At 36.5% G+C, this 72089-nt stretch overlaps 1 protein-coding gene across 1 annotated transcript; it reads left to right on the top strand.

The window, feature by feature from the left end:
• Window positions 1–33390: 33390 nt before the first annotated feature.
• Window positions 33391–53799, top strand: LOC131040411 (enoyl-CoA delta isomerase 2, peroxisomal). The gene is made up of 2 exons (XM_057973322.2): window positions 33391–33649; window positions 53147–53799. Exons 1-2 carry the CDS (start codon window positions 33391–33393, stop codon window positions 53797–53799), a joined length of 912 nt encoding a protein of 303 aa, XP_057829305.2.
• Window positions 53800–72089: the final 18290 nt, after the last annotated feature.

Here is a 72089-nt window from a genome sequence, read left to right as displayed (position 1 = left end):
CCTTAGGGTTCTCTTTGTGGGCTTTGATACTGGCATTCATCGAGCAAATAAGGAAATAGGGCATGTTAACTTTGTCTTCATACCTGAAGTGGTTGAGTAGCATGAAATGGTAGTCATAGATTTTGGTAAATTTGTCATCCAGAGTGATGTAGCACATGATTGCAAATAGAACCTCCCTCTAAGGCTTAGCAAAGGCCCTAGGAGGGTAGTAGGTCTTACTAAGCTTAACCGAGCGCTTCTTCTCCTTATTAGTTTTAGGGCATGGCTCGATGGCCTCCTTGCTAAGCTTTTTGTACCTATAGAAATTACTTCCCTCCCTCCGGAGACCCATCACCTAAGTAATGAGGTCTTTGTCGATGGTGATAGTTTGATCTCACATTTTCAGGGTGCCCTTCCTCCATTTTTTGGTGAAAAACTTAGTGATTTTAGCATCCCTCCCATGGAGTCTTTCCATGTACTTTGTTAGCCCACCCTGCTGCAAGATACTCCAAATTTCCTCCTTTTGTTTCCATTCTTTACAATTATTGGGCTCATAGCGATGCCTGTTACCTCCCATGATTTCATAGCTCAAACCAGAAATTTGAGAGTTATAGATAGCTAATGGAAAGAAATCTCTAAATACGGCCCCAAAAACCAAGAAAGCGTGGGAGAAGGTGGCATTCATCTTATCATTATTGGTACTAACACAATAATAATTAATATTATCCCTCCAAGTCATATTATTAATCATTATATAATCCATTTAAAATATTTGACGTGCAGTTATATCGATCCATAAAAATGATCGATCTAGCATCATTAAGAAGATCCTCTTCACCCTTCTAGGTAATCATGTTGTCATGAGTGACCGCCACGTTAGCTGCCCAATCAGTGGGGCCATTTTCTTCCTGATAAATGTGAGAGATAAAACATTTATCAAAGGTTTAAATAAGATCCCTAGCAGCCTTAATAATATTGTTGATAGTCCATGAGGGCTTGGTAATTCCTTTAAGGGAGTTAATGATATTATTAGAGTCCCCCTCAATCCAAAGATAAGGACAGTTCCACCTTTTAGCCAGAAGGATGCCTTGGAGAGCAGCCATAGTTTCTGACATATGATTAGTTTGGCAACTTATAGGAACAACAACAATTTCCTTACAAATGTCATTTTCATCTCTGAGAATTGCACCATATCCCGTTGGTCCAGGATTGCCTTTAGCAGCACCGTCAAAGTTGATTTTGAACCATCCAGGAGGGAAAGAGTACTACTTAGCTTCAATTCTCTTACTTTGTTTAGTATCAATCCTAACAGCACTCTTCAGGTTCTAGGGGTTGAGGATGTGAGCTTCCAGGCAATTGATAGGAGTGCAAGGTTCTCCAATGGTACTGAGGTTCTCCACTATAGCCCTTTGAATTTTCTAAAAAACAACAACCTAGGGGAGAGAAGTATCCCTAAAGATGTGGTTGTTCCTTTCTTTCCAAATCCCCCATAGGATGTGAGGAAGAGAGAGTTGCCACAAAGTTCTCAAAGAGGGATTAGACCAATGGTAGCTCCAAGAATGGAACAAGTCTTGAATAGAGTTAGGGAACACCCATACCATACAAAAATTCTTAAGAAAGCTTTCCCAAATAGAGACAGTGAAAGAATAGTGAATGGCCAAGTGGTCCACAGACTCTTCCTCCACATGACAAAAAACACACCTATTGGGGAGATTGAAACCTCTAATCTCCAGGTTATCTAGTGTCAAAATTTTGTTTTATAGAATAGTCCAGTAGAAGATATTGATCTTCGAAATAAGCCCCTTGATCCAAGCTTTAGACCAGAAGGGGTTCTCTGAGGGGGCTGGAGTTAGCACTCCATACATGGAAGAAACAGTAAGGTTGCCTTTGGGCTCAAGTTTCCAAATAAGAATATCTTCTTCATTATTCAGCCAAGCAGAAAACAAGTGTTTCTTGAGATTGATGAGGCCAGGGTGTATACCTTCAATATTTTGCCATTTGTCACCTATCCAGTACCCCTCAACCAAGGAACCAAAAACTCTTTTACAAGGGGCAGCAAAAGGGGCCCAATCAAGGATTTCTAGAAAAGGCTTATCAAGCAACCAAGGATCTTCCAAAAATCTGACTTTCCTACCATTACCAACTCTCCATTTAACCCCTTTTGCTATGTTGTCTTTACACTTTGAAGCATGGTTCCAAATGTGAGAGCCATTGATACTGAAATTAGAGTTGATGAAAGAGAAAAGAGATGAAGACAAGAGAGGATACTTACTTCTCCAAATTTCACACCACTCACTGCCAGAGTGGAACAATCTCCATATCTGTTTGGACAAAAGATATTCATTGAGAGTCTTGATTCTCCTCAAACCCACACCACCCTTTCTTTTTGATCTACAAACCTTGTCCTAAGCCAATAAAGCCATTCTCTTCTTTTCCTCAACCCCAGACCAAAGAATTTTTTTTTAGATTTTTTCAATAGCATCAGTAAACTTAATAGGGGTTATGAAGAGACTAAGAGCATAAATAAGAATGATTTGAAGGGATTCTTTAAGAAGTTGTAACTTGTCAACTTGACTTAAGAGAGCACCTTTCCAACCAGCAAGCTTTCTCTAAAATTTATCGACCAAAGAACTCCAAAAGGAATCAGGGGGAGAGATGATCGGGGGGAGGCCAAAGTAGGTAGTAGGAAGAACAATAATCCAACATTCTAGAATTCTTCTAATTCTCTGTTGTCTTCTCTTAGGAGTGATGATGAAAAACACTTCACTTTTAACCCAGTTGATAAGCTGGCCAAAAGCAGACGCAAACTTGCACAGGGTGTCCTTCAGGATTCTAGCTTCTGAAATACTGGAATCCCCCATAATGATTGTATCATCCATAAACTGTTGGTGGGAGCATGTGTGATCAGTAGAAGATGGTTGGAGACCTTTAAAGATACCTCTAGTCACCATACTTTCCATGTACATGCCAAAGCATTCAGCCATAATGATGAAGAGAATAAGGGAGATGGGATCCCCTTGCCTCAAACCTCCGGAGGCTTTAAAAAAAGGGGAGGAGGTGTCATTAATAGAAACATCAAAGGAGGCGGAGGAGAGAAGTTTCTTGAAGAGGTCCACACATCTGTTAGACAAGACAAAAGCCAAGAGAACCTTCATGAGGAAACACCAGTCCACCCGGTCATAAGCCTTGGAGAGATAAAGCTTGAGAATAAAACCCTGCTTCTTGGCCATTGTCTACTCCAACTATAATAATAATAACTCTAATTGAAATCTCAATCCGAAGTTTGGACATTCATTTGGTAAAGTTACTATTTTCATGGCTAGTGTTCATTTAGTTATCAACCCAGGGACGTAAAACTTGAAATGGGTTTGCACTATATATGCACTAAGCTCCTTCAATGGCTATTTTGCATTGCTACAGTAACTTAACATTATGCAAAAAGGAAAAGCAAGAATGGAGATCATAGAAGGCTACATGAAAACTTATAAAAACTATGCTGGAATGATCTAATATAAATAACAGAAATAACTCTATTCTGGCTTGGCTGTAGGAATAGTCAGTGAATCTATTTCCAGTGGCTGCAAGAACAATCCAGGCATGAACTTATATTGCAACTAAAGAAGAAATAATTTCAATTAACATAAACATAGGATCACTCACCAAGTGGGCCCCCTTGGATGAGTGATATCAAGCTTCCAGCAAAATACTTTTAACAGATCAGAACAACATATTTCTCATTCATTTCTTCTTGAAAATGATTACATGTTCTAAAAGAAAAACTCCAGAATGCCTGTCAAAATTCTCTGCTCTATTCCTTTCTATTATGTCTCACCTCTAAGAAAAAGGAAGAGCTTATTAGAAAGAAAAGTTCAACTACAATGGACAACTCAAATCACGCCTAGAAGAAAAGGCGGATGATTGACAGATGAAGAAGATAACTAGAGCTTGGCTGCAAGAAACGTGGATCTAAACCAAACCACAGTCTTTGCATGTCATAGCAATATTTTGTGAATTCAATGCCCACTAGAGTTAAACTCCCATAGTGATGTATGGCTGCTCCATTTATGCCATATCTTGCGCTCGCTCGGCTCCTCTTCAATTTGATCTCCAGTTATCTCATACGTGATTCTTCATTCCTTAGGCATAAAAGGAGAACATCCATCACGGCATCATTTATTATCTGCACTAAACAAGAACAACATACAAGGACATGCATACATATTTTACTTAATTAATACATTCATTAACTCACATATAACATTATCCCAAATAATCTGCATAACAATAGGAACAAACAACTTGGCTACAGGAATAAATTGGTATGGCTGTAGGAATAGACCAGCAAAGTTCAAACATGATTTCATAAGTTCAGGTTTACGCATGGAATACATATAGTCAATTCACAATACCTTACTACCACAATGCAACCCAAAAGATGTCAAAAACCTAAGAGTTTTGATGGTAAAAACATGACAAAGTATCAACTTATCATGCCCCCCAACTTTAAGAGTTTGTTGATCCTGCAGCAAAAGGAAAATTTTTAATTCTCGTTGTAACCCTTAAATCACCAACAGTGCCCTGACCTATCCCACCTGAAGCCAAGTTCTAATAAAATCCTTTCATTTTTTCCAGCCTAGCCCATCTAGCTGTTTCTTTTGCGAATACATCATAATTCTGCTCTGTTGGCTAGCATGCCAAGAGTGGCCACATAAGGATCGGAGGTTGAAAGATCAATGGTAGCCAGTTGTTGGCTTTCTCCCTACCTAACTGTATGTATCTAGGGGCTCTTTGCATGGCTGCATGAAAATTTTGTAGTAAGGTTCTCCCTGTTTTAAATGTTTTGGTAGATTATTCCAGCGCTGAGTTAACCCTTCCATTGCAACCATCCTTCTAGTTTCAACCAAATGCTCATATGCTTGATAAACTTCTTCTCTCATTGGAAGAACTATTTTACTAACATCATCTCTTATTAGTAACTTTTGCCAATCATAATAAAGAACCCTTGGTTCTTATGACTCCCTTCTTAATGGTAATGGACAGTCAAGTTCTAATTTTTCATACTCCCTGGCTTGTGGCCCTATGATAATCTCATTTTGGATCCATGACATTAAAGCTCTGATATGGATATCCCCAATATACAATAAAGGATTCCACTCCTTGTCTAAAGGTACAGCATAGTTATGTAAATATAATTCACATAGCAAATTTTTCGTAGCAGGTGGAGAGGTCTGATAAGTAGAAAAGAATTCTTCAAGTGTTTCTAATGAAGGATTAAGGTCCCTAAGAATGCTGTTTAATTTGAAGTTCAAATACTGCTCTTTCAAATGTACTGCATAAATTCTTGGAGGTGCCCTACACTGCATCAACTCAGGAACTATACCATAAATTATTTCTACCTTAGCTTCTAATTCTTCAATTCTGTTATCTCTCTTTTCAATCTCTTTTTGTTGTTTATCAATAATCCCTTGCAACCTATCCTTCTCTATTTCCCATTGTCTATAAAATGTTAAAGCAATAGATAAAATACTTAGGGATGAAGGAGGTCTTATAGGTACTACCTTAGATCGCGGGATTTCTTCAATAAACTCCTCATTCTAAGCTAGCATACCTTCCATGTTTTCCTCAGGCTGCTGTAGAACATCTTCAACATTTTCTTCAAATTGCAGTGCCACAGAAGCAAGATTTTCTAGTTTATCCTCAACAACATTTTCTTGAATCTCCACAACATTTTCTTGAATTTCATCCTCCACAGGGCTTCCTTCTTCCGAAGTTTCTACTGCAATAACCTCTGTTGGATTACCCATAGGTTGAGTCTTCTATGTCCTCCTTCATGTTCTTCTCTCATACACTTTTGGAATGGATGCAGGAGCTTTTATTTTTGTCCTACACCTCTTGGTTGCAGGAGGAATCTGAGTTACCTTTGGCCGAGTAATAAATTATTCCTCTATTTCACCCATTTCTAACTATTTTCCCTTCCTTCACAAAATTGGCGAATCTCTTTGAAGAGAAGTAGAGGGTTGTTCTTCAATTGGTTCCGATTCAATATTTTCTTCCATAATAATTGTGGCTCCTTTAGCAACAAACAAACCCTCATCTTCAACAGGCGGATTATCTGCAACATTTTTTTCTTCAACCGGCGGATTATCTGCAACAGGGGCATCATCAACCCTAAATTATTGTATATCCTCAAATACACCCCATTCCATTTGTGAAACATCTCTCAGGGACCCCTATACAAGTAGCTTAACCAGTCCATGATGGCTAATTGAGCGATTTTCATTCTTTCGCATCTCCTTAGAACTTGTAGAAATGAGATGGTATAAGAAATTAGGTACATTAACTCGTCGGCCATGCCACAAATGGCTAAGTAACTTAAAATGAGGTGAATGCAGGTTTGAATACCGCCCTTCACATGTAATGTATTTCATAACATACAAAGCTATTTGAGGCCAATGTGCTGGTAGAGAAACCCTTCTAGTTCCTTGTCTATCCACCATTAAGGGTCTATCAGTGGGAGTTGTGAACTCCGCCCTGGCACTCCTTGCGTCTTTTGATTCTCGAAAGAGTTCTCCTTCATGCAACAACCCTGTTACTTCTGCTATTCATTGTTCTGTAGCAATTACCCTCAAACCTTTAACTGTAGCTTCTCCTTTATCAAAGGAATGCATGAATTCTGCCATAATTTCTTCGTTGTAATCCCTGATTTTCAAGAAGTAATCGAACCAGCTGTGGTTTCGGAAATAATGCTCACAAACACCATCCTGCAGCAATCCTTCATGGACCGTTGGCTCATGGCGAATTACATCACTGCCCATCTTTTACTCTAATATTTTTCTCTCTATAGCTAAACCAAAATATTTGATAGTATTGCTAAAAAAAATGAAATCTCTTTACATATCTCAAGTCTGGCGACAGACTTTATTATTCACTTGCATGAAATAATAACATAGTCAGTAATGATGGAGAGCAGATCAATTTGGGGTACCAAAAAGGACTGGTAATTAATCATATTGGAAAATGAACCATAAAGTACCCCCCCAACTTAACTTAGCATATGTCCACACAAGCTAACAAGATTCCGGGTAGTGGAGTGGATTTAAAAAGGATATAATCATAATGAACTAATAAATGCATAATTAAAATAAAATACAATATACACATACCTGCAATTTCATGAAAATGATAGGTAAGAACATGGGATGGAATGTCGTGGATGGGATTTTATGCACGGAGAAGAATATTCCCATATAAAATGGAAATATTTTATTATGAACTGGCAAATATGTTCACTGCAGAGGCTGCAGGAACATTACCTTTATTAGCTTGCTTAATTGCAACAAGAAGCTCATGAGTTGCTGCAAAATCCATATTAGTTGTTGCAAGAACAAACTGGTGCAGGAACTCTTCTTTAGTAGTTGGCTTATGATATAGTCTTAGTCGGTGCCCATTTACTAAGAGTTTAAATCGAACAGGATCAATTGTAGACAAATGAACTGCTCCATTCTGGAAAACTTCTTCTATCTCATAAGGACCTAACCACTTGGTTTGAAGCTTTCCCATAGTATATTTATATCTGGAATCATAAAGTAGTGCCCAGTCACCAACTTTGAATTTCTTTTCCCTGATATATTTATCATGCCATTTTGCTCTTTGATTTTGAATTGGTTTTGTTTGGTGAACGGCTATCTTTCTCCATTCATCTAGAGCATTTAATTATTGAATGTGTTCTTTCTGTGCTTCAGACAATGTCATATTTAATTTCAAAGTTGTTCTCAAAGTTTTATGCTCAAATTCAATAGGCATCATTGTTGTTTTTCCATAAACCATCTCAAAAGGTGTGAAACCAATTGGTGTTTTCCAAGTTGTTCTATATGCCCAAATTGCTTTTGAAAACCGATGAGACCAATCTTTCCTGTGAACAGACACTATTTTTGTAAGAATAGCCTCAAACTCTCTATTTGTAACTTCTAACTATCCATTAGACTGTGGATGATATGGAGTAGATTTCTTGTGTATTATATTGTATTCATTGACCAATGCCTTTATCAATATTGAAGTAAATTGAGGTCCTTGGTCAGAGACAATTTCTCTTGGTACTCCATATCTTGTAAATATCTCCTCATAGAGAAACTCAGCCACCTTATTATCTCTTGCATGTGTCATGGCTCTAGCTTCTACCCATTTTGTTACATAGTTTGTACATACCAAGATATAAGATTTTCCATTAAAAGGGGGATCAATTGGGCCAACAAAATCTAATCCCCATTTGTCAAATGGTGCAATTGATATTTGAGGATATAGTGGCATTTCATCAGATTTTGTAGGTTTGCCCATTCACTGACATCTGTCACATTTCCTTGTGTATTGAACTGCATCCTTGTGTAATGTGGGCCAATAGTATCCTGTATTAAGTATTTTCAGTGTTGTTCTTTTGGCAGCAAAATGACCTCCACATGGTTCATCATGACATGCATGCAGGATGTCATATGTTTCATCTTCTCTGACACATCTTCGTATGACTTGGTTAGGTCCAGTATAAAATAGACAATTAGAAATCCATGAAAAGTTATAACTTTTTTCAACTAGCAACCTTTTTCCCTAGGAGAGAAATAAATTGGCATCTTAGCTATAGCTAGATAGTTGGCAATATCAACATACCAAGGGGTGTGAGCCTGTATGAGAAACAAATGTTCATCTGGAAAAGTGTCATCTATTATTGTGGAATCTTCCTACAATTGAAGATGTGAAAGATAATCTGCAACCACATTAGACTTCCCTGGCTTATCAACAACCGTGATATCAAATTCTTGCATCAACAATAACCAGCAAGCTAATCTACCAGTGATTGATGGCTTATTCATGAGATATCTTGTTGCAATATGATCTGTATGCACAAATATGGGATACCCTATGATATAGTGTCTAAATTTGTTAAGTGCATATATGACAGCTAGCATTTCCTTTTCGGTAACTGTATAATTCAATTCAGGTCCCTACAAATTTTTACTAATATAATATATTGCATTTTCTAATTTGTCAATTCTTTGGCCTAGCACTGCTCCTATTGCATAATCAAATGCATCTGTATGGATTTGGAATGGTAAAGACCAATTTGGCCCCTTAAGAACTGGTGCTTGAGTCAAAGCATGCTTAAGCTTTAAGAAAGCTTCATTGCATGTTGGGGTCCATTTAAATTCTGCATCTTTGGTAAGCAGTGAATATAAGGGACTTGCAATTTTACTAAAATCTTTGATAAACCTTTTGTAGTGTCGAGCATGACCAAGAAAACTTCTCACATATTTTTGCTTCACTGGGTCATTAATATGCTGAATGACCTCAATCTTTGTTGGATCCACCTGTATGCCTTGTACAGATATATGATGACCAAGGACTATTCCTTCTTCCATCATAATAAAACACTTCTCACTGTTTAAAGACAAATTGTAGTCTTCACATCGCTGCAAAACTTTCTTCAAATTACCCAATGCTTGATCAAATTCAGAACCATAAGTTGTGAAGTCATCCATGTAAATTTCCATAATATCTTGAGAAATATCAAAAAAAATACTAATCACTGCCCTTTGAAAAGTGGTTGGAGCATTATACAACCCAAAAGGAAGAACAAAATATGCATACGTGCCCCCTGGGCAAGTAAATGTTGTCTTCTCTTGATCCTCTGGGGCTATCTGTATCTGATTGTAGCCACTAAATCTATCAAGGAATGAAAAATATCTCTTACCAGCAAGAGAATCTAATACCTGATCCACAAATGGCAATGGAAAATGATCTTTTCGTGTTGCTAAATTCAGAGCTCTATAATCAACACATACCCTCCATTTGCCTCCTTTTTTAGGCACTATCGTCAAAGGTGATACCCATTGACAGTCAAAGATAGGATAGATAAACCCATCTTTCAACAATTTCTATAATTCTTCTTTAACTATCTCCTTCAAGGTAGGATTGACTCTTCTTTGAGGTTGTCTAAGTGGGCAACAATCATCCTTTATGTAAATACGGTGAGTACAAACTACTGGATCAATCCCACTCATATCCTTGTAATCCCATGCAAAAGCACTTTTATGGAGTTTCAGCAAGTCTACAAGGCCCTCTTTTTGAGTATCCAATAGATCTCTATTGATATTCAAATATTTATTCAATTCCACCTCTATCTTAATAGTAAGATCAATCTAGTTTATATCAGAAAAATGAGAAAAAGATAATTCCTATGGCAACAGAGTATGCAAAATATCAGTGGTTGCAGGAAAGTCCAAACCTGCAATATTTGGAACCAATTCCTACAATTTTTGCTCTTCTATAAATTCATTTATCAGTATTTTATAAAGAATTTATTCTTAATAATATAACTACATGAGTGGTCCTTGATTAATCATCATAAGGTGATTAATAGAGTCAATTTCTTCAGATTCCTCCCCCAAGATAGGCCAAACAGCTTGTTGTTGCTCAAGATGTGGTTGTGCTGGAGAATACAAGGCTAATGTTTTTGTAGAACTCCCATCTGAAATAGTCATGTCTCCTGATCTACACCCAATATATGCATCAATTGTGGCAAGCCAAGGTCTACCCAAAATGACCAGATATCCTCCCAATGTTGCTTTTGGAGATAGAACCATAAAGTCTATAGGATATTCCCAAGAATCTAGAATAACTACGACATCCTCTATGATACCGTCAGGTCTTACTGTAGAGCCATCAGCAAGTTGTATAACTGTGGGTGTAGCCCTTAAACTATTGATCTCTAGATGTTTTATTACTTCCCTTGTCATTACATTAATGGCTACTCCTAAATCAATCAAAACATTCTTTATTTGACTGCCTTTAATGACTATACTCACAACAGGACTACTTGGATCAGAATACTTTGGAATTGCAATTTTACCTAACATGATATCAGCCAATTGACCCATAACATGCACTGTTTGTGGATACTTTTTCTTCCTGTCGGGTTTCTTTAGGCATGCCTCTCTCAATGCCTTACCATTAATAGGCACATCCTTTATTGCTTGCAACAATGGAATTTTAACACAAATGTGCTTCAGATGATCAATAATATCAAAGCTTTGTTGTTGTTCAATGGGAACTTCTTTGTCTTGCAATCTATGGGGAAATGGTGGTAATATTTGACTCTGGGGTATTGTATCTGTTGAATTAGAAATTTCTTTCTCCTCCTGTACCTCAATGATAACTGGATGAGAGGGATTAGGTAAAGTTGTTCTAGATCAAAGGTGTATATCATCTAGTGATAAAGAATAGGTTGGGTACTAATTAACATCAGCTAAATAAGCTTGTTGTTGTTGTTGAGATTTGATATTTGGATTTGGCAACGGTTGAGTAGGTAACTGTGTTGGTTTAGGTGGTGCAGCAATGGCTGCAAGAGGAGGCATTAAAGTAGGAGGTTGTGGTTGCTGAATAGGAGGCTGATATCTGAAACATTGGGCTGGCCATGATTGGTTCCCCCTCCATTGAGAGGTAGGTTGCCAATTCCCTTGAAATTGGTTCCCTTGACCCTGAGGTGGATACTAGTTCTTTTGTGGCTGCTGCCACTATGGAACTTGATTAGCAAATTGCTTCCCTTAGCCTTGTGACCCATACCAATGTGGATAGTTAACAAAATTTTGAGAATACTGTGGTTGCCATTGGTTGTTTGGTGCATAAGAATTACCACTATAGCCAGAAAAAGAAAGTGGATCAGGTGGCATACCTTGTCTTTGAAAATTTGGTCTTCTTTGAGCAACATAGAAGACTTTCTCATCCTCACCTTGAACTGGTTTGAAGTCAAGTATTTCCACGTTTGCAACCATCTTACGTCTACAATCTTTCTTCTGTTGTTTACAATGAGGACAAAATTTTGCAAGGAATGCATCAACTTCCTCATGCTTCTTCTTAGCTGCCAATGTATCCAAATGGGTAGCCATATTGTTTATTATGTCCTCCTTGAAGTCTTTTAACAGATGACTAAGTTCCAATCTAGAAACTCCACTTCCAGATGTTGATAATGGTGCCCCTAGCTTAAATCTCTTGTTCTTCTTAGATGTAGATTTGGAATACTTTTTGCAAATTTGTCCTATTTCAGCCCAAGTAGATTGTGTAATGTCACCTCCTCCCATAAGATCTAAGGAATTGGTGCATTCATCACTGATACCCCTCAAAAATATCAATTTGAGGAAATCTTCATTCAGAGTACTATGCTTGGACTTCTTGACACCAAACAGAAACCTTTCTAGATAATCTTCAAGACTCTCATCTTCAGTTTGTGTCATTCTAAAGATATCATCCCCATGACAATCAGTGCCTCTACAATAATCTTTGTATTTTGCAAGAAACAATTATTTCATCTCATCCCATGTATTGATTGTGCTACTACCCAAGCTATAAAACATCTCAAGGATGACTCCTTCAAAGTGGCAGGAAAAATTTTGAGTCTATGGGCATCTATAGTATAGTCAAAACTCCTACAAAGAACATCAAACTCAAACAGAAATGTATTCGGATCCTCTGTCACCAACCCATAAAATTTAGGGAGTGAAGATGTTGGAATGTTCTTGAGGTTAGCATTATCATGTTGATCAGAGATGGGAAACTCAAACGTTGGACCTGGTGGTGGTGGTGGATTAATCCCACCAGGAGGAGGGTTCCCTTGCATTGGACTTGTGGGGGTTGTTACTATAGGAAATTCTTCTTCTTGTGGAAAAAAAAGGAACTGAAGACTACCTTCTGGAAATTCAGATTCAGGGTGATTCAAATTTTGTGAGGCTTGGTAAAGTTTAGCAAAAGGATTTATATCTGGGAAATTATCTTCTACATGATTAGGATGAGTGGGCAGAAATCTACCTCTGGGGTCTCTTCTTCTACTATGCATGCAAATTCATGAAATTTTCAACCAATTAAAAAAAAACTATAATAACCATAAAAGGTTCTTAGTTTGACACCATCCCTGGCAACGGCACCAAAAATGTCTACTCCAACTATAATAATAATAACTCTAATTGAAATCTCAATCCAAAGTTTGGACATTCATTTGGTAAAGTTACTATTTTCATGGCTAGTGTTCATTCAGTTATCAACCTAGGGACGTAAAACTTGAAATGGGTTTGCACTATATATGCACTAAGCTCCTTCAATGGCTATTCTGCATTGCTGCAGTAACTTAACATTATGCAGAAAGGAAAAGCAAGAATGGAAATCATAGAAGGCTACATGAAAACTTATAAAAACTATGCTGGAATGATCTAATATAAATAACAGAAATAACTTTGTTCTAGGGCTATAGGAACAGTCAGTGAATCTATTTCCAGTGGCTGTAGGAACAATCCAGGCATGAACTTCTACTGCAACTAAAGAAGAAATAATTTCAATGAACATAAACACAGGATCACTCACCAAGTGGGCCCCCTTGGATGAGTGATATCAAGATTCCAGCAAAATACTTTTAACAGATCAGAACAACATATTTCTCATTCATTTCTTCTTGAAAATGATTACATGTTCTAAAAGAAAAACTCTAGAATGCCTGTCAAAATTCTCTGCTTTATTCCTTTCTATTCTATCTCACCTCTAAGAAAAAGGAAGAGCTTATTATAAAGCAAAGGTCAACTACAATGGAAAACTCAAATCATGCCTAGAAGAAGAGGCAAATGATTGATAGATGAAGAAGATAACTAGAGCTTGGCTGCAAGAAACGTGGATCTAAACCGAACCACAATCTTTGCACGTTGTAGCGATATTTTGCGAATTCAATGCCCACTAGAGTTAAACTCCCATAGTGATGTATGGCTGCTCTGGTTATGCCATATCTTGCGCTCACTCGGCTCCTCTTTGGTTTGATCTCCAGTTATCTCATACGTGATTCTTCATTTCTTAGGTGCGAAAGGAGAACATCCATCGCAACATCATTTATTATCTGCACTAAACAAGAACAACATACAAGGACATGCATACGTATTTTACTTAATTAATACATTCATTAACTCACATATAACATTATCCCAAATAATTCGCATAATAATAGGAACAAACCACATGGCTACAGGAATAAATTGGTATGGCTGTAGGAATAGATCAGCAAAGTTCAAACATGATTTCATAAGTTCAGGTTTACGCATGGAATACATATAGTCAATTCACAATGCTTTACTACCACAATGCAACCCAAAAGATGTCAAAAACCTAAGAGTTTTGATGGTAAAAACATCACAAAGTATCAACTTATCAGCCATAACAAGAGAATGGATATTCTCATGGACAGTAATGATGGAATCAAGAATTTGCCTTCCTCGCACAAAACCATTCTGTTGAAGATTGATCAAGGAGGGAAGGGCATTCAAGAGTCTGGAGGTGAGGACCTTGGAAATAATCTTATGGAGAGAGTTTCATAAACTGATAGGCTTGAACTTATCCATGGAGTCATCTCCTTGAATTTTGGAGATCAAAGCAATGAAGGTGCCATTAATTTCTTTCAGTAATCTTCTTGCCCCAAAAAATTCTTTAACCCCATTGGAGACATTTTTCCCAACAATATCCCAAAACTCTTAAGAAGAACATAGGGAAGCCATCAGGACCAAGAGCTTTTTTGCCCTCAAAAGAAAAGATAGCATTTCTGATCTCCAAGTCCGAAGGGATGGAAGTCAAAAAAGCATTCTTATGCTCATCAATAAGGAAAGGAATGTTCTGGAGGAAGGCATTTTGAGCATCATCATCCAAGCTTTGATCCCTACAAAGAAGATCAAAGAAGAAACTTTTTGCCTCATTTCTAATCTCCTCCTCCTTGACTAGCTCCACATTGTCCATCATCAGTTTTTTGATCCTATTAGCAGCTTTGTGTTTGATAGTTGACATATGGAAGAATTTGGTATTCTTATCCCCTTCCTTTAGCCAAATACATCTAGATCTTTGCTTCCAAAAAGCTTCTTCTTTTGCAATGATATTGTGGTATCTTTTGAGGATCTCATTTTCTTATGCAATTGTAACAGTTGAGAATCCATCCTTCTGGATTTGGACCTGAATTTTTCCTTTGGCCTCAAAAATATTCCCAAATCTAGATTTATTCCAGGTCCTTATGTTATCTTTTATGCTTTTAAGTTTCTTCACAACTCTATACATGGGAGTACCCTCAACTTGAATGTTCCACCATTCCTGAATTTTATGAGTCAGATACGGATGTAATGTCCACATTTTTTCAAACCTAAAGGGAAAATGCCTTCTCTTGTTGATAGGGTCAGCAATAAGAGTTATAGGGTAGTGGTCAGACCCAACACGAATGTGAGCAGACAGAGAGAAAAAATAATGTTTGAACCAATCATCAGATATAAGAGCCCTATCAAGGCGAACTTGAATAAGGTCATTTTCAGCCCTCCTATTAGTCCAAGTGTAGTTGAAACCCTGCATCTCCACATCATTAAGGGTCTGAGTGTTTATAAAATCCATGAGGGCCAATCTATTGTCTAGCTGAGAAGGGAAACCACCAAATTTTTCCTCCTCTTTCAATGGGGTATTAAAGTCTCTCATGACTAGCCAATTGTGGTTCTTGAAGCTATCCCTTATTTCCATAAGTTTTTTTCCAAAACTTGCTTCTGGATTTCAAGGTAATGGGAGCATAGATTTTTGTGAGGACCCAAGAGGTATCATCCTTTAAATGCTCAAACTTAATGCAAGAAAAATTTCTCTCTTTAATAAGAACTTGACCTCTAACACTATTGAGATTGCAGATTGTTGCAATGCCTCCAGGGGCACCTTTAGAGCTACCATCATAGATGCTACCAGATTTAAAGAAATTCAAAGCTTCAACCTTTTCTCTACTCATCTTAGTTTCTTAAATAAGAAAAATGTCAAGTTTACTATCCCTAATCATATTCCTAATAATATCATGCTTGTGGGGATTATTAAGTACCCTTATGTTCCAAGAAACAATCTTCATAATCACTTACCAATTCCTAACTCCTTCAGAGTCCTTTGAGTCCCATCTACAATATTCTTGCCAGCCTCTTGATCTCTGAATTTTTGGTTTGAAGGTCATCTTGGGGATGAGGAGATATACCCAACATCAACTTGAGCAATTCTCCTAAACTTCCTTATTTGTTGCGACTTCCTTATTTGGGCAGCAGAGGGAGTGGAGCCTTTCTTGTTCCTATGTTTTGGAATTTTCCACTCGACTTCTTTTTGATAAACCACTTCAGGATCACTAAGGAGTCTATAAATATCCTCTTCATTACCCCAGATAGGTGATCTGGAGTCATGTGAAGAGCTATTAACTATTTTAGAGGCATGATCTGAATCAGGAAGATTCAGTCCTAAGATAACGCAGTTCTGGGCCTCTTGAAAATCAGAACTATTTGTGGGAGGGGAAGAGTCAACCTTCTCTTCATGTGATCCAGTGATCTCCCCTTCCTCAGATTACTCCACTTCCTTAATATCCTTATCCTTCTGATTCTCTTCGTTGGAAGCTTCCTTACTAGCCAAGGTGTCAACAATCACCATCTAGGTAGTTTCTTCAAAAGATTCATATTGTTCTATTATTTCCTCTCTTGGGATCTGCCCTCCCAGGATATTATCTACTTCCATACATTCCTTCCTCAAATATTCCTGGGGGGAATGATGTTTAGAAATAGAGGCTGAGGAGACCACATCCTTGTTCTCCCCTAGGGGTCCAAAACAGTTGATCTCAGCCGGGTCAGCTTCCTTGTTTTCTATATTTTTGACTTGCCAGACCTTTTTGTCTTGAGCCTTTCTACTCTCAACTATAGATTTGGCTTGCTTGATATCCCCTCTAAGCTTTAGAGGGCAATGTTTAGCCCAGTGACCTACTTTTTTACAGCGGAAACAAGCAAAGGGGATGGATTTGTATTCGATCTATTGTTTCCAAGTACCCAACTTAGACACAATATCTATCTACTCAGGCATGTCTATGTTGTGGGCATCCCCTACACAAAATCTGGCATGAGTGAGCCTTCTTCTTGAGGTTGTGACCAGATCTATTGAGAGGAGCTCACCAAAAGAGCTTTCAATACCCGAGAAAATACTTTTTGCCCAATATTCAAGAGGTAGACCTGGGAGCTTAACCCAAACTGGGACTTGCACCAGAAGAGATTCACTCATATTTAGATTCGGGTGTCATTTCTGGAGGACCAAAGCTGTCTTTCTGACCAACCAAGGGCTACCACAAAGCATCCTTATTTTGTCTTCTTCACAAGAAAAGGCAAAGGAGAGAAGGCCTCTGGGTAGAGCCAAAATTTCAACATTGCCTTTTAAAGCCTATTTCCATTTAACATAAGCCCTAACAACCTCAATGTTTGGGCGTGGTCCCATGAATTTACCCACCAGAGAGTTTGACATACTACTTATGTTATGATCCAAAATTGAGTCAAGAATAGAGATGACAAACTTACCACCAGTCGAGTCCAATATATTTTGAACAGGAGGCAGGGAAGATTTCTCAGATGGTCTAGTTCCAAAGAGGGTTGACCACCTTCTAATTTAATTTTTCCTTCTCCAATACAACTTCACGTGGGCTAGACCCCCCAACCGCGCTTCCAGGATCCGCATTCTTTTCCGACAAAGTACCATCAGACTATAGAATATCTGGAGGCTTGTCCTTCTCCCCCATCTCACCAGCTCCATCGATCTGGTTGCTACCTTCATTGGAACCAGAGTTCCTACACTACTCCAAGATATCCACAAGTGATTAGAGTAGCTAGGATGGTTCCTAAGTATCATTTGTTTATTGTCTGCGAATTGTTCCAATGAAGTTCCAGGGCATGTACTAATGGTGTCTATGTGGGAATTTCACTAAGCTGTGTGATCTTATGCAAAATACAATCATGGATCACTATGGCTTACTGACTATAGTGTATACCTTGACCATCTGCACTTGAACCAGAATGGAGGGTCCATATTCTTTATCTATACTACTTGCTTACACGTACAATGCTCCAAACTTGGTTCCTACTGCCTCATCCAAGATTGATACTACCATGCTCAATGATGAAAAATAAATCACTATGGATCATCATTCCATCTCATTTGTATATATTGCATTATGTTGCATTCCATCCATCCATGAATTCATATAGCTGCATATCATTCATACATAGTAATGACAATGGATACTCTCTTTTTTAATTTTCTTCCATAGGAATGAGTCCTAGGTCCCCCATATCTTCTATCTAACATCGAATTCCCCCCTCACCCTCCCCATCTAATAATCAGCATCACATACCCTACATCGTGCCCAATCAATCCAATCAAGTCACGTTCATCACCATCCATCTCTAACAAGAGGGACTGTGTTTCCCATCATCAGTCATTCTCTCAATCAAGCCAGTTACCTTGGCTGCATAGGTACATCGACTCACACACACCTAGACTATCAACAGATATTTTTTGATCAAGTATCCTTGAGTCTCAACAGGTAATTGATCATGGTAATCCTAGACTACAACATGCATTTATCATAATGACCTTAGTCTCAGCAGGGCTGCTATGATTCACCACAACCAACCTCCAATGCAAACACTATCAATTGATCAAACCAATCAAACACAATCCATCTGACAATAACATCAATTGTCTAAGTCTCACCAAGTATTTTGCTTCAGATACCTTGGCTTCATCGGGCAATTACATCAATTGCCTAAGTCACAACAGGTCACTTTGATTCACTTACTTAGACTTTATCTTGTCCAAGCGAACAACTAACATCAACTGTCACGCTTTGACTCGACCGGGGCAATTAAATCGATTGCACCAAATTGTACAACAAATTTTGATCAATTATCTAGTATCAATCACAAGCACAAACAACACATTTGCACCGAATCTCCTGCATGACGTAAGGGTACTCATTGGCTTGCCACTTCTCCATATTCACTCTAATTTCTTCCATTCTTTCACTGTTATTGCTAATTTCTTCTATTCTACCTCCCCTCCACATCTCGTTCTTTTTCGAGAGATCGCCCGATTTTTTGACCTTTCTTCGGCCCATCTCTCGAGGGGGCATACCACCCACTACATTAACATTTATGGGGCATATTTCTTCACGCCTATTTTTCTTTCTTTGAAACGACGTGATAAACCACACCGTCTCAAAGAGGGGCAAATGTAGTCACATAAATCTATCCATTTAATGAAATGAATATTTACTATTTATTTCATTAATAAACCTTCAATAATCAATTAATTAAATTAATATTTAATTAATTCATCCTCAATCATTCTCCTATTAATTAAATAAATTATTCAATTTATTTTCAATTAATTCATTAAACCAAATTCTAAATCAATTAAATGAATAAATCATATTTATTTAATTTAGCCCCCTTTCCTCTTTTAAATAAATAATAAAATATTTATTTAAATCACTAAACAAATCCCCCCCACTTGCATTCTCCTACAAATGCAAGTTGCACCACAATTGAAATAAATTAATTTTATTTTAATTAAAATCCTATTTTCCCTCACCCACCAAATGCACTTGCAATTCTAAATCCCCTTCCAGGCCCTTCTAACCACTTTCTAATCATTCCTAATTAGCCTAATCCATCTCCTAAATATTGTCACATTCCTAAGAAACTTGAAGTCACTTCTCAAAGCCTTCAAAGTCTTTGAAAAGCATTTAATGTTTTATGTGTTCAACAAGCTAACCCCTAAAGTCTTCCAAACCACTAATGGCTCTTACATGACCATTAATGGCTCTTATGTAACCATTTATGGTTAACTCAACTCACCCACATGGTTAGAGACTTTACCTCTAACGCAACCTTCATTTGACTCATAGATCTCTTCAAGCATTTATTGCTTTGACCATGGTTATCCTCACTAGCTCTTGCACAAGAGTTTATCCATTGGATAAAGGCATTATTCATTGAATAATGAATTTATTCATTCAACTCAACATTAACCTTACCTCCCAAGTTAACCTTCAAGTCATGTCAAGCATGTAATGCTTCTTCCCTCTCCCCTCAACCCATCTCATATTGACATTTGTCATCCTGGGTTTGGGTTGAAAGCCCTCACATGGATCATAAACCCATCAATCTTGGCCCTTGTTGAGATTATTCAATCTCAACCATCCATTGCTCCATTTTTCCTATAAATAGAGCTCACATTCCTCATTTTCAAATTCTCACAAGCATCCTCAAGCATCTAGCATTTGGTATCTATAATCCTGAAATCTTGTATGCATCTAATTTATAGTGAAATTTAGAGAGCATTTAGCATAATAATCTACATTTGTCTTTTTGGCTAAAATTAACATTAGATAATTAGATAATATCTCATTTTAGCTTGTTTACATTTGCATTCTCATAAGTTTTCATTCTATAATCTTGAATCTCCATAAGACATCTAGAAGGGTGCAAAAAGCTACTGAGAGCTACACTCATTTGGAAACTTGGAGAGGAAAGGAACAAGGGAGGAGTAGCTACAAACATGGTGGAGGGCATTTGGAGATGTCTTATTTCATTTCTTAGATTTGTTGAGCTTTCTATTTTGTGTTTTGTGTCTCTCTTGATATGCTTTCTTAGGATAGTATTTGATTTGTGAGTTCTAACACTAACACTTGGTTTGTTTCTTGTGTGTTTGTGTTTGTCTTCTTAACAATATCCTAACATTCTTTTTTGCAAAGCATCAAAGATTATTCCTTTTCTCATGGTTCTCTCACATATTAAATCACAATCTAAGTAATAACCATAAAATTCCTTTCTAACCAATACAAAAAGATTATTTTATAAATCACATCTATTTCAATTGCAACACCATTACCAAATTTAGGTACATGAAATCATTCCCTTCATTTAACAAGAACATCTCATTTCCACATTTACAAATCATAAAATATCCTAACTACCGTTCATGAATTACTTACAAATACATTTACATAACAATACTTCAAGAACATAGCTCTTCTTTTACGTGATTCCATCCACCACAGACAAAATACTACATACATGCATTTCATCATTTTCATTACATAAATCTGCTACAAGATACATCTATATTCCATCAAGAAGGATAATCAACATCCACGCACGAAGAATCCAAGAGAACATCCCAATGGCTAAAAAGCACCAACCGCCCAACTATGTGGAACCAAAGGAACCACCCCCCGTGCTAGGAGATGACACAAGGTCCCAATACACACTCTAAACCTAAGTTGGCACCTATAATCAAAGATACTAACCACACATGGACTCGCATGCATGGGCCAATCACATCATACAAGACTAAACTTCCAGAGGTGCACGAATCAACAAGGCATAAATGCAAACTCCGAAGAGGTAATAATAAACCACAAGGGGACACATGTAGGAGTGGAGTGTCATCACATGCCATCCTCTAACATGATAAATGTAATATATATAATAGCATAAGGCACTAGCCTTATGGACATGTGGAGCCATCTCAACCTATGAGAGATCAAGGGAGATTGATTTGTCATAGAAATGACCTTCTCATCCTTATCCTAAAGCATCCTCCCTAGGATCAAGTCATGAGGATCACATCACTTATTATATGTATTAATGAATCTAACTACCCAATCCATTAATTATTAGGTTATCACTTAATTACAAAACATGATAAACTTCCAATGTGCCTTGGCGGTCTAGACTTCATGCATCCTTACTAGGAACCTTATGCAATTCATACATCTTTACTAGGAACCTTATGCAATTCATACATCCTTACTAGGAACCTCATGCAAGCCTATCTCTCATGACCTCGGTCATCACATGGAAGCCCACTCCCCCCTAACATGGCCCAAACAATAAATGCAATAAGAGGCTCATAATATCAATTAAATCTGAAATCATAATCATCATACACCCATTCATATACATGATTATCCAAAGGTCATAAAACCAATTAAACAACAAGAGCCTCATAGCATAAAATGCATCAATAAGATAATAAATTTCTATAGCAAGGCACATATACTTGTTGGACTGAGCACAATAAATAACTCTCTCTACCATGGCTTCTCAACATGGTAGAGGCATAACTCCATCATAAAGATCATATAAAAGAAAAAACATAAAAGATTCATCAAAACCATCAATTGTACAATCTGGAAAATCATCAATAAACATCTAAAAAGCCTCTGGTACAAATAAATGACTCAGATAAACAGATTAAAATAAGTAAAATACTCAAAAACTCCAAATACACATTCATAGTGTTTTAGTCATAACTTAAAAACCCAGATCGTAAATTTCACGATTTTTATACAAAATTTAGAAGACTTTAAGAAAAAAAAACCCAATAAATTTAGTAAAAACCCAATTGATATTTTTGGAGAAATGTTAGAAATAAAGTCACAGATATGTACCTAAGAACAACAGATACAATACAAACATAAAATGCAAGTTGCGACATAGAATCAAAATGAATAAATTAAAATACATAATCTGTAGTTTGACTATAATCATTTTCGCCATTTAAAACTCACAAACAACAATTTCTGCAAACAAGGAGAATACAGATAAATAAAATAATCTCTACAAAAAACAAGGGCTCCAACCTGGAATTAGAAGTTATGGAAGAAATTTGATGAAGAGCTCCAAATCCAAATCCAAACACAAGATCCAGCAAAAAAACAAGCCACAATCCAAATGTTGTAGAAAAAATCTCCAAGAACGGTAAAAACACCCTCGACAACAAGCCTAGACTACCCAATAAAAAGAATCCAAAGCAAAACCCGAACCAATGAAAATAAATCAAAATATAATATTTTCTACAACCCCATGTTAGGTTACTTTTATATTTTCTATTTCAAATTCAACCAATGAGAATGGAGGGTAGGTAGTAGTAACACAAAATCTTCTGATACAACTTAGTGGAAAGATATTATTATTTTATTCAAATGTGTTCATACACTCCCACTAATAAATAAAGTCAATTATATAAATAAAACATAATCCATAAATAAATTAATTAATTAAATTAAATATAATCTCATAAATAGTCAAGCCAATAGCATTTAACGGTAGGTGGGGAATATAATAAACTCATTTACTCTTGTAACGAGAGAAATAGCTTAAATTATATAAAATATTATTTACCAAGTAACAAGAGAAATGTAATAAGATATTATAAAGTATCGATTACCAATGCACAAACAATAATGACCATGCCCTATTAAATATCTAAAGGCCATTTAAGATAAAACCAATTACATAATTAAATACAAGATGCCAAGGCTAATAAAATAAAAGCTGAGTAAATAAATAAACATAAAATAACCAAGGCAAAATAAATAAATTAAAAGCCACCAATAAATATTAATCAACATTAAAATATCAAAGCAATATTAAATAATAAATAATAAATAAATAAATGTCAATTAAAAAATAAATCAATAATAAATAAATAAACATTAAATGAATAAATAATTAAATAATTAAATATCAAATAAATGGTCAAACCTCAATAAAGATTAAAATACCAAATAAATATTAAAATCATACAAAATAAATAACCATAAAATATCAAATAATTAAATGCTCAAGGCTAATAAATTAAATGCATTAAAATAAGCATTATTAATTATAAAATCACACATCAAGAATCACATAATCAAATAAATCAACCATCTCTAAACATACTCACAATACTGAAAGGATCAAACTGACAAACTGATGTGGCGAATTACGCCAAGATGCTACTCGACACTTGGTGCACATCTTAGACCTAGAGTATGTGAAGGGAACTCATGTCATCTCCGAACCACATAAGCCATTGGAATTAAAGACACGCTCAGACCTGTGAAGCCAGGTGGAGTCGATGTCTAGTACCTGCAAGGTCCCGCAACCACAAAACGATAACCCAACATATACATATATATCTATCTGTATATATATCATAACAGGCAAGTGATAGAGAGTCACGACGACACATCCCGCTCACAATGAGTGATGTGGAATCGTCTCTATCACGAAGACAGTCAAACAATAGTCAAACACATCTCATAAGCATCTAATCAAATCTAATCATGAAATAAGGTTAGTGTAATCAAAATCAACATCAAATCCATGATCAATATAATCTTTTGATAATCTATCACATAGTAAGCATATAGTATACATCGAATCACATGATCAAATCATCCAAAATAGCATATGCACAATAATGTCTATCATCACAATATGTAACTAAAACACATGTAACAATGACTCCTCATTGGGCCCCTTGTGGCTTATATGGACCCCCTTGAGGACCCATTCCCTTCGCAGTCTCTCTTCTTCTATTTTCTCTTCTAGTTTTTCTACATCTGCTCCCTCTTTCTTTTTCAGTTATCCTATCCACCCAAATTCTTTCTTCTTCATTTCGAGAATTTTTCATCAATTTTTTACAAAAAAAAAATCAAAAAAAATTTCAAGGGGGCATACACCTCCCACGCTTTACGTTGGGGCATCTATTTCTTTTTCTTCTATCTTTTGCCCACCGCCAAATTTGTCGTTGCATAAAAGAGGGGCAAAATGTAGACACTTAAAAATAATTATTTTAATTATTTTAAGTTCTTGATATAATTAATTTATTAATTGTGCCAATTCTTATTCCTCCTCAATATTAATTAAATATAATTAATGTTGTCACTATAGTCTGTTAATTGATTTATTTAATAAATCAATCCACCTTTATTCTTCTAAAAATCCCTAATATTAAGCCTCCTCAAATTTCTCCTTTTAATTAATTAATTAATCTAGGTGATTCCTACAAATCACCTTTTTTCTTAATTCATCATTAACCTAATGAACTCTTCTAGAAGCTCCCTTTATTCTTCTAATTTTTAACTCCCTCCACTCATTCTCTCTCCTAGTCAAATCCTCCTACAAATCTTATCTACCCTAATCCCACCTAATCATTCTTCTAATCTCTCTCCTAATGAGTTGCTAGTGGCTAATCAACAGCCACAAAGTCAACTCCTTGTCCCTTCCACCCAACCACCTTCCTTAAATGCTCTTTTCCTAGGTGAATGTGAGATTTTGAAAATCTCACATTCCTCTAGGCATCCCATCCTCCAAGGAATTTTCAATTCCTCTTTATTCCTCCAATCTCCATGAACATCCTTTTTGAAGCATTTTTAATTCTTCATCTCCATCTCTCAAGGAATATTTTATTCCTTGTTCTTCCCTAGGAACATTGGGAAGTCTTCCCAATGAGCCTTGAGGAGTGTGGACACAAGAAATGTCTTTAAGGCATATCTCTTTGTCTCCACACTTGTCTTTTCATCTCCTCTTGGGCCTTGTGTGGGCTCACAAGAAATCTTGACCCTCCATATTGGGTCAATCCTATCCCTTCATTTCTCCTCTTCTCTTCCTATAAATTGAGGAGTCCATCCCCATATATCTCATCTCCAAGGTTAGTAATTCTATGCTGCTAGTTTGTGCCCAAGAAATCACCCTCATAACCTTACTATACCAAAATTTGCACTCATCCATACTTAGCGATTTCAACCTTTGATCATACATTCATCCTTCCTCATCCATCCATCCATCCTATATCATTTGTGCACAATATTGGAGAACCAACCACATTATTCTCATTAGACCAATCATATCAAGCTAGGAAGAGGCGTGTTCTTGGCTTCAACAAGAGTCTGAATCGAAGGAACAAGAGAACTCTCTCTTGGCAAGGTATAAAGGTTGTTTCATATTTTGTTATTTCGTTGTTTTATATCTTTTGTTCATTGATTCAATCTAACCTTGCATTTGTGAGTTTTCCCTTGGTTCAGTAGACCCAATTCGCCTTCTAACAACATCTCCTTGGTTGGGCAAAACTCTTGTGTTGTCATGCCAAAAAATTTCAATTAATGTTCTTAGTGCATCAACAACAACCTTGTCTTTGCATGGTAGTCTACCTGAGAATTCCCAAAGAGAATTATTGTTAGGTTCCTCTATTTTTTCTTGCCTTTGTAATGCTTTACTTAATGTTGTTCTACTAACATTTAATGACTTACTTGTTTTGCTTATCAAATGATCTTTTTTTATTTTCTTGCTCATTATGGTTGATGTAATGACACGTCAAGCAGCATTAGAATCTTTCGTGCATGATTTTGAACCAATAGCTTGATATGCATCAAATATATTTCTCACAATAGTTCTTTCACTGTTACTTTCAGATGATCTTAGGCCTGGAATTTCCATTGTCTCTCTAAAATTTAAATTTTTAATCATTTGAACAATTAATTGAAATCTTGTGATTTGATTTAAGTTTTCAAAATAGTTTTGTCATATTCTTTCAACCCTTCTCCTACAAGTTCGTTCATTCATTTTATCGGGCATTGGCTTCAATATATTCTCATCAATGTCAATTAGATACTTTGGTTTCCTATGAATGATTCTAGGAGGTGTTAACTTCGGTGCATTGTGTACATTCAATTCATCAAATATAGAAGGTCTATGTTCATCATTTAATTGATTATTCAGTGTGGTCTCTTCTTCAATTACATTAGGTTCATATGGTAAATCAAATGTCTCTTCTTCAATTGCATTAGGTGCATTATGTTCATTCGGTAAATCGAATTGAGATGTTGAGGATGACATACCTTCTTCTCCCATTGTTCTTATGTCACGTAATTTTTTCATATGATGTCTTTGTCTTTCCTTTTCAGCCTTTCATTGTTCCATCGTTCCTTGCTTTTTTTTTCCTATGGTTGATATCGGTTGTCCTAAATAGAATCATATTACATATATATGTAAACAAAAGTTCATAAACAAACAAATAATCATAAATATGCATCTTATCATTATTTTTTTGAATCAAAACTATTAAACAATCACAATAATATTGACAAAACTAATAAGAACAACAATTCAATCATTTGAAATCATGCAAAAACAAAAAAATTCACTTACTTCTATGTATAAAACAGTGATAGAAGTGCAGACACAGTTGCAGTGCAGCCTTCAACGACCTCAAAAACTTCTTTTGAGGTTGTTGAGGCTCTTGGTAAAATAAAACTATGTCTAAATACCTCATACGCGCTATATTAATAACCGCATGCGCGTTGTTAGTCCCTAAAATGTTGGCAAGCCCAATGGTATTTTTTATTTCCACCTTGTACTAATAATTAGCACATATGTGCTCCTACACCTTAAAAATGTTATGGCAAGGCAACGAACTAATAGGCTCAGTACCCCATACGTGCTTACAATTAATAAGTAGCGCATACGCACTCCTACGCCTTAAAAATGTTATGGCGGGGAAGCGAACTAATAGGCTCAATACCCCGTACGCGCTATTTGTAGTAAAGAAAATGTGAAGGAAAAGGGAGAGAGAGAGAGAGGGGGGGAGAGAGAAGGGGGGAGGGGGAGTGAAGGAGGGGGGAGGGAGAGAGGGAGGGAGAGAATAAGGGGTATGGAGGAAGGGAGAAGTGGAGAGAGGGACAGGAGGAGAGAGGGGAGAGAGAGAGAGAGAGGGAGAGGGAGAGGGGAGAGAGGAGGGGGAGGGAAGAAGAGGTATAGAGGAAGGGAGAAGGGTAGAGAGGGAGAGGAAGAGAGAGAGAGAGAGAGAGAGAGAGAGGGGGGGGGTAGGGAGAGAGGGAGATAAGTGGAAGGGAGGAAGGGAGAAGGGGAGAGAGAGAGAGAGAGAGAGAGAGAGAGAGAGGTGGCGGAGGGAGTGAGAGAAGGGGTATGGAGAAGGGAGAAGGGGTGAGAGAGAGAGAGAGAGAGAGAGGGAGAGAGAGAGAGAGAGATGGGGGTAGGGAGGGAGGGAGATAAGCAGAAGGGAGGAAGGGAGAAGGGGAGAGAGGGAGAGAGAGAAAGAGAGAGAGAGAGAGAGAGAGAGGTGACGGAGGGAGTGAGAGAAGGGGTATGGAGAAGGGAGAAGGGGAGATATAGAGAGAGAGAGAGGGGGGGGAGAGATAAGGAGAGGGGAAGGGAGGGAGGAAGGGAGGAAGAGAAGAAAGGGTATGGAGGAGGAGAGAAGGGGAGAGAATCAAGTCTCTATTTTTCACTTAAGTCTCTCTCTCTCTCTCTCTCTCTCTCTCTCTCTCTCCCCATTCTTTATCTCTAAATTCTCTCCCTCTCATCCTCTATCTCTCTATCTCACTCTTCCCTTCTCTTAGGTGTATCTCTCTCTCATTCTCTCCCTCTCTCCTCCCCCTCCCTCTCTCCCTTTCTCATTACTTCTCTTTCTCACTCTCTCCCTCTCTTCGCACCTCTCTCTCTCTAGTCTCTTGTACTCTCTTTCCATCCCTTCCTCCCTCTCACTAAGACTCTCTCTATCTCACACCCTCTCTCTCCTTCCCTCCCTCCACCTCTTAGGTCTCTCTTTCTCTCCCAATCCCTCTATCCACCTCTTATATCTCTCAATATCTCCCCCACTCCCTATATCTCTATATCTCCTCCAATCCCTCTCTCTCTCTCTCTCTCTCTCTCTCTCTCTCTCTCTCTCTCTCTCTCTCTCTCTCTCTCTCTCTCTCTCTGAGTCCCCTTCTCTGTGTCACTCTCTATCTATATCTCCCCCTCTATTTCCCTCTCTCTCTCTCCATCTCTCTCCCCCTCCCTTTCCCTTTCTCTATCTCTGTCTCCCCCCCCTCTCTCTCTCTCCATCTCTCTTTCTCTCATTTATCTCTTGTCTCTTCATCTCAGTCTCTATCTATCTATCTCACTCTCCTCCTCTCTTAGGTGTATCTCTCTCCCATTCTATCCCTCTCCTCCCCCTCTCTCCCTCTCTAGGGTCATATGGTATTCTTAGGGGTCATATGGTATCCTAGGGATCCATGCATGTGTCCTAAGGGGTCATAGGACACCATATGACTCTTTAGGACACCATATGACCCATAACGACACATAAGAGGTCATATGGAGTCCTAAGGGGTCATAGGACACCATATGACCCCTTAGAACATGATATGACCCATAATGACACCAACTAGTGTCCTAAGGGATCATAAAACACTATATGACCTCTTAGGACATCATATGACCCATAACAATACCATATGGAGTCTTAAGGGGTCAAATGGTGTTCTAAGGGGTCGTAGGAGACCATATGACCCCTTAGGACACCATATGACCCCTAACGACACCATATGGTATCCTAAGGGGTCATAAGTTGTCTTAGGGGTCATACAACACCATAAGACACATAACAACACCATATGGTGTCCTAAGGGGTCATAAGGTGTATTAGGGGTCATACGACACCATAAGACACATAATGACACCATATGGTGTCCTAAGGGGTCATAGGACACCATATTACCCTTAGAACACAATATGACCCCTAACAACATCTAAGGGGTCATAGGGTGTCCTAAGGGGTCATAGGACACTATATGATCCCTTAGCACACCATAGGACCCATAACAACACCAAATAGTGTCCTAAGGGGTCATAGACCACCATATGACCCTTTAGGACACCATATGGTGTTGTGATGGGTCGTATGGTGTCTTGAGGGGTCATATGGCATCCTATGACCCCTTAGGACACCATATGGTATCGTTATGGGTCGTATGGTGTCTTAAGGGGTCATATGGTGCCCTAAGGGGTCATAGGACACCATATGACCTCTTAGGAAACAATATGACCTCTAATGACACCTAAGGGGTTATATGGTGGGCTAATAAAATGATATATTATTTAAAGTTGTGAATAGAACATCATACAATAAAACATTAGTAGTTTAGTTTTGATATAGCTAAGTTAGACCATTGTCGGAATAAGAGAGACTCCAGGTGAACAAACAATGAGGCTTCGCTAAAAATCAAGTGTAAGATCTTGACCTAACCCTAAGAGTACTACCTTTCTAAAACATATGATTCTCTTAAATTTGCAAAGCTATAGGACTAATCTCGATTGTGACTATAGGAATTACACTTTATTTATTTCATGGGTATGTACCCTTCCAAGCCTTTTGACAAGTGATGATCATCATATACTACCACTGCCATGCTTATAACAAACTTCAATTTCTTTAGATGGTAGGCATTGTGTAATAGCATGGGAACTCTCGCATACCCAGCAGTATCATTCTCGGTGACATCATCTATGTTACTCTCCCTCTTTCTCTTCCTACCGGTTATTTCCTTCTGAAAAACATATTCTAGGTAGTTTGACTCATCATTTTGCTTTATTGACACTATTTTCCACATCTTCTATGCTCATTAAAAACACATTCGAGAAGAATATTGTTGCAAGTTTCCTTGTTTGTCACAGTAATGCACCCGTGGTTCAATTTCAGACCCTTCTTCCTCCTATTCAATATACACACACAAATCCATCAGTCAATTTTCTCAGGAGAGCATACATGATAAAAATCAAAGAGGAAGTTGCAGACAAGAAATAAATTCACTTACTTTTATAGAAGTGCAGACACAATTGCAGTGGGGTATGGAGGGAGGGAGGGAGAGAAGAAGAGAGAGAGAGATGGGGTATGGAGGAAGGGAGAAGGGGAGAGGGAGAGAGAGAGACAGACAGACAGACAGACAGACCTTGTACGTGCTTGAGAGGGGGAGACAATACACTGTTTATAGTTAAGATAGAGTGTATGTGCTTCTTACACCATAAGTACCTCGTATGCATTTTTTTATACCATAGGTAACCCATACGCCCTTTTGACTGTTTAGGCTTGGAAATAGGCCTGGATGACAAAGCTACGATTTGGAAGTTTGATTTCCCTCCATTTCCCTCCTTTTTGACGTGTTTTATTTTATCAAATTGGTTTCTCGACTTTGTCATCATCAGGTTTGCACTTCAACAATTGGGTATTTCTAAAATTGCCACCATATTTTCACCCATCTTCTGATCTTTCTAACCATATAATTTTTTTTAATTTGAACAATAATAACATTATTATTGAATTTCTTTTACCAGTGTCTCCATAGTTCTTACAGACATAGGTACACCATTTTTTTAATAACTTTTGATATACTTAACCAAATTTTTAAAACTTTATATATTATTGTAGTGCACTTGATTCTTTACAATTTGAAAAAAAAAATGTATTTTCGATTTAATTAGTGCAACTTATGCTTCGTACAAGAACATGTGCCTAATTTTCAGGATGTGCTCGATTAAAAAAATTATTAAAAAAAAAATACACATCTTCTAGTACTCACTCTTAACTATCTTTCTGCCAAAGGATTTATCAAAATACTAAATCTAACTATGACTTTTTTGATGCGCACGTCAGACACTATGTTATGTTTTTCAGAAGAAAAAAAATTGGGGTCTATTTTTCATGCACGAAGGATTTGAACCCCTTAATCTTATCCAATTTTGAAAAAGTTTAGTAGTTTGGAAACTATATTTAGAGTAATACAATATTTATTCTTTGGTTATATGGAGGGAAACCCCAGATGGGAAATATTTTGTGTCCTCGGTTGTGGCTATCCAAAATGAAGTTGTGGAAGAAATTCCTATTTGGGCTAAAGTCTAGAACAAGAAGTTAGTTCCTAAGGTTAACATATTTTTTTGGATTTTCATCCAAAACAAGGTTTTAACTCTGGACAACCTTCAAAAGAGAGGTTTTGTTTTTCCTAATAGATGTTCTCTTTGTTGCAGGGAAGAAGAGACTACTTTCCATATTCTTAATCAGTGTACATTTAGTTAGGAAATCTGGAAAATCATCTTAAGCAAGTGGAATTTGAGTTGGATTTTTCCAAATTCCCTAGGGGAATCTTGGCAGCAATGGCATTGCCCTAATTCCAATCCAAAGATTGTGGAGACTTGGAAACTTACTCTCCTGAATGTTATATGGAATATATGGAAAGAGCGCAACAATAGGATTTTTAGGGATAAAAGTGCCATTCTGAAGTGGTGGTGGATAAAATTTATAGGAGCATATTTGAATGTATCTATGGTACTGATAATGGACCAACTGCTAAAGATGACTTCAATGATAGGTGGAACCTCTCTACTACCATACCTAGTAGGGAGAAGGGAAGAGAAGGTCTAGTTTGGTGATTTCCTCCTCAAGGATGGATTAAGGCTAACTTTGATGGGGCCTCTAAGGGGAACCCGAGTAAAGCTGGATATGGGGGCATTGTCAGGAATTTTGCTGGAAGTTGCATAGTAGCGGTGGCTGGTCCTTTGGAGAGTCAAACTAGTTATTTTGTCGAAGCCTCAGCTACTCTGAATACCCTAATTATAGCTAAGAACCTTAATCATGATAAAGTATGGCTTGAGGGAGATTCACTTAATATGGTTAAGTGTTTGAAGGGGGAGTCTGAGCCATCATGGTCAATTGAAAACGTTATTTTGAAAGCTAGGGAAATCATCACCAGTTTTACAAAAATAATTATTCAACATGCCTTTAGAGAGAAAAATATGGTGGCGGACTGTCTGGCGAACTTAGGAGTTAATTCTGATTATCAAATGATGTGGCATGGGGAAGATATTAATATGAATATTAAAGAGCTCCTTGGAAAGGACAGATTTACGGGGAGAGAAGGACCACATAATCATGATAGGGTATATGAATAATTTATGCTTTGATGGAAAGGTAATGATTACCTAGAAAAGTGGTAGAATCCCAACCAATTTTAATATTACTTTGCACACTTTGTGGGTCATCCTTTTCAAAATTTCAAGTAACTACGGGAAAGAAGTGTTGAGTTTGCAGAGAAATAGAGCTGAAAGTCTGAATTCGAAAATAGGAGGAGATTTAAGGAGGGAGGAACTAGACAATATGACAAGATGGAAGGTAATGTTGAAAGTGTGGGCAAAGCTGGAAAAAGGGTCCCTTACAATCTTTATGGATAAGTTGGTGGATTACGACAAAGGTAGGGTAAATCTCGTTGTTTCCAAAATTTTTGAAAATTGGTGTAATGGGTCCTTTAAAATCTATGGGGTAAAGTTCAAATTGGACGTGGGACTCATACCTACTATGACTGGTATGCCCCACTCAGGGCTCAATTTTTTTAAAGACCTTAAAGTTTCCAACAATGCGGTTAATCTTTTCCCACGTAAGGAAAAAGAGAGGGCTAAAATTGGCAAAGCCACAAGGGGTTACTATGAAGCCTCCAATATCAAGAAAATCTAGGGTTGGGTTTTGAATGCCATAATGGAATATATAACTATTGAGGGCCACTTTTCCAGGGCCCACACTTATCACTTTGTTCTATTAAACTATTTCAGACATGACAAAAGGGTATCCCTGCCCTACTATCTATTCATGTCCCTTTCAAGGTCCCTTAACAAACACAGTAAGATCCCCTCAAATTTGGTTCTCCATTACGGGCTTTTGTTGCTTATTTATGAGCACTGTAAAGCCCTCACCATGCTGGAAAATAAGAGGTTATCCGCTTCTCTAGGAAAAGCCAAGAGAAAACTAGAAGGAGGTGAATCTAGCAAGGAGAAGGTGACCTCTAGCAAAAAAAGTAAGAGTGCCTCTGGGATGGAAACCCATGAAGAAAAGAATGATACAGAGGAAACTGGAAAAGACAGCAGTGAAATGGATACATATGATTCTAATGGTGAAGACAGATGGAAAGATGATGAGGTGGGTGTAGAGGATGATGGTGGTGAGAATGAGTATAATAATGACAACCCAATCCACAGTGCTAGCCCTGACAATTACAACAACAAACCTATAGTGGATGTGGAAGACAAGGATAATGAGGATAAAGATGTGAATTCTGAGAGGGAGGAGAACAAGGAACCTGAGCAGGATTTGACTAAGGATAGTTTAAGTGAGGATAAGGAAAGTGTTGGTAAAGAGTTATTCCTGGATAACCTTAAAAAACCCACTAAGGCTAGATTGGATTATGACATATGGACATATGAACTTTTGAAGAACTTGGACAAAAATGGGGAACAGATGGATGAGAAAAGGAAGGATTATGATAGGGATCAAATAAAATGGAAGCAGGATATGGAGGTGAAGGTTAAATCGCTGGAAGAAGGGAATGTGGCGATAAAAAAATTGTTGGGCATTATCCTGAATATCTTGTCAACTGTCACTAATAACCTTGAGGATATTGCTAAGGTCCTCAATAATTCCAGCTCTCCTAAACCAGTGGTGGACCTTGACATGGATGAAGATACTATCGAGATTGGCAGTGGGGAAGCTACTCCAAGTGCTGCTGCAAAGAGGACTAGGGCAAGTGTCAAGAAAGTTGCGACTACTTTTGCAAAGGATATCCCTAATCTTAGGGAAAATATCAAAGCCATGTATGGGATTAGCAATACCCTGGCTAATGCCCTGAAAAATATCAATTAGTTTCTTCTCTCGGGTCTGGCTGGTTTTTGTTGGCTTTTTGGGGCTTTAGCCAGTTTTCTATGGTTTTTTGTTGGCTTTTCATTGGTTTGTTCCTTTTGGTTTCTTAACGCTTTATCTTTTAAGTTCCTTTTGTAAAGGGTTTCAGGGTCCCTTCAAAACCTATTTTTACCTGAATCAAAAACAACTTTGTTTGACTTCCCACTTCTATGCTTCAACACAAAGGTGTAACCCTACAAGAACTCTACCCATCTCATATGTCTTTGATTCAACTTACTCTGACTGTTCAAATATTGTAAAGCTTGATGATCGGCATACAACACAAACTTTTGAGGCAACAAGTAATGTCTCCACTTCTTCAAGGCTTGAACTATGGTATAAAATTCTTGATCATACACTGAAAAGTCTCCTTCTTGTATCATTCAAATTTTCACTGAAATAAGCTATTGCTCTTCCTTCCTAACTTAACACTACTCCAATTGCATTTCCACTCACATAATAGTCCACTTGAAATACTTTTCTAAAATATGGTAAAGCTAACACAGGCTGCTCAGTCACCTTCTGCTTCAACAATTCAAAACTCTTATTTTCTCTAGTTCTCCATTTGAAATCCTTCCTATCTCCTCTCATTGTCTCATTCATAGGGCCACAAACTGAGCCAAAATTTGTGATAAACTTATGGTAGAAACTAGCCAATCCATGAAATGATCTTTACCTCTCCAATGCTTTTTGATATACGCCATTCAACAATTGCTTTTACCTTCTCAAGGTACATCTTCAATCCATCCACAGATATCACAAATCTCAAATAGACTAACTTTTTCTTCATGAAATTGCACTTCTTAAGATTTATCAACAACTTCTCTTCCCTCAATCTCTGCAAAACTTGTCTTAAATGCAACAAATGCTCTGCTTTGTCTTGCTGAAAATCAAAATGTCATCCAAATATACAATAACAAACCTACCCAAGAACTTCTTCAATACCTCATTCATCAACCTCATGAAAGTACTTGGTGCATTAGTCAATCCAAAAGGCATCACCAACCATTCATATAATCCTTCCTTTGTCTTGAATGCGGTCTTCCACTCATCTCCTTATCTGATTCTGATATGATGATATCCCCTCTTCAAGTCTATCTTGGTGTAGTATTTGGCTCCACTCAGCTATTCCATTATGTCATCCATCCTAGGCAAAGGAAACCGGTAACTCACTATGATCTTATTTATCGCTCTGGAATCGGCACACATCCTACACTCTCCATTCTTATTAGGTACTAACACTGCTAGTACTACACAAGGACTCAAACTTTCTCTGATCAAACATGTCTTCAACAATTCCTGCACTTGTCTATTCAACTCTTCATTCTTTGTCGGTGTCATCCGGTGCGCTTCTTTGTTAGGCAAAACTAGCTCCAGGAATCAGGTCCATGCAATAACTGATACTTCTCACAAGCGGTAATCCATCAGGCATATTATCTAAAATGATGTCTTCATATTCTGTCAACAACTCTTTTATCTCCTCTTGTTGTTCTCCATGCTTTGGGCTCTCAGTCTTCTTAGGAACTAAGGCAAAACACACATTCTCATGTCTCATTCCATCCAGGAATTTCCTCCTATCAACCAAACAAATTCTTGCATTCGTACAGACTTCACTTTTCAAGGGTTCCTCCAAGGGTAACAAGGTTTGCTTCATCCCATTTGCAACAATAGTGTTTATGTTTTTCTCCCAGCATGTATTGCCTGTCTATCAAATTGCCAAGGTCTTCCCAACAAGATGTCACAAATATCCTTAGGAATAATATCACGCAAAAATTCATCATGATAATTCCCAATTTTCAATTTCACCAAACATTGCTCACTTACTAATATCTTATGATCATCCTAAATCCATGCTATTTGGTAAGTCTTAGGGTGTTTCAATCTTTCTAACTTCAATTTATTCACCATCTCATCTGAAACAATATTGTCTGAACTACCACTATCAATAATGACTTTACAACACATCAGATACTTTACATCTAGTCTTGAACAAATTTCTCCTTTGCAAGGGTTCTTCATCACCTCCGGTATGACACAAAGTTCTCCTCATCATCAATAGTTCACCATCTTTCGGTTTATTATTTGATCTGGTATGGTCTTCTTCTACCAATGTTGTTCTTCCAGTGTTCTCTGCCTTCTTACATTCAAAAGAATGATGTCCTTCTCCTCCGCACTTAAAGCAAGTTCCTCTAAACACTCTCTTATATTGTCTTATGTCATCTTTTCCATAACCCTCATGCCAATAACCATCAGGTTCTCTTCTCTGATAGAAATTTTTGTCATACTTTTGGTACAAACTACCATCCTTGCTTACTTCCTTGTCCTTGTTCTAATCTACATGGGGTACTCTCCCTCTGAAATAACCTCTTTCTCCTTGAAATCTTCCTCCGAAAAACCTTCCACATCTATGTATTTGTCTCTATTCATGTCTTTTGTTCAACTTCTCTTTTGCTTTCAAGACGTACTGATAAGCTTCTTCAACACTCTGCAACTTGATCAAACTGAGTTCATCTTTTATGGACATCCACAACCCATTCAAATATCTAGCAACTTGTTTGATCTCATCATCAACATGTCTGGATGAGATATTCAACTTGTAGAACGCTTATGTATACTCCTTCACACTAGAGATTCCTTCTGCTTCAGATTATGTAGTTTTCAAAATAGATTCACTTGATAATTAGCTGGCATAAACTTTGATTTCAACTTGGTAACCATCTGCTCCCATGATTTGATCTTCTCTTTACCTCTTCTATGTCTATCAACCTACAAATGTTCCCACCAAAGCGAAGCATGACCTTTCAGCTTAGTACAAGCATACTTTACCTTCTTATCTTCCATGATGCCTTCAAAATAAAAATATTTCCCATCTCCGTGATCCAGTCTAACAATTCACCTAAATCCAACTTGCCATCATAATCTGATGGGTTAAAATGTGATCTGGTATTCGCTCTTGACAATATAATATCCGATGCAAGAACCGATTGAACATGTCAGCTTAATGCATTTACAACAATAATTAATCATCTCCATAGCGTGACATGTTGATCTGGAAAAGATAAACCTGTCAGTGTAACCCCAGATAACCCTGGACCTATTTGCCAGTAAAAGAAAATATGCAAATATGAATATACCAATGATCAATTCATTTAGACAAGATGTCCACACGATGTCTTCAATATTACCAAGTGTCTTCCATGCCATTCCAAGTGCCGATGATCATTATATCCTGTTGGTGTACCATATACCAGTAACTATGCAATAGTTACTTGCTTGTTGGTGAATGTTGTTGGATCTCAAAAGTGATAGTGTCTTAGTAGATGTTGACATCAATGACAAAACCATACCAAAATACAAACAATCTCCCCCTTTGGCATTGATGGCAACACAAGATGGAAAAACCATCAAAGTGCCAAACCAGAAATGTCAAACACCAAAAACCAACAATCTCCAAAAAGATCATAACCAGAAATCAAAATACATACAGAGAGTAATAATCTCTCCTAAACAACAATCTCTCCCCCTGGGAGCAACATGTGTTTTCCTTGTGTTTTTCAAAGTGTTTCCATACCAATCTCTCCCCCTTTGACATCAAAGGCCAAAGTTACAACAAAACCAAGTTCATATATAAAATACCAATTAAATCAATATACCAACTACTCCCCCTAAGAAGTAGCTTCCCATCAAGGACCAGAATAAAAGATTTCTCTATTAAGTCTGCCAGTTGATGACAATCATCAACTTCCTAAGTCTCTACTGGTGATTGGGAAACTTTCAGCTTTTAAAATTGAAGAATTTGGTCCTGATGCTACTACTATAAAGACAGATTTGGCCTTTAAAGCATCAACATCATTTGCTCCATCATTTGACAAATTTGATTGGAAAGCCTTTTATGCAAGAGAACTTGAAGAAAGTAGGAAAGAGAATGAAGAACTTAGAACTTGAAGCACTATTTGCAAGGAAAATGCCTAAAGGTCTAGTTGGAAGTAAGTATGAAGGTAAAGCACCCTTTAAATGTTTTAACTGCAATAAGATTGGTCATATGGCTTCGAGATGCCCTAATAGACATGCTAGACTAAGAGAAGAAGCTAGAAGAACATACAAGCCTAACCCTGAATATCAGAGATATAGATTTAAGAAGAATAAAGACAAATCTTGTTACATTGCTGATGAAGGTGCGACTGATGATTCTGATGAAGATCCGGCAGACAATGGATGGGTTTTTGTTGCTATAACAGAAGATCAACCGACACCTACTGCTCAACCAGTAGTATAGGCCCTGGCAGGTAAAGTTGAAGTAAAGGATGAATGGATCATTGATTCTGGATGCTCACATCATATGACAGGAGACAAAGGTAAATTCTTGAACTTTCAAGAATACAATGGAAGCTTAGTAAGATTTGGAGATGACAAAGCTTGTTCAATCAAAGGTAAGGGTACAATATCTCTTGATGGTAAGCATAAAACTAACAATGTTTACTAAGTTGAAGGATTAAAGCATAATCTTTTGAGTGTTGCTCAATTAGTTGAGAAAGGATTTCAGTTACAATTTAAAAATGGAAAATGCAAAATCATGAATAGAACTGGTATGGAAATTGCAACTGGTAATCAGACTAGAGGTAATATCTTTCATTTGAATAACAATGAAAAGACATGCTTGATTGCACATATAGATGAAAGTTGGCTATGGCATAAGAGACTCTGTCATGTAAACTTTGATTGCATGGTAAAGACCAGTACTACTAAGGCAGTTAGAGATTTACCTAAAATTGTCAAACCTCACAATACAATATGTAAGGAATGTCAATTTGGAAAACAAGTTAGAGCTAGTTTCAAAAGTATTCCAGAAAAATCAAATAATGCTCTTGATTTGATTCACACTGATTTATGTGGTCATGCTAGAACTAAAAGCTTACAAGGTGATAGATATTTCATGCTAATCATTGATGACTATTCTAGAATGTATTGGGTTACTTTTCTCAGAGAAAAATCAAAAGAACTTGGAAAGTTCAAACTGTTCAAAGCAATGGTTGAAAATGAAACCGATAAGAAAATCAAATGTCTAAGATCGGATCAAGGAGGTGAATTTACATCTAAGGAATTTAATACATTCTATGAAGTGAATGGAATCATAAGACAACTATCAGCACCTCGGACACCACAGCAGAATGGAGTTGTTGAAAGGAAAAACATAACTATCTTGGATGTAGCAAGAAGTATGTTATCAGAAGCAAACCTACCACATGTGTATTGGAGAGAAGTAGTCAGCACAGCGGTCTATATATTCAACAAAGTTCACATCAAAGGTGAAACCGGTAGGACCCCTCATGAACTATGGTTTGGTAATACTCCTACTCTTAAATATTTCAAAATTTTTGGAAGTAAATGTTATATCAGAAGAGATGAGTCTATTGGAAATTTTGATCCTAGAAGTGATGAAGGAATATTTCTTGGTTATTCATCTAAGAGCAAGGCATATAGATGTTTTAACAAAAGATTGCAAAAAATTGTTGAAAGTACAAATGTAAAGATTGATGAAGAATTCAGAGGAACTTCAAGGTATATAGACTCTGAACCAGCAACAAAAATTTTGACAAATGAACCTACTCTAAATCCACCGGTACAGAATGAAGATCTAGCTACCCCGGTATCATCTGAGGATTCCATAGTAATTGAGGAACAACAACAAACAAAGACACCTCGGTATGTAAGACTGAATCATTTTGAAGATCAGATAATTGGAAACAAGTTTAAAGGAGTTATGACAAGAGGAAGATTGGCAAATGAAGAGGTATGTCTTATTTCTCAAATTGAACCATCATCTGTTAATGAGGCATGTGAAGATAAATTTTGGATTAAAGCTATGGAAGAAGAATTAGAACAAATTGAGAAAAAAAACACTTGGACGTTAGTTCCCCGACCTAAAGATAAAAATGTAATTGGAACCAAATGGGTATTTAGAAACAAACTTAATGAAGATGGTAAGGTTGTCAGAAATAAAGCAAGATTAGTGTGTAGGGGATATTCTCAAAAAGAAGGAGTTGATTACAATGAAACCTTTGCACCGGTAGCTAGAATTGAGGCAGTCGGATTATTTTTGGCTTTTGCAGCACACAAGAACTACAAAGTTTATCAAATGGATATTAAATGTGCATTTTTGAATGGAGATCTTGAAGAGGAAGTATACATTGAACAACCTGATGGATTTTCTTTGACAAATGACAATGATATGGTTTGCAGGTTAAGAAAAGCTCTATATGGATTAAAGCAAGCTCCAAGAGGTTGGTATGCAAGATTGGATAAGTATCTTTTGAAGATTGGTTTTACTAAAGGAAATGTAGACAACAATTTATATTACAAAATAACTAATGATGACATCTTGATTATAGAAGTATTTGTTGATGATATAATCTTTGGAGGAGAAGATGGATTATGTAAAGAATTTTCTATTAAAATGCAGCAAGAATTTGAAATGTCTATGATTGGAGAAATAAAATTCTTTTTATGATTACAGATTTCACAGACTGATAAAGGTATATTCTTGAGTCAATCCAAGTACTTAAAAGAGCTACTTAAGAAATTTGGGATGGAGAACTCTAAATCGGTAAGCACACTTATGACAACAAATAACAAATTATCACAAAGGGATGAATCTACACCTGTTAATCCAACTAGATACAAATCTATGATAGGAGGTTTACTGTATTTGACACAAACCAGACCTGATATTATGAATGCAGTATGTATTGTTTCAAGATTTCAAAGTAATCCTAGAGAAAATCATGAATCAGCAGTAAAAAGGATTTTCCAGTACTTACAAGGCACTACAAATCTTGGGTTATGGTACCCCAGAGATGAAAACTTTGAACTATGTGCATACACAGATGCAAATTGGGCAAGAGATGTGGATGATAGAAAAAGCACCACCAGCGGAGCATTCTTTCTTGGAAAAGGATTAGTTTCTTGGTTAAGTAAGAAACAAAGTTGTACATCTTTATCAACAGCAGAATCAGAATATGTTGCAGCAGCAACTAACTATACACAGGTACTATGGCTTAAACAAATGTTAAAAGACATAAAGGTAAAATGCAAGGAACCTATTACTATCTATTGTGATAACACTGCAGCAATTGATATATCTAAGAATCCAGTACTACATTCTAAAACCAAACATGTTTCTATCAAACTGAATTTTCTAAGGGAAAATGTTGAAGCAAAGGAGATAAACTGGTTTATGTGAGTACTAAAGACCAGATTGCGGATATTTTCACTAAACCTCTGCCTAAGGAGACTTTTGAATATCTCAGAGATCAGCTTGGAGTCATACCCCCACCGGTAGAGACTTAGGAAGTTGATGATTGTCATCAATCGGCAGACTTAACAGAGAAATCTTTTATTTTGGTCCTTGATGGGAAGCTACTTCTCAGGGGGAGTAGTCGGTATATTGATTTAATTAGTATTTTGTATATGAACTTGGTTTTGTTGTAACTTTGGCATTTGATGTCAAAGGGGGAGAGATTGGTATGGAAAAACTTTGAAAAACACAAGGAAAACACATGTTGCTCCCAGGGGGAGAGATTGTTGTTTAGGAGAGATTATTACTCTCTGTATGTATTTTGATTTATGGTTATGATCTTTTTGGAGATTGTTGGTTTTTGGTATTTGGCATTTCTGTTTTGGCACTTTGATGGTTTTTCCATCTTGTGTTGCCATCAATGCCAAAGCGGGAGATTGTTGGTATTTTGGTATGGTTTTGTCATTGATGTTAACACCTACTAAAACACTAGCACTTTGGAGATCTAGCAGCATTCACCGGCAAGCAAGTAACTATTGCATAGTTACTGGTATATGGTACATCGGCAGGGTATAATGATCACCGGCACTTGGAATGGCATGGAAGACACTTGGTAATATTGAAGACATCGTGTGGACATCTTGTCTTAATGAATTGATCATTGGTATATTCATATTTGCATATTTGTTTTTACCGGCAAAAAGGTCCAGGGTTATCTAGGGTTACACCGGTAGGTTTATCTTTTCCAGATCAGCATGGCATGCTATGGAGATGATTAATTATTGTTGTAAATGCATTAAGCCAACATGTTCAATCAGTTATTGGATCGGATATTATATTGTTTGCAAAATGTTTTTATTGTAATATCTTGTAGAGCCGACCTACTAAAATTGGTCTTAGGTTATGGTATAAATGTAAGATCTTATTTGTAAGATCAATAGTGAAATACAAAGAAGGTTTTTGTGAAGGTATATGCGAGATTAAGCAAAGATATACATGCAGACATCATTTGAAGGTGAAGATAGGTTTTTGTGAAAGCATATTAGCATTACACCAGTACTGAATCCAGCATATGAAGATGCTATTTTGAGCAGTACATTCTTATTGGATTTAACCATCCAATTGTAGTTAGTGTGACTCCCATTTGTGTTTGAGCAGTGAGCTTTAGGCGCTTGGCCTTTCTGCATATGCAGACCCCATTTATGTACACTTACTATCTGTAGTAGTATCATCTGATTGTAGGTAAGGTTTCCCACCATGGTTTTGCCCCTTACAGGGTTTCCACGTACAAATATTTGTGTTATGTGTTATGGATGACTTTGTGTTTATGTTTCATGCACTAATCCTTACCGGTATAGCAATTAACTGTTAAAATTGTCTACTGGCATATTAAACTGGTTTACCGGTATTAAGCATTAAGTTGGTTAAGTTGTTTTTGGTTTGAATTTATTTGACAACTGATTCACCCCCCCCCCCCCCTCTCAGCTATCTCTGGAACCTAACAGTTTGATAGCTCATGGAATTCATGGTTCATTTCTCTCTTCCCCATGAATCTATAGCATAACACACTTTTCTAGTGTTGGTTCATGGTTTCTTGTACCCTCAATTAATGTACATTGTTATTTCTATAATTCCACTTGTGCTCTTGCAATAGCATGCTGGGAATGAGACATTTTGACATTGAAGTCTCTTCAACTAGTTGACTTGGAAATTTTGTTTGAGTACTTCAATATTGGTGGGATATATATTTTAGACAACATTCCTAATAGCCCATATAATAGATCTCCTTGTTTGCAAATTGTTGTGATATCTGGAGAGTACATTTCTTTCATTGAGATTTTATTCCAGAGCAATGAGGTATTGTATTCCAATACAATGAGGACACCATCCAATCATGGAATCTGGATGGATACTCCTCCTTTGTAGTAGGGAAAGTTATGAATTTTGAAGCCATGATGTCTTTCATGTTCTATTATTTTTAATAAGCCTATTAAAAAAACCCTATTTGTTTTAATGAAATAGATTCAAAGGAGGAGAATGGACACCTGAATTTAGGAAGGACTACAATCTTATAATTGATGTAGTTTCTCATTGCACAACACATGTGTGTAACCAATCCAATCATTTGAAACCTTATTGTGACATACACACACACACCTGTGAATTATAGTGCATGTTTTTTATAATATTATGTAGCAAATTAGGGTGTGAATTAAAGTGTATGTTAATGATATTAGATTTTCACAATTCATAATGTTGATTGTTATTGCTTTTGGATTTGATTTTGTGTGAATTTTTCATCAACATTTTCAAACAAACTTTATGATCTATCATCAGAATATTGGAAAATATTTATATTACAAATGCACTTCATTTCCATTCATCTACTTATATATATTTTGTATGGGTTGTTCGAGTATATCCAAAAATTGTCATTTTTGTAATAGCAGATAATAGAGGATTATGGAACCTAAGGTTACAAACATGGGCAAGACAGTACCTTGGTCAACAAACATACCTAAGGGTTATATCACCTAAAAATGAGTACCCCATCCCTCCAAATGCTCTACTATGCAAAAAAGCCAAAGGCCTTTTGCACACACCACATCCTTCACAAAATTTCAAAGCAATTATGTTAGAGAACACATCGCATTACCGAATTATTTGTATGATGTGTATGTGCCAATAAAGAGCAATAGACATGTAAGTTAGTCTTAGTTTATTATTGAAATGTCCCAGCTAGCTATCAATATCTTTTAGTTATTAGTTTCATTTCCAATTTGATATCAATTATTTAGCATGTTGTCAAATGAATTAATTGTTTTATAAGAAGATTTTTGAATCTTCAACTGCTATCAAGTTATAATCTATAGATAAATAAATCAATACAATTATTTTTTGTTGTATTTGTTCTTTGTTTTCAATTAATTCCTCTCACTGCACCCATCACTATTCACTGATTTAACTCCTAAATTTTAATTTCTCAAATTTAGTTATTAATATTATCTGAATAAGGTTTTTTTAAGTTGATCCATAAGTTTTTCCAATTTAACAAGAGATGTGAAGCATCAGGTTCTTGCCATTAGTTTAGAGTAGATAAAACTTGAGATGAAGATGGGGGGGGTAGGGGGGGAGGAAGAGAAGTAAATAGATAGAGAGATAGAGAGAGGTAGAGGGAGAGTTAAAGATAAAAATAGAGAGACACAGATAAGAAGATTGACAGATAAAGAGAAAAAGGTAGAGGAAGAGATAAAGATAGAGAGAGAGATAGAGAGAAAGAGATATAAGTATATATCAGTGTCAAGGATGATGCTTTGTGTCTCTTGTTTAAACTAGATTTTTCATGAACACATTTACTTAAAAAAATTAAGAGCAATAAATATAATTAATATATTTAATTTAATTAATTGTTAATTTGGTCAATTGTGCATCCATTATAGTCGATAAACATGAGCTTGTTTTTATATCATGCTATACATTTGAAATAATAAAGTCGTTCCACATGGATTCATTAACCGCTTTGGATTTGTGATCACGTGTTAAGACAATGACGTTATTTTAATCTTCTCACGGATTTCAAAAAAGAAGGCTTATCTTCTCTTTACTGCCACGTGTAAACCACAAGTTCCAAAACAAACGACTAAAAATGCTTACAGAGGTTATACCAACCTAACGACGTATAAATAATTATAATAAATTTCAATATTAATAAGTTTAAAAAAATTAATTCTTAATTTGACTATTTATACGTGATAATAAGTATTAATATTATTAAAATTTTCATATAATATATATTACAATTAATTTATATATTCTATATTAAAATATCAAAAAATAAATATTTTCAAATTTGATTTTTTTGACATTATGCATTATAGTAATGGTAATAGAAAATCTAAAATCTCATTATACTCTATCAACTAAATTTGCAATGCTCTACATTAAGTTATAAATTTATATTTATTAAAAATGTTACATTTCAAAATAACCATGCAAACATAAGTATAGTAATATAAAATCAAAGAATGGTTGATTGAAGACATAAAATTAAGTAAAAATACAATTTATAATGAATAAATGCATATTATATTATTATAATCTCCTTTCCAAAATATTCATTGCATACCCTCAAAACAAATTTTATCAAGCTTGAATTATTTAATATAATATCTAAGAAGTATATTTTGTTGACATTATAAATCCCAAATCCCATTATAGTTCATCAATTAAATTTAGACTACACTACCCTATAATATATGAATGAATGTATATTATATTAATTTATATAATATATATTACATTAGTTTAATACAATAAATTTATCTAATTTAAACTTTCAAAAAGGTGATCAATTACTTTAGGAGGAGGTGAATGGTTGATTAATAATTTCTAATGCACTTGAAGAGCAAGCACAATAAAAAGTGGAAAGGAAAAAATTGTTCATCCATTAAAAAAATGAGTGTCAATTATATTTGTGTGCTGGAAAGTGTGGAATCTACAAAAGAGAATCAAACAACATCAAACACACACATGAAACATTATGTTAGAGTTATAAATCAAAATAGAAACTAAACTAAGTTAGCTTCAAAATCAAGAACCCCAAGCACGTCTCATGTTCCTCTATCTCCAAGGATCTTCTAGATTCAAGGTGGCTCTCACTTGGAGGAGCACTTGATCTTTTAGATGTCAATCTAAAGAACGAGATTGAAGGATGTGCCAAGATCAAAATGAATGCAACTAAGATCTTAGCTAGATGATCAAATGATATGAAAAGATGAAATGCAAGATGGAATGCAGGATATGAGACTAATATTGATTCCAAATTGAAAGCTTAGGTGTGCTAATTAAACTAACATGGAGATCGATATGAAATTGATATACAATATCTATGAATTAAGCTAGCATGAAAATGGGATTAGCATGATACTATCAACATGATGAAAGCTAAACTAGCATGCAACTAAGATGATCTAAGTTCTTGAAGATGACAAATTGAGCTCCTTGATAACCCGCAAAATGACTATAAGTTTGATGCACAAGATGATGGATCCTAAGATTGAAGAAATGGGCTCTATTTATAGAAAAAATAGAGAAATGGATGGCCAAGATTGAGCAATCTAAACAAGGGCTAAGATTGAAAGTTATCAATCCATGAGAGAGATTCAATCCAATCCCAAGTTGACAAATGTCACCTTGAGATGGCTTGAGAAGATACTAAGCAAGCATTAGATGCTAAGTAAGCATTAGGGATAACCTCAAGGGATGACATCATTGGATAATGCTATTATCCAAGGGAGCATGCTATTATCCGAGAGGTAAACTCTTGTGCAAAGTTGAAGGATGGCCAAAGGGACAACCATCATGGGCTAAGGTGATGTCTTGTAAGAGGCATTAAATGTCTTTGAAGACTTTGGAGGTTAACTTGTTGGAAGGTAGATAACCTTCAAGGCTTTTGTAAGAGCCTTACAAGTTTGGAAGACTCAACAAGTTAACTTGTTGAAGAAGGTAAAGTCTTCAACACATTTTGAATACTTTCCCCAAATTTGGAGAAGTGACTCCCCCAAATTTAGGGATGTGACATGATTAGAGGAATTAGGCTAGTTAATGAGGGATTAGAGGGGTTCTAGAAGAATATTAGCATGCTAATGGAAAATGTAGGAGAATGCAAGTGGAGAGAAATAGGCATTTTTAGATTTTTTTATTTTTTATTTTTTTTAAAATTTATTTTAGCCAAAAGGGGGTGCAACTTGCATTTGTAGGATTTTGCAAGTGGGGGGACTATTCACAAATAAATAATGATTTATTTAAATGTAAAGGGATTTTAATCAAACGCAAATTCAATTAAAAGGGAAAAGGGGGGTTTTAATTAAATAAATAAGATTTATTTAATTAAATGGCTAAAGGGTACTTAATCAAACCTTAGTTTAATTAATGGGTTAGACTAGAAGAAAATGATTTTAATCAAATCTTTAATTTGATTAATAGGTTGACTGGAAGAATATGGATATTAATTAAATCTTAGTCTAATTAATAGATGAATAAATGATGATTAAATGAATAAAATTCATTTAATTAGCTATGCAAGTTTTAGGTGTCTACATTTTGACCCTCTTTGAAGTGACGTATGACCACATGTTGATTCAAAGAAAAACACTCGATATGTCGCCAAAATGCTTGATATGGTGTTCTCATCAAAATTGTCAATATGAAGGCCCAAATATGAAGAATTGATTTGATATGAAAAGTCGATATGAAGCTAGTGTCGATATGAGACTGATATGAAATTGATATGATAATTCCCCCTCAAGAGATCGTTTGTGCTCTAAAGGCATGAATGAGCTCTTGAAAGAAGAAGAATGTTATTTGAAAGATAGAAGAGTGGATGCATGGGTTTGATAAGATTGATTAGATTCATTGGATTGATAAGATTGATCAGATTGATAAGAATGAGATCAAGTCTGGTTTCAGGAATGACACCTCCTATATAAGACAAAGATGATCAAAACATCTAGTTTCAAGAATGATATATCTTGCATAAGACCTTATTAAAATGTCTGGTTTTAGGAAAGATACATCCTGTATAAGACATGATAGATGAGAGTTGGATGAATGATGAAGATATGAAAGTGAAGAAAGATTCCATGATGATGCGATAGATATGCATATGATGGATGTAATGATGAATGCGACTAAATGATGATGATGATGATGATATGAAACTAAATGCATTTTTTACATGATATGCAACTAAATGCAATTGTAGTCATCTTGTCGATCAATTTTGTTGTGCTCCTTTTATCATCATTGAGCCTTTGATATGTTGAAAGTTGATACAAGCATTATGGTATAATTGAACTAGAATGACCTGAGTATAAATTACATGGATTTTGATATCGCAAGATGACACAAGCATTGAGGTATAATTGAACCAAGATTACCTGAGTGTTGCTTGTGTAAAACAGACAAGAGTTAATCTTTGTCCTATACAAATTCAAAATGTCCTCAGTCATATGTTTCCTGATCACATCTTAAGACAAATTTGCACAGTAAAAGGCTTCGCTCACAAACAGTAGACAAAGAAAATATCACACTCCTTCCTTGCTTCTCTAGTTTCAAGACATCCTTGAGTGGCTTATGAGATATGATAATCAGAAATCAAAAACTACCATAGGTGAACATGCATGCCATCCTATGTATTTTTGTTGGATAAAACATCTTGCAAATGCCTCGTTGTTTTTTTTTTATCAGTTCATGTTTCTTTGTTTTACCATTGATTTCCTTGATCTTGTTTTCGTCTCGATGTGTTTGTTGTGATCGATTGTCTATTTGAAACCCAAAGGTGATTTTCCCCCAGCGAGGTTAGGATTTTGCCCCCACTGTAGATACTACTTATGATATGGAATATGTACATTAACCACCAAGCCATGACAGGATATGATACAGATAATTGTTCAAATAATCAAGGACAATGACTACGCTAAGTATGTCCAAGATAGATAAGCATTAGTGAAATTGTGAATGTTGGTGATGGCTTAGATGGGTGGATATGATATGTATAAATAGATGGAGGAACCGCTCTATCACAAATAGCGAGCATGTTTCTAGGTTTTCACCACTCACTTTTATTGCACTTTTTCATTTTTATGATTTTTTGAAAGATGAAACATGTACTGCCATCAATTGATAAAGATAAGGCTAACTAGGACAAAATCCAGTAGTCATATTGATCTATGACAATGTTTTGATTACTCGATGATTGATAAGAATGTCTGGTTTCAAAGAGTAAGTACCTCGTATAAGACCGATCTATCTGGTTTCAAGTGTACATTTCCCTGTATAAGACATGTTGATGTTGATAGATGAATTGATTAACAAGACATGATGATTGATAGGAATGCCATATTTCAAAGAGTGACTACCCCGTACAAGACCGATATGTCTGGTTTCAAGTGTACCTATCCCTGTATAAGACATGTTGATGTTGATAGATGGATTGAGTAACAAGACATGTGAACAGTTTGATTGTAGACTTTGGAGAGTTTGTCTGTTGTTGATCTGATTTGATGGATGGGCCATGCATTCATTCTTTGATTTTCAATTTTTATTTGATTTTGTTGCTTTTTTTTATTTTTAGTTTTTGGACATTTTGTGATTTTTTAGAATTTTTTGGATTAGAAGCAAGATGTATTTGGTTGCCCCAATGTATTTTTTAGAATTTTTTGGATTAGAAGCAAGATGTATTTGGTTGCCCCAATGTATAGCAAGACAAGGAATATTGTGAATGGACGACTGAACCGTTGAAGTGGAAATTAATATGAGAAAGGTGAAGGTAGTTTATGAGACACGTCAAGAGCTTTTGGAAATCATGTTTTTGTCCTTAGTTTTGATCAAGATCAAGGATGGAAAAGGGGATATGGATGGAGATAGGATATGGATAGGAGAAACAAGATCATAGATAGTTATAGATGTTGGAAGAAATGAATAGTTAGGATAGATGGTATGGATTAGTGTGAAGAAAGATTCGTAGATAGTACTAGATGAATTTAGATAGGGTAATGGATATTGGAGGAAGGATAATGGGAGATGTGGTATGAAGAATAGAGTGGATGAAACTTTGACCCCAAGTATAGAGGTCTCCATTTGCAAAGAGGTGATATATAAGATTGTTATATTATGTAGCACCACCTGAATAAGTGTTCCTGAACTTTTTCAAAGATAGAGACCCAACCCACACTTAGAACCTTCGAAAAATTCAACCGAACATATCTAGCAACTAGGAAGTAGACTCAAAAGGGAAGAAGAATCACAAACTGGATCAAGGTACTCAGTCTTTGATTACCCATGTGTGTGCAATTGGGTTCATTTCGGCTCATGTGATCATTGTAATCTTTAGAATCCAACGTGGCTAGCTACATGAGTTACCCTGACTTCAAAAGCATCCTAGATAGAGCCTCACTGCCAGCAAGTGTCCATAGCTCCGACGAGGTTATCGTTGTAATATCACAAATATTGCTCCATTGCTAGCCAGACATCCATAGCCCCAATGGAGTTATCTGTATGTTCCCATAGCCAAGCATTTTGATATTGCATTTCATTGCATTTTTTTATATATATTTCTTTTCTCGCTCGTGCTTTTGATCTTTTGATATTGCCTTTTTCTCTTCTTATTTTGCTTGCATTGGCTTATAAGTGATGAAACTTACATGGGTTTGATAATTACAGTGGCGGTGAAGCAAGATTTTTGATTTTTCACTAGTCCGTCTTCAACTAAGAAATCACAATGATTTAGAGCAATTGATTAAGTGTATGAAATATAGTAATCAAAAGATGTTTGCACCAAGATACAATAAGTAGTTATTTTATGGATTGAGTGTGTATCCCAACCAAAAGAAAATGTTAAATAGGAACAACCTCGAATTCTGAAGTGTTTCATGAATAGATATCTAGGAAAAGGAGTGAACATGAGATTCAAGCATGGGCAATCATGTGACAAAATGACACAAATACCTATTTCACAGATGATGAATTTATGTAAAGGATTAAATGAAAGGGATGGAAGAATGGAAAAGAGGTGTTGGATAATAGATAGAATGTTTGAAAATTTGTGTGAGGATAGATGGAAATGTATTCAAGATGATTGTTGGTACACAACTTGAGAAGTGATGAAGAGATGGAGGAAAACTGAATTTTGGGACATAAGGACCCAAAATAGATAAAGGAAATGATGGAAGAATAGTTTTGGAAAGATGTTTAGATAGATGGTTGAAAGAAGTTCAAATATGTGTGCCTTTGTTGATCTTTCTTATGGATCATTTGAGGTGATGGATGGAAGGGATGGAGAGTTTGACTTTGGAATGAAAGGGCCTAAAATGGATTTGGAGGATGAAAGGATTCCTTGATCTTGATCTTGACTTCGAGTAGGATCATTTGAGTTTGTGCTTTTCTCTTGATTTTGAATTAGATTAGTGAAGGAGATGGAAGGGATGCCATGCTCTTGCTTAGGAGGTGGATGTTGAATGGGACTCTGATCTTGAGATTAAAGGGGATCATCGTCGATGGAATACCAGAATCTTAGGGGATCATCATAAGATTCTTGATAGGTGGGATCCTGATAAAAAAATGGGATTAGATTGGAGAGCCATGATATCTTGATCTTGATTTAGGCTATGACTCATTTCCTTTGAATAAGCTTCTTTTTTTTCAAGCGACAAGGGATGATCACATGAGTGATCAAAGTTTCAGTTTGGATAGGTTAATGTTGTTGACTTGATGGATACTTCGTTTCGGATACTCAAGCTTACTAAGTCAAATAGAGGGTTTGTTTGATAGGCCCCTATGACAAAGCACATCAAATGATATGGATAAAAACTCCCGATATGGAAACTCGATTTGACTAACTTGAATACCTAGCTAGGTATTGTTGTTGTGGAGATAGTTGGATGATAAACTCTTGATCACTTGGTTTGATACTCCCCTAATCTTGTTGGATGAAAGTCTTGCCTAAAGATAGTTTAAAAGTTAATAACCACCTCAAAAGGTGCTTTGTTGGATTTATAAACTTCTCCACTGATTTTTATTTATTTGTTGATTGATAATCAAAGCATGAACGCATGGCCCATCCATAAAAAAAAAACAAAAAAAACGCAATATTTATTAATTAAAAATTAAAGTTATAATAATAATATATGAAAGTTATAATAAAAATTCAAGACAATAATAATATGCTAAAGCTAAATCATTTGTGTAGCCCACCACAAACATCAATATGTAAATTTAAAATTTTAAAAAATGGAAAAATAAACTCTAGATGTGACATAATGTCACTCAAAAATTTAATAATGCTTATATATGTATAAAAATATGGTTTTTATAAAAATATATTGTGAATGTGACATGATAAAGGATGTACTCTATATTAAATGTATAATAGTAAAATAAATTGAAGTTAAGAGATGATTTGACATTTGCTGATGTAATTATTTTGTATTTTTTGTTGACAAAAATTGAATTTTATACCTATTGAAAATACTATAGACCAATCATATGACAAATAAATTAGTTTTTAAATAACTTTTGCTAAAAAATTTGCATGTTTTTGAAACGATAAAAATTTATTTTAGTTTGATTTTTTTTTTAAATAATTGATTGGAAAGGACAATGATTAATAACTATTTAAACCATTTAAAAAATAATGATTGCTATAGTATCCTGCCATGGTAGAAACTAATAGGAACTAATAATAAAAATTGATTAAAAATTAAGAATAAGATATGAGCCTTTGTAATCTCCCTAAGCTTTCCCAATGTAATAATATATTGATTAAAAATTAAGAAAAATAAAAATTCACAAAATTAAACCATGTTCTTCACTGGATACTTATCTCCGAAAAGATGGGGAGGCCAAATCACCGTTGGATGCAAATATCTCCTAAATTTTTATTGTCAAATTAATGGTGGAGATTCATGAGCATACTTCTCTGATAAATTGATAATAACCAGACCCCTGTGTTTGCATTCTGCAGGGGTTTTGATCAAACTACAGGCATAAAAATAGGTTTTGATCGAATTAAGGCACAAAAATTCTGAGCGAAAACAATTAAGAGCGAAAATATGTGCAGTTTGGAGAAGCATAAGAATATTTTCATCCTGAGGATGCCAGGTGATGGAGAGCATCGCTTTAACCCTAAATTCATGGACTCCATTATTTCTGCAATTGATCATGTAAATCTTAATGCTCACCAAGCCTCTGCAATCATCATAACAAATGACGGCAAATACTTTTCTAACGGCCTCGATCTCGAATGGATCTCGCTCGACAAGGAGATTCGAACCCCGGCCGTCCGCAACAAATTCATCGAGCTCTTGGCCGCCGTCATGAGCTTAAAATTGCCGTCAATTGCCGCGATCTGTGGCCACGCTTGTGCAGCTGGATTCATTTTCGCCCTGGCTCACGACTATAGGTTCATGAGAAACGACCGAGGGTTTCTGTACATGAGCGAGGTCGATGTCGGGATGACTATTACCCCGTCGGTCATGTCTGTCATCAGAAGCAAAGTTGATTCGCGTCATTTGACGGAAGTTATGCTTGGCGGCCTCAAGTACAGAGCACAAGAAGCCCTCGGAAAGGTTTTGGTGGATTCGTGGCATGGTAGTTCTGATGAAACCCTAGATGCCGCCATTAATGCTGCCGTTGAGCTTGGTAAACGGAATTGGAAAGGGGAAGTCTACCTGGGGCTCAGACTCGGCGCATTTCCAGAAGCTGCAGAGAAGCTTGGAATCCAAAGTGCTTCTGCACTTCCTTCCAGATTGTGAATTCAATGGACCTTGATTCTTTTGTGTTCATAGTTTAGGTTTCTTAGTTTTAATTAGTTGTTACTCAGTGGATTTCTTGGAATTAGTCCAAACATCCATTTTTCCTTGGTGTTTTGGTTCCAATAGTGGTTTCAATTGGAATAATAGGAGGAAAGCATAATAACAATCTATTTTATTAATATTGAGTGTTTAGGAATTAGATCAAACTTGATGTCTACAATCTATTTTATTCAAGTTGGGTTATTTATCTTTGAGCTCACATATGTATTTGACCTTGGTTATATATAGTATATATCCAATAAATTAAAGTGTTATTTGTAGGGAAATAGGATCATATCAATAGCTTAATGTTTCATATTATCAAATATTTATAACTATTGGATATTATATACATGGCATCTAATGAAATAAAATAATTTATTTAGTATTACAATGAAAAAATAAAGAAAATAATTTTGATGAAAACTCGTGATACTTTCTAGGTGAGCCACCCAAGATATTTCAAGACCTATAAGTAGTTCAAGGAGGTTCGCATGGATAGGACTCATGGGGGACATGAGAGAATGTAATATTTTCCTATGAAATAAAATAAAGCAAGCACTTACTACATGACTTGTGATCCCTATCTATTTTGGAGCAAAAATATGAGATATTTCAGTGGGTCATCACTATAATTCCTAAATCCCCAATTAAGAACTGCATATGTGTAGTTATGGATATAATCTTGAAATAATCACACTTCTTTGTCATTTTTTAAAGTTTTAATACACCAAAATTTGTCAATCTATTCTTTATGGAAGTGTTTAAACTTCATAAGCTACCAAGGAACATCATGAGTGACAAACATAGTCAATTATTGACCCTATTTTGGGAAGAGATATTTTGTTGGACATGCACCAAACTCACACCTAACATTAGCTACCACCCCCAACCAAATGATCAAACTAAGATTGTAAATTTTAATAGAATGAAGATTGTTTGAGAAATTATGTTGTTATTCATCAAAATACATGGATAAAAGGGATTTGTCTAGGGGAGAATTATTATAATAGTACTTATAACATTTCTATTTGGGTGACACCCTTTGTGGATTTGTGTGGATATGAAGCCCAAAATTTTGTTATCCTTTTGTTGCCTCATAACAAGGCCCCAAGAGCAAGTGATTTGATCTAGTAGGGCTAGGAAATTTTGAAGTCAATTGAGAAAAATCTCCAATAGATGTAGAATCAACAAAAAAATGTATGAAAACCACCATAGGATAAAAAGAATGTTTCAAGATGGAGATATGGTGTTTGTGTGATTGCAACCCTACAAGCAACCTTCCTTAAAGACAAGTCGGTATGAAGAACTCAAACGTCATTTTTATAAGCCTTATATAATTTTAAAGTTAGCTGGCAAAGTTTCCTAAGGGTTAAAAATGATAAAGGAGAGTAAGATTCATAATATATTTTTGTCCTACCTCAAGAGGACGCTTGGAAAACATAACGTATCTTTAGTAGAGCTTCCCCATTGGATGAGGAAGATAAAATAATTTTGATCTTTAAGTGGTTATGGAGGTCATGAAAATAAGATTGAGGAGCTAAAGAATCCAATAATACTTGGTTAGATGGAAGAACATACCAATAGAATATGCAACATGCTCGAAGGCCCTCAAATATTGGAACGTCTAAAAAATGTAATTGCTTGAGAGAGAAAATTGAATGGGGTGTTCTTGTCATGTCCCTTTTGTTTATAATTTATGTGGTTAGCCAAAATACACATTCCCCAACTTCGACAGCTCACCTAATCCAATATTGGGTATGCGTTATTTCCCTTCATCCCCTATGTGTCTACCTAAACCCAATATTAGGCATGGTTAACCTTCAAAGTCTATGTAGACTCTCAATTTATTGAGCCTCTTCTTTGAACATGACTTTCTTCCTAAGTCCACTTTAATCTTCTATTTCTATCAGCTTATCAAACTTCCTCATTGAAACAAACTCTTGCACAAACCCTCATCAAAGAGTCTTTTTTTCCTTTCTAGTGTGCATTCCTTCCAAACCTTGAACCCCAACATCTGGCATGAATCATGGGGTCTTGAAACCCAAAATTTGACAACCTCACATATTTTCATTTTTTATCTCCACCTACCTCCTTACATGACTAGAAAAGCATTAACGTGCAAGTTGATAACACATCTTCTAGAAGGATTCCCATGAGCACAAAATTATCATTCAATAATGAGGATGTGGTTCCTTGTGTACATCCAATTATATAGATAAAGAAGACAACTTTAGCTACCATTAATGAGGTAGTCAAGGTTTTAGACCCTAAGGGAAGCCTAACCATTATTGTCAAGGATAGTTTTAGCTTGTAGAGGATATTCCTCATTGCCTCTCAAGCATATTTCCACATATGTGTAAGTATAATTCTAAGAATGAATTAGGGGAAATGATTTTGATAAGTATGTGTAGTCCATATCACATATTAGTCTCATGATAGATATTATTACAAATTTTAAATGTTTTTTTAGGTACATAATGAGTTGAAAGACTCGATGGAAGGCCATAAATATGAAACCTACATACAACCCTAACTAGAAATTATTGTGAGCACTTGTTCAAATATTCAAATCTAAGGACAAAAACCCACAATTTGTGGAGGTTGATGGACAAAATCCTCATATATCTCGTGTTAAAGGATGAATATCCTTTGACTAAAGGAATGGTCTCACACAAAGGTCACATTCAAGCTTTATTAGTGGAAAACCTTTACCAATATCCAACTAGTTCAATTTGTAGGGTTGCCTTGGAAATAAGTCATATATCTAGTTTGTACTATAGCTATTCATTTGATATTTCAATTGTTGGGACATATTATTGTATTTTTTATTATAGTTGCTATTATAGCCATATTTCGCAATGGCTTTCATCTTACATAATGTGAATGAAGGTTTCTATAGTTTTATCTTGTTTGTGAATCTAAATTATATATTTGGGGTATTAATGAATGCAAAGTAATGTTTACAATTTGAGTTTATTATATCTAGTTATACATTTAAATCTACCATTTCTCTTATTGGTGCACCTAACCTTATTAGATTGGGCAATTAATATGACTATTTAGATGTTGAAAGGGGAATTTTCTTGGTTTGATAGATTCAGACATAATAAATCAATGTTCATTATTTTTGGGTAAAAAGTGAAGTTTGAGGTACAATTTGGGGTTGACAATTTTGTTGTGTAAATATTATCTCCATCTAGGGTTTATAAGGTTCCAGGTTTTGTATATTTATACCCTAAAATAGAAACAACAAAAATGTTTCCCTTATTTAGAGTTTATAAGGGCTCAACTAAATATATTTAAATCTATCTACAAATATTTGCTTTGAATTTAATCAAGAAAATTATAGTGGTATCAAAGCCACTAATTTAAATTAATATTTATAGAGGATTTTTAAAAATATTTACATAATGTTTTTTGGGGACATTACACTAACCTAATCAATGTTTGTCTATAATAAAGTGGACTAAAAGATTAAAAAATTCAGAAGAGATTTCCCAACCTTGAAATAATGTTTGAGGGAGAAAAGTGGTGGATCTTCATCATCAATCTCATGAACTAGAGGAAGAAGAGCCCTCGTCATTAGGAGCATGTCTACGTGGTTCTAAATGTGTAAAAGTATTGTCATGAATTTGAAGTGAATCCAATATAAATGTGGGTGGTGAAGAAGTATCACTTGAGGAGAACTTTAAGAGCCCTCCTCAAAGAAAGCACTCGTCTCAATGAACAATTCATGTACGGTAGGGCTAAGAAGTCTATATCATTGTCACCATCTAAATATCCTACTAAGATGCAAGGACTAATTTATGAATTCATAACCTTTTATTTTTGCATTGGAATGTGGAGTCATGCTAACAAATGAAAAATGTTGAAGTGTCTCATTGTGGGTTCCTAACCACTCCAAGCTTCACAAAGAGTGACTCCCTTCAAGGCCTTATGAGGAACACATTTTTGGATATAACATGTATAATTAATTATCAATCTACCTATTATGGTACAAAATATCTAAATAAATCATCAAATTCACCATGTTCTTCAAGGATATGTTCTTATACTCTACCACATTGTCTAGTTGAGAAGTATATTGAATTGCAAGGTAAATCAATCCCCTTTGAAGTACAAAACTACTCAAAATGATGGTTAAAATACTCACCACTATTATCAATGTGTAGAACTCTGGAGGCTTTCCTTGATTGCTTCTCTACAAGTGATTTGATGTCCCAAAAATGCTAAATGACCTCAAAATTTTGCCAAAGAAAATATACCCATGTATACTTAGAAAATTAATTAATGAAGATTATGATGTATTTGGCCCTACTTAATGAAAGATGTAGAAATGGGCCCAAATAAATCATTTTGAATCAACTCTAGAATGAGTTAGCCCTTCATGTTTTTCTTATCATACTTTTGTTTAGGATGTTTACTAAGAGTACTATGGGTAAGTGTACAAAGATGGTGGTCAAAAAGGGGGGTATAAGTGGACACTTTTTTTCTGAAATCAGGTGAACCTGAACTTGGAGGCAAAATTTGAAAGTCATCCACTCAAGATATGAAGATAATCAAAGAACAAATATTGTAGTACTTTGAATCTAGTTTCCAAACTACTAAACTTTTTCAAAATTGGATAAGATTAAGGGGGTCAAATCCTTCGCGCATGAAAAATAGACCTTGTTTTTTTAGAAAAACATAACATAGTGTCTAACGTGCGCATCAAGAAGTCATAGTTAGATTTAGTATTTTGGCAAATCCTTTCACAAAAAGATAGTTAAGAGTGAGCACTAGAAAATGTGTATTTTTTTGTAATTTTTTGTTGAGTATTTTTTTTTTATGATTTTTCCAATTGAGCACATCCTAAAAATTAGGTACCTGTTCATGCGCGAAGCATAAGTTGCACTAAAAAAAACCAAAAATACAATTTTTTTTTTAAATTGTAAAGAATCAAGTGCACTACAATAATATATAAATCTTTTAAAATTTAGATCAGTATATCAAAAGTTATTAAAAAAATAGTGCACATATGTCTGTGAGAACCATGGAGACACTGGTAAAAGAAATTCAATAATAATATGTTATTGTTGTTCAAATTCAAAAAAAATTATATGGTTAGAAAGCTCAGAAGATGGGTGAAAATATGGTGGAAATTTTAGAAATACCCACTTGATGAAGTGTAAACCTGATGATGACAAAGTCGAGAAACCAAGTTGATAAAATAAAACAAGTCAAGAAGGAGGGAAATGGAGGGAAATCAAACTTCCAAATCGGAGCTTTGTCAACCAAGCCTATTTCCAAGCCTAAATAGTCAAAAGCGTGTATGGGGTACCTATGGTATAAAAAGAACGTACGCAGTACTTATGGTGTAAGAAGCGCGTACGGTCTATGTTAACTATAAAAAGCGCGTACACGCTATTTTTACTATAAAAAGTGCGTACGCGCTTTTAATGTTTAAATTTTGGGAGTGTGTATAGTATGATATTGTATATATAATATATAATTTATATATAATATTTATATATATGTATATAATAATATATAATATATATATATATATATATATGTATATAATTGTAGCGTCGTAAATTGTACGCACTTACTAGGGTGGTACAATTTCACACCTAGTTTAGCACCCGCCTTGGCGCATTTTGCATTTTGCATTGCATTTCCCTTTTAGCACTTAATTAATTAAATTAATTAGGTCTAAGGTTCTATTTTATCATCTCCCATATCATAAAGTTGGGCCCTTTCATTAAAGTGTGCCCTTTTCATTTTATTCCTCCAATACATCATTTAATCAAAAACCCTAATTAGGTCCTATTTTGAACTTGGGGGCTTGATTTCAGGGGTCAAAACATCTCGAAATCACTTGTAACTTCGGGATTCTCTCTAAAATCATCATATCCAACGGCCCTGAAAATTTGGTGAAAAGTTGTCGGGACCATGGCGCCCGGAGAGGACCATGGCGCCCAGAGTGCACATGGTCCCGGACATTTTTCCCAAAATTTTAGGAGCGCGATCCAATCATAAAATAAAGCTTAACCCCAAGAAATTGGCGGGAGATTCAATCTCTAGGTCAGCCAAAAGTTGAAATTAAGACCTAGGGTTTCATATATAAGAGCTCTCTTTCTTCATTTGAAAGAATCCAGAATTTTTGGTTTCAAGGACCTTCTACGCAGCGAAAGAGCAGATCTTTGAAGACTTCAACAACATTCAACATCCATCCATCAAGCATCCATCAATTTCATTCATCCATTTAGGCCTTTGAAGACATTGAAGAGCAATAGGGGATTACCGACTGAAGATTGGCTTGTACCCCTCCCTTGGGGTTGGGTATGATTTCATGTTGTTTTCATGTCTTTGCATAAGCCTCATTATATCATTTGTATTCATTCTTTAGATCACTTTGCATCTTGGTTTGGAGCATTTACATTATCATTTACAAGCAATTAGGGTTTACTTTCTAGGTTGCTCTAGTTTGCTTACTTGCATTTTAGGATCTTGCACACACACAAGGTCTACACACACACTACTTTTACAATACAACTTGGCTATTCGTGGAGGTGGAAATCACCAAAGCGGGGGTTTGACTAAGGTAAAACCCTATATAGCCGCCTACAACCCTTTTTAGATATAAGTGCAGGTTTCAGGATTCGGACGACGCCGCAAGTTACAGATCTGGGAGAAGCAGACGGAAACCGAGAAACACACCAAATTTTAGAGTAAAAGACTAGGACAGGGGCGTGGGGCGCCCTGGTCCCTGGGACAGGGGTGCTGGGCGCCCTGGTCCCTCTGTCAGATAGCAAGTTTTCAGCACTTTTCGACAGCTTTCAGGTTGCCAAAAACAACAGTTTTAGGAGCAGAATCAGGACAGTGGCGCCTACGTCCCCGTCTCGAACATTTTCACTCAGATTTAATACCGGTTACGCATTTGCATTCTTGCCTTGTCCTTGTGTTTATAGCTTTCCATTGTTTAATCTCAATTCTGCAAATCTTGCTATTAGTTCATACTTGCACTTTAGGGTTAGGGATTGAACTTGCATCATTCTATCTATCATTTGCAACAAAGGAATAGAAATCCTAATAGGTAGCCCGTGGCTCTCTCTTCCACAAAAAGAAGTAGCCAATTGTGTGATACCTCTAGGCTCTTTCATATTCCACAAGTGTGTGATTGAAAGTGAGATTAGGGCATATTAGCTTAGTGTCACTTTTTCCCCCACACATTTTGGTGAACCCGACGTAAATCTTATTATTGCTTTCTCTTGCATTACATTTGTTAGATCTAGATCTAGATTTAGTGTGTTTCATTTAAGTTTCATTTTCAATTAAAAAAAAAAAAAAAGAGAAAAAAAAAGGGGAAAAAAAAGAGTGTGTTTCTTTGTTTCTTTGCATTGTGTGTTTAAGTTTTATAGAATTTCAAAATGTCAGATTTTTATTTGCATAGCCAAGATGAATTAGATGAAGCTTTAGATGAGTTTTTGAACCCTAAAGATACAAAACCTTCATTTTACCATAAACTCATAAACATTGTTACTATGCCATTTCGTTGTGATGAGAAAGATAAGTCGAATGATTCCTCTCAAGGGTACATTCCTATCAGCTCTTCCACTAAATCTAGTAACATGGTTGTTTTCAATGATCCCCTCTATGAAGATATGTCTCCTTTTGAATCAAAAGATAAACCTTTTAATAGATATGATCATGCTTTGTTGGATGATGCCCTTGATGACTTTGTGTCTCCTAAAAAACACTCCCTTCATGAGGATCCTTTTGTGCAAGAAGATGACATTATCCCTACATTTCCTAGTGATGGCATTTCCTTTTCCAACAAAATTCCCACTAAAGATGATGAATTAATGATAAACGCTTACCCTTCTCCTAAAGTTGGTCTTACCCATAAGCATCCCTTAGAGAAAGAAGATGAAATAATAAGCAATTTCCTTAATTCTCTCTCCCCTAAAGATCATATTGAACATATTTTGAGGAAAGAGGATGAGTTTAACACATCTATTGATGCTCTCCCTCCTAAGGATGAGGAATTAATAAACAATTTTATCTCCTCTCCCGAAATTAACAATACTTCAAACATTCCTTTCAACAACTTCACTATTTGGGATGAACCATTAGAAGAAGGTGTAGATTATTCTCTATCCCATGAGAGAACCCTAGCCAAAGGGGATGAAATCAAGATTTAACACTCCCTTGATAGTTTCTCACCTTCCTTGAATCTCAATTATTCTCCCTCTAAAAATAAAGCATCTCCCTCTCCTCAACTTGGTTCTACTCATAAGGATACCCTAGTTCAAAGCAAGATGGTAAACATCTCTTTCAAAGATCTCCTTCTCAAAAGTGAGACTTTAGAAAGTAATGTTGATCCTTCTCCTAGAGAGTTTATTCCCCATGTAGATCCTTTGATGATAGAGGATGATATGACCTTTCCTAGTATTACTCTTCCTACTAGAACATCAATGCCTATCCCTTGTCTCTCTCCTAAAATTGATTTAATCCGTGATAAGATTTTAGTGCAAGAGAAGACTATCAATAATTCTTCCAATGCTTTTGTTCATTCCTCTAAACCATCCTCAATCAATCTGATACATGTGAATGAAACACCTAACAAACCTCTCTTCACTATCCAAGGTGCTTGTCCTTCTCAAAATTCTCAATCTTTAAATAAGCCTATCTTAGTGGTTCAAGGTGGTTATGCTAATGATTCTTTTTGCACTCCTAAGAAACCTATTATTACTGTGCAAGGAGGTTATTCTTCTAAGAGCCCTTATGAGTATGCTAAGCAACTGACTAGAGAGAGTTATAATGCAGTTGCTCATACCTATAACACAAGAAACAATAGGCAACCTAATCCTCCTCCAGTTATCCCAACTTCACTTCCTCCTTCCCAACCAATTCTTCCGCAAGCTCCACGTATTTCACAAGTTATTGTTAAGGAATATGATCTCATAGAACAACTTAAAGCTACCCCTGCTAAGATATCCCTTTGGGATTTGATCCAAACTTCTTCCCCTCATCATGGAATGTTACAAGATGCCTTGAAAGATTTGAATGTTCCTCCACCTAATACATCTAGTAATATAGTGTCTTTGGTTAACTCTGTGATGAATCCTAAAGCTCAAATTGTGTTTACTCAAGATGAATTGCCTACTAGTGAAATTCAACATCAATATGATCCCTTGATGATTGTGGTTATCATAACTGACACTGCTATAAGACGAACACTGGTAGATAATGGCTCTGGCCTTAATGTGTGTAGCATTAATCTATTGCATAAGATGAATGTGGATACATCCCTTATTGAGCCTAACTCTCATCCCATTCGAGGCTTTGATAATGTGGCTAAGTCTTCATTAGGTATTATCACCTTACCCATCACAGTGGGACCTGTTACTTTGCCTACTCCTATCCATGTTATGTCGGGAAATCTAACATACAACTTGTTATTAGGGAGACCTTGGATTCACAGTATGCAAGCTGTCCCCTCTACATTGCATAGACAAGTTAAATTTATTTATAACAATAAGACATATACCTTGATAGGTGATACTAATTTTCAAGCTTGTTTGCAAACATCTACTTCCAAAGGGAGTTCTTCTAAACCTTCCTCTTCTAGTGATGACTCTTTAAACAAAATACCTATGGATGAATCATCACCCTCTGATAATCAAAATTCTTTGGATGAATCTGAAGTTCCTGAAGAAGATTCTTCTCGACTTGAATCTACACATGGAAAGGTTTTTGATGTTGGGAAGGTTCTCACAAAAGACGATTGGGGGTCTCTTGATTTCAATCCCACCTTTGTAGGTGAGTATAGGGTTCCTCCTAGAGAGCTTAAAGTTGAAAAGAAGGAAGAAACTAAAGAGAAGCCCACTTTGTCTAAACAATTTATTAACAACTTTGTGGCTACCTCTGATTCAAATAACTCTTCAACATCTTCCTCTAATACAAATAGCACTGAGACCTATGGTGCATCACCATCTCTCTCTGATTTAGCATCCCTTTACGGTCGTGGTTTTCACATTTTGGCTAAGAGTGGCTATAGTGGAAATGGTTGTGGCACAAATGAACAAGGAATTAAAGTTCCTTTAGAACATAACATGCATGAATATTCATTTGGACTTGGATATAATCTTTCTAAGCCCACCAAAGCATCTAAAAGACCATCTCTCAATGTGAATGCTATATTTAGTAGTGATGATGATCTCACTTCAACTAAATCATCTTCTACTTCTATCAACTCTCATTCCCCTCATAAGGAAATCTTGGCGATGAACAAATCTCTTTATGACTCCCCTCAAATTTCTAAATCCACTTATGAATCTTTATCTCCTATTCATCATAAAGTCCTTTCCCCCAGGGATAAGGCTCTAATAAATCACACTCATCCCTCTTCTAAGATTTCTTGTGACTTTTCTTCTTCAATTTTATACATGTTTTTGATCTCACTTATAGTTGAGCATTTAGCATGTCATATTCAAATACCTCATTCAGTATATCATGTCTTTAAATAACATTAATGGCTATTATGTTGCTCATCATTATGTGACATTGGTAGCTCATTTACTGGGGGTTCATTGTCATTCATGATGGTACAATTTCAAGTGCAATCATATTTTTGAAGCAACATAATAGCCTAATTTTTCTGTTATCTCTTGTTCCTATGGGGACAAGAGTGATTTCGTACATCTCTTCTTTTTATGATTAAAATTTTCCTTTGGGGTAATAGTGTGGAAATATTGGTCATCTTTTCTTTAGAATCCTCTTTTCCTAGATATGGGAGAAGATGTGTATTCTCTTTCTTATCCTACCCACTTCTTGTGAGGAGCATTTTACATACACTAATGTCTTGCTTGCATGAACTCATGTGAGTATGTGGTACATTTTTCTTATGTCTAAATCTCTCCCTACAAGATTGTGTAAGTCCTTCTCATTGTCCTTATCCTTGGGAGGCAATGATCTTTCCTTATTTTTATCTAAGGATCCACTTTTTCCTATTGTGTGGATGGTGTGAACTTTATTACTTGATGTTATTCCTTGTATGCATTTGTTGTTGTTTGTTCAAGGATTCTCTCTTACAAGAGGTGTAAGTCCTTGACTACAACCTCTTTTGCACTTGGTAAAATACATCCATAATGAATTCACTCTCCCAATTGGGTTAAAAAGAGCGTCATCCTTCATTAAGAAGCACTTTCACCTCGCAAAAGAAGGAAGTATTGCATTCTTATTCTCTTCTTTGTCTTATTCTAGAAGATGTTATATTTGTCTAAGACAATTCCTCTCGGGGATAGGTGTCTTTTGTACAAAGATCTCTTCTCCTCTAAGGATCTCCTTTACACATACTACAAGTTACCCCTTTTCAACTATCTTATCCTTGCTTAAAGAGTGCAAAACTCTCTTGCTTGGATCTATGACATTGTTGCATTTTTGGGGTATCTTCTTTTATGATGAAGGTAGGTATCCTTGTTCTACTTTTCTTATGACATAAACATTACACTTTTTGAGCAATGGGTCATTCTCGGAACCAGAGCACAGACTCTTAGAGCGAGATGTCTCCATTTTTCTTTTATGCAAGGTGATTATTCTCGGAACCAGAGCACAGACTCTTAGAGCGAGATGTCACGTTTTTGTACTATACATATACAGGTTGTAGCATACTCGGGCATAGACTCCTATGAGGTGCTTCTAACCTCCCTTACACACACATGCACGAGGTTGAGTGGAACTAGCGGCATAAGGCTAGACTTTCTCACTCTCCTCCCTTACATGGATCACCTAGACAGACTCTAGGGGCTAGTTTTCCATGTCCTTTTTCCCATGGATCACCTAAACAAGATCTAGGGGCAAGAAGTCCATGTTTTCTCTCTCACTATTCTTCTCATGGATCACCAATGTGTGTATTCATGCTTTTTTCCTTTCTTTTCTTCTCTTTGCATTTTGTTTCCATTTACATCCTTCATCTTGTGTTAGAGAACTCTCAAATCCTCACACTCTTTGTTGTGTTGGAATTGAGATTTAGTCCTCTTTCTTACCAAATGATTCTCCATTAGTTTTTGATCTCATATCAAATCTTCTTGTGAGCATTTGTCATCAATATTCTTTAACAATTCGAAGTGGTAAACATGATACCCTGTTTCAACTCACTAAAATTAGCAAGCCGAAATAGGGGGGGTAATATAGCCACCCTCAAATTTTCATCACCTTCCTTAGTAAGCATTAGGTGATTTTGTGATCTAATGTGTGTTTTGTAGGGTGCGATTCCTAACTGTGTACTGCAGATACCGCTGGGGGCTTCGTTCGACAGACTTATGGATATATCTTTTTTCAAATAATGTTTACTTTTCTGTACTTTATCTTGCATATGCACGTAGTGTTCATATGATCGCTAAAGTGGGGGCTAAATGTAGCATCGTAAATTGTACGCACTTACTAGGGTGGTACAATTTTACACCTAGTTTAGCACCCGCCTTGGCACATTTTGCATTTTGCATTGCATTTCCCCTTTAACACTTAATTAATTAAATTAATTAGGTCTAAGGTTCTATTTTATCATCTCCCATATCATAAAGTTGGGCCCTTTCATTAAAGTGTGCCCTTTTCATTTTATTCCTCCAATACATCATTTAATCAAAAACCCTAATTAGGTCCTATTTTGAACTTGAGGGCTTGATTTCCGGGGTCAAAACATCTCGAAATCACTTGTAACTTCGGGATTCTCTCTAAAATCATCATATCCAACGGCCCTGAAAATTTGGTGAAGAGTTGTCGGGACCATGGCGCCCGGAGAGGACCATGGCGCCCGGAGTGCACATGGTCCCGGACATTTTTCCCAAAATTTTAGGAGCGCAATCCAATCATAAAATAAAGCTTAACCCCAAGAAATTGGCGGGAGATTCAATCTCTAGGTCAGCCAAAAGTTGAAATTAAGACCTAGGGTTTCATATATAAGAGCTCTCTTTCTTCATTTGAAAGAATCTGGAATTTTTGGTTTCAAGGACCTTCTACACAGCGAAAGAGAAGATCTTTGAAGACTTCAACATCATTCAACATCCATCCATCAAGCATCCATCAATTTCATTCATCCATTTAGGCCTTTGAAGACATTGAAGAGCAATAGGGGATTACCGACTGAAGATTGGCTTGTACCCCTCCCTTGGGGTTGGGTATGATTTCATGTTGTTTTCATGTCTTTGCATAAGCCTCATTATATCATTTGTATTCATGCTTTAGATCACTTTGCATCTTGGTTTGGAGCATTTACATTATCATTTACAAGCAATTAGGGTTTACTTTCTAGGTTGCTCTAGTTTGCTTACTTGCATTTTAGGATCTTGCACACACACAAGGTCTGCACACAAACTACTTTTACAATACAACTTGGCTATTCGTGGAGGTGGAAATCACCAAAGAGGGGGTTTGACTAAGGCAAAACCCTATATAGCCGCCTACAACCCTTTTCAGATATAAGTGCAGGTTTCGGGATTTGGACGACGCCGCAAGTTACAGATCTGGGAGAAGCAGACGGAAACCGAGCAACACACCAAATTTCAAAGTAAAAGACTAGGATAGGGGCGTGGGGTGCCCTGGTCCTGCCAGGACAGGGGCGCTAGGCACCCTGGTCCCTCTGTCAGACAGTAAGTTTTCAGCACTTTTCGACAGCTTTCAGGTTGCCAAAAACAACAGTTTCAGGAGCAGAATCAGGACAGTGGCGCCTGCGTCCCCGTCTCGAACATTTTCACTCATATTTTAATACCGGGTACGCATTTGCATTCTTGCCTTGTCCTTGTGTTTATAGCTTTCCATTGTTTAATCTCAATTCTGCAAATCTTGCTATTAGTTCATACTTGCACTTTAGGGTTAGGGATTGAACTTGCATCATTCTATCTATCATTTGCAACAAAGGAATAGAAATCCTAGTAGGTAGCCCGTGGCTCTCTCTTCCACAAAAAGAAGTAGCCAATTGTGTGATACCTCTAGGCTCTTTCATATTCCACAAGTGTGTGATTGAAAGTGAGATTAGGGCATATTAGCTTAGTGTCACTTTTTCCCCCACACAATAATACTATATAATATATTAAGTATATGTACACACACGTGTGTGTATCTATGTGTATTATCTCCTTCTCTCCCCCTCTCAAGCACGTACAAGGTGCCTCTCTCTCTCTCTCTCTCTCTCTCTCTCTCTCTCTCTCTCTCTCTCTCTCTTCCTCTCCCTCTCTCTTCCTCTCCCTCCAATATATATTCTTTTTGTTTGCATATATATAAGGTGATAAGAAGTTTGACAAGGTGGTCGGTTTTCTTTTTCTTTTTAAAGAAGATAGGATATAAAGTAGAACGATTGAAGAAAATGAGCGTATTGGTTTCTTTGGATTGTGTGGATGTATTGGTTGGATAATATTTATGGGTCGTATGGTGTACTAAGGGGTCATATGGTGTATTATGACCCCTTCGGTGTTGTTATGGGTCATATGGTGTTCTATGATCCCTTAGGACACCATATGTCCCCTTAGGACTCCATATGGTGTTGTTATGGGTCATATGGTGTCCTAAAGGGTCATATGGTATTCTATGACCCCTTAGGATACCATATGATCCCTTACATGTCATTATAGGTCCTATGGTGTGCTAAGGGATCATATAGTGTCCTATGACCCCTTCGAATACCATATGACTTCTTAGATGTTGTTAGGGGTCGTATTGTGTTCTAAGGGTCATATGGTGTCCTATGACCCATTAGGACACCATATGGTATCATTATGTGTCTTATGTTGTCGTATGACCCCTAGGACACCTTATGACCACTTAGGACACCATATGGTGTCATTAGGGGTCATATGGTGTCCTAAGTGGTCATATGGTCTCCTACAACCCCTTAGGACACTATTTGACCCCTTAGGACTCCATATGGTGTCATTATGGGTCGTATGGTGTCCTAAGAGGTCATATAGTGTTTTATGACCCCTTAGGATACCATTTGGTGTCATTATGGGTTGTATGGTGTGCTAAGGGGTCATATGGTGTCTTATGACCCCTGAGGACTCCATATGACCTCTTACGTGTCGTTATGGGTCATATGGTGTCCTAACAGGTCATATGGTGTTCTGCGATCCCTTAGGACACCATATGATCCCTTAGGACTCCATATGGTGTTGTTATGGGTTGTATGGTGTCCTAAAGGGTCATATGGTATTTTATGACCTCTTAGGACACCATGTGATCCCTTAAGTGTCATTAGAGGTCACATTGTTTCCTGAGAGGTCATATGGTGTCCTATGACCCCTTAGAACACCATATGACCCCTTAAGACACCATACGACCCATAACGACACTATATGGTGTCCTAAGGGGTCATAGGATGCCATATGACCCCTCAAGATACCATATGACCCATAACAACACCATATGGTGCCCTAAAGGGTCATATGGTGTTCTATGACCCCTTAGGATACTATTTGGCATCATTATAGGTCCTATGGTGTTCTAATGGATCGTATAGTGTCATATGACCCCTTAGGATACCATATGACCCCTTAGATGTTGTTAGGGGTCGTATTGTGTTCTAAGGGTCACATGGCATCTTATGAGCCATTAGGACACCATATGGTATCGTTATGTGTCTTATGTTGTCGTATGACCCCTAGGACACCTTATGACCACTTAGGACACCATATGGTGTCATTAGGGGTCATATGGTCTCCTACGACCCCTTAGGACACTATTTGACCCCTTAGGACTCCATATGGTGTCATCATGGGTCGTATGGTGTCCTAAGAGGTCATATAGTGTTTTATGACCCCTTAGGACACCATTTGGTGTCATTATGGGTTGTATGGTGTGCTAAGGGGTCATATGGTGTCTTATAACCCCTTAGGACTCCATATGACCTCTTACATGTCGTTATGGGTCATATGGTGTTCTATGATCCCTTAGGACACCATATGATCCCTTAAGACTCCATATGGTGTCATTATGGGTCGTATGGTGTCCTAAAGGGTCAAATGGTATTATATGACCTCCTAGGACACCATATGACCCCTTAAGACACCATATGACCCATAACAACATCATATGGTGTCCTAAGGGGTCATAGGATGCCATATGACCCCTCAGGATACCATACGACCCATAACACCACCATATGGTGCCCAAAAGTGTCATATGGTGTTCTATAACCCCTTAGGACACTATTTGGCATCATTATAGGTCCTATGGTATTCTAAGGGATCATATAGTGTCCTATGACCCCTTAGATATTGTTAGGGGTCGTATTGTGTTCTAAGGGTCATATGGTGTCCAATGACCCATTGGACACCATATGGTGTCATTATGTGTCTTATGGTGTCGTATGACCCCTAGGACACCTTATGACCACTTAAGACACCATATGGTGTCATTAGGATCATATGGTGTCCTAAGGGGTCATATGGTCTCCTACAACCCCTTAGGACACTATTTGACCCCTTGAGACTCCATATGGTGTCGTTATCGGTCGTATGGTGTCCTAAGAGGTCATATAGTGTTTTATGGGTCGTATGGTGTGCTAAGGGGTCATATGGTGTCTTATGACCCCTTAGGACTCCACATGACCTCTTATGTGTCGTTATGGGTCATATGGTGTCCTATGACCCCTTATGACACATGCATGGATCCCTAGGATACCATATAACCCCTAAGAATACCTTTTGACCCTAGAGAGGGAGAGAGGGGGAGGAGAGGGAGGCAATGGGAGAGAGATACACCTAAGAGACAAGGAGACTGAGATAGAGACTAAGAGGGAGAGACAAGAGATAAATGAGAGAGAGAGAGAGAGAGAGAGAGAGAGAGAGAGAGAGAGAGAGAGAGAGAGAGAGAGAGAGAGATCTAAGAGGTGGATAGAGGGATTGGGAGAGAAAGAGAGACCTAAGAGGTGAAGGGAGGAAAGGTGAGAGAGAGAGAGAGAGAGAGAGAGATCTAAGAGGTGGATAGAGGGATTGGGAGAGAAAGAGAGACCTAAGAGGTGAAGGGAGGAAAGGTGAGAGAGAGAGAAAGAGAGGATGAGAGATAGAGAGAGTCTAATTGAGAGGGAGGAAGAGGTGGAAGGATATTACAAGAGACTAGAGACAGAGAGGTGCGAAGAGAGGGAGAGAGGGAGAGAGTGAGAAAGAGAGGTAATGAGAAAGGGAGAGAGGGAGGGAGAGGGGAGAGGGAGAGAATGAGAGAGACACACCTGAGAGAAGGAGAGAGTGAGATAGAGAGAACGAGGATGAGAGGGAGAGACTTCGGAAAGAGAGAGAGAGAGAGAGAGAGAGAGAGAGAGAGAGAGAGAGAGAGAGAGAGAGAGAGAGAGCCAAAGATGTGATAGAGAGAAGGAGAGAGACTTGAGAGAAAGAGAAATGGAGCGAGAGGGGGAGAGATAAAGAGAGTTAGAGGGAAAGAAATACTTGACAAAGGAAGAGAAAGGGAGGGAGAGGGAGAGGGAGAGAACGAGAGAGAGAGACACTTAAGAGATGGGGAGAGAGTGAGAGATAGAGATATTTGAGAGAGGGGGAGAAAGAGAGGGATATATGAAAGAGAGAAAGAGGGTGAGGGAGATGAGAAAGAGACGGAGAGATACCCGAGAGAGGGAAGAAAGTAGAGAGGGAGATGCCTAAGAGACAAAAAGGTAGGGGTTAAGGAAGAGAGAGGGGGAATGTAGGGAAGAGATGAGAGACATAATGCTGATATGAGCATGCTGATTACTAAAATTTGACTAAGTCTGAAATTTATAAGAATACTCAAAAAACTAGAATCTCCATTATAACTCTTAGAGATCTGGAACCACTCTCAAACATCCTAACAATATATACATAAAATATAACTTAAAGTATAAGAAAGATAAAATACAAAGAGAAATGGTATAAGTGACATTTCTCTTTGTCTTTTATCTTTCTTATACTTAAATGTTATATTTTATGTATATATCCTACTGAAAAACCTAATGGAATGTAAGTGAATTGCATTTTATTGACAGACAGAACCACATACGCGGTTTTAGTTTTTAAACCACATACGCAGTTAGTATTCTTTAAACCGTGCACACAGTTAGTATGTTCTAAACCACGCACGTGGTTTAGCTTTGGTTAGGCTCGACAAAACGAGCCTAAACGCATATGGGGTTCTTTAAATTTGAAATACCCCGTGCGTGTTTTGGTGTTTTTCATGTTTTTTTTTTGGTGTGTCCACTTTTCTGACCACCATCTTTGTGCACTTACCCCTATTGTAACAAACAT

This window comes from Cryptomeria japonica, chromosome 7 (assembly GCF_030272615.1).
Source record: "Cryptomeria japonica chromosome 7, Sugi_1.0, whole genome shotgun sequence".
Classification (NCBI taxonomy): Eukaryota; Viridiplantae; Streptophyta; class Pinopsida; order Cupressales; family Cupressaceae; genus Cryptomeria; species Cryptomeria japonica.
Note: the sequence above shows the minus strand (reverse complement) of the source record. Positions and strands in the feature narration are given on the sequence as shown.

Excerpts from the sequence above, each read along its gene's own strand:
- LOC131040411 (XM_057973322.2), top strand. The coding sequence starts at position 33,391 with ATGGATACATATGATTCTAATGGTGAAGACAGATGGAAAGATGATGAG. Across the intron at positions 33,650-53,146 it reads TGAGGATAAGGAAAGTGTTG|GTGATGGAGAGCATCGCTTT; the intron begins GTAAAGAGTTAT and ends TGAGGATGCCAG.